Source organism: Melanerpes formicivorus, unplaced genomic scaffold (assembly GCF_026170545.1).
Source record: "Melanerpes formicivorus ecotype bairdi unplaced genomic scaffold, bMelFor1.0.p_v2 SCAF_1, whole genome shotgun sequence".
NCBI classification, from domain to species: Eukaryota; Metazoa; Chordata; class Aves; order Piciformes; family Picidae; genus Melanerpes; species Melanerpes formicivorus.
The window spans coordinates 58,888,398-58,959,629 of NW_027142353.1; the positions used below are offsets into that span (position 1 = coordinate 58,888,398).

At 45.5% G+C, this 71,232-nt stretch overlaps 2 protein-coding genes across 2 annotated transcripts; one reads left to right on the plus strand and one right to left on the minus strand.

Annotated features, from left to right (window-relative positions):
• Positions 1-19,804: 19,804 nt before the first annotated feature.
• On the minus strand, positions 19,805-21,465 carry LOC137443088 (vitelline membrane outer layer protein 1-like). Its single transcript, XM_068142491.1, has 3 exons — positions 21,295-21,465; positions 20,624-20,727; positions 19,805-20,116 (listed from the first exon to the last, which is right to left on the minus strand). The coding sequence occupies exons 1-3, from the start codon at positions 21,463-21,465 to the stop codon at positions 19,822-19,824; spliced, it is 570 nt and encodes a 189-aa protein (XP_067998592.1). The 3' UTR covers positions 19,805-19,821.
• Positions 21,466-44,514: 23,049 nt separating this feature from the next.
• LOC137445861 (vitelline membrane outer layer protein 1-like) lies at positions 44,515-47,749 on the plus strand. Its single transcript, XM_068148015.1, has 3 exons — positions 44,515-44,670; positions 45,325-45,419; positions 47,443-47,749. Exons 1-3 carry the CDS (start codon positions 44,515-44,517, stop codon positions 47,747-47,749), a joined length of 558 nt encoding a protein of 185 aa, XP_068004116.1.
• Positions 47,750-71,232: the final 23,483 nt, after the last annotated feature.

Genomic DNA, 71,232 nt, shown 5'->3' on the forward strand with positions numbered 1-71,232 from the left:
GGGGAATTTGTGCACATTCTTTGCTTGACAGTTCAGTTTGTTTGTCACAGGAGCATAACATTAGGAATGGAGTATTTTGGTCACATATTCTAGGGTACTTATAAACAAGCTGTGGTCTTAGATGTCACTTACACAGATTTGTAAATCCAAACAAAAAGTGATTAGCAGAGACCCAGAAGGGCTATAAATAATTGCACTTTCACAGGAAACAAGCCAGAGAAAACAAAAGTGGGGTTCTGTTTGTTTTCCAGTAGCAGGAATTTATGCTTCTTGGGAATAGACTATAACTCATGATACAGAGAGGCAAGAAGTCAGGCAACAGCTAGCCATGAATGTGGGAGCAAAAAGCATCTGTAGAGGCTTCCAGGGTAGTTTACAGTTGCAGATCAGCTCATCTCTTCTTGTCACCTCGCTCTGGTGTTGCACAGGCAAGCGAATTAACAATCGGTTTTACACCATAGGAGACCAAATTTGGGACGATTACTTTGGTGACAAAAATTGTCAGCAACCTTAAATATCCAGAAATGAATTTCTTTTAAGTGGAAAGCTCTTGCTTAAGGTGCCCTGCGTGAGAGGCCATAGCGTTAGCAAGTGTTTTGTCAGTAACAATGGCTTTCCCTGAAACTGCCGCTGCTAAAGGGAGTCTTCATTTCTCGGTTGCTCATAGACAGAGCTCTTTTGCTTTTGTAATCAGATGATTCCTCATTTTTGTCATTAGCAGTCCTGTGGTGTTTTGCACATATGGCTGCATTACTGAGGGCAATACAATTATGATGGTTCATTTTCTTAAATTAGCCTCCACACGTCACTTGAGCAGCGCAGGCTTCTTTGTACAACTTCTGGTTTATGCGGTTCATACTCACGGGAGATTTCTGCCTATGTACTTTTCAGTGCCCTGTTGTGTGGGGTGTTTTGTTTTGTTTTTGTTTTGTTTTGTTTTGTTTTGTTTTGTTTTGTTTTGCTTTGTTTTGTTTTCCCTGTGACGTGTTGCCTGCAGTATGTCTGCTAATTTGAGGGTGCCAGCAAGAATGCTTCTCCTGTGTGGTAGGGACCTCGACAGGCTGGACAGATGGGCAGAGCCCAAGGGCATGAGATTTAACACATCTAAGTGCCAGGTTCTACACATGGGCCACAACAACCCCATGCAGTGCTACAGGCTGGGGTCAGAGTGGCTGGAGAGCAGCCAGGCAGAAAGGGACCTGGAGGTACTGGTTGATAGTAGGTTGAACATGAGCCAGCAGTGTGCCCAGGTGGACAAGAAGGCCAATGGCATCCTGGCCTGCATCAGGAATAGGGTGGCCAGCAGGAGAAGGGAGGTCATTGTGCCCCTGTACTCAGGACTGGTTAGGCCACACCTTGAGTCCTATATCCAGTTCTGAGCCCCTCAGTTTAGGAAAGATGTTGAGTTGCTGGAACGTGTCCAGAGAAGGGCAACAAAGCTGGTGAGGGGTTTGGAACAGAAGCCCTATGAGGAGAGGCTGAGGGAGCTGGGGCTGCTTAACCTGGAGAAGAGGAGGCTCAGGGGAGACCTTATTGCTCTCTACAATTACCTGAAGGGAGGTTGTAGCCAGGTGGAGCTTGGTCTCACAGAAAGATTAGAATTTGTGGAGGTTTTCACATCCATGCAGTCCCTCTGGCTTAGATGTGGTCTGTGCAGGGCAATATTTAACAGGAGGGACGATAATTAATTTCTAAATTATAGAAAGGAAATTTACTAGTGATCTATGTAAGGCCATAATGGGAACATACAGAGATAAAATCAGATGGGCTAAGGTGGGATCTAGTGACCTGCAGACAATGCAAGAATCTTCTACACTTACTCTGAGAGGAAGGCAGTGAAACCATGGCATTGCTGCTGAGTTAGGAAGAACAGAACATTACAGAAGGCACAAAAGATAGATGGAGTCATTTTGTCTTGTAACTTTGTAAAAGAGGTTGAGCTTTATCAGATACCAAGACACAATTAGGTTTTCAAAGGAGAGAATAGTTGTCAAGAATAAGGAAAGAAGAGGTAGGACGAAATGTTTGATAACTTTCATGCATGCTAATCTCCAAAAATCGGCAAGAAACTATCTTGATGGTTTGGATGTGAAAGTACTTCTACTGGAGACTGATAAACATCCATAGACCCTTCCAAGTGTAGTATGTTACAGTACATGTTAAATTGCCTGGACTTATGGCCTGTAGCTTTGTTCCTTTGTCAAGGACCTTCAAAAAGAAAAGAAGAAAGAATCCAAGCAAACTTGGGAAAATAAAATAGGTGGTATTTTTTTTCTTCCATTCTCTCCATGGGAATCTTCACACTTCCTTAAAAAGTTACCTTTCCCTCTGAGCAATGCTTGCAGTATTTCTACTTTGAGTTTCCTCTCACTATGCAGTCCAAATAAAATTTATCTGTGAAGAAGTTCCTTCAGATGGAGCTTCAGTGCCAATAAAGAAAGTGCAATTTTCACTATCCTCTTGGTAATGTGTGCAGCAGAAAGGTTGTTTTGAAGTGCACCACCCCTGCTTTCTGCATGGGGAGTTATGCACCCTGTTGTGGCCAGGAAGCCTTTTTCAGTCCCAAATTCCCTAAGGTAGATAAAACACATTGCTGCAAGAAGCAAAACAAGAACAAGAGGACACAGTCTCAAGCTGCACCAGGGGAAGTTTAGGCTGAAGGTGAGGAGAAAGTTCTTCCCAGAGAGAGTTGTTAGCCATTGGAATGTGCTGCCCAGGGAGGTGGTGGAGTCACCATCCCTGGATGTGTTCAGGACAGGATTGGACATGACACTTGAAGCCATGGTTTAGCAGTCATGAGGTGTTGGGAGTCAGGTTGGACTTGATGATCTTTGAGGTCTTTTCCAATGTTATTGATTCTATGATTCTATTCTAAAATGCCTCTTGGGAATTAAAAGAAAACCCACCACCTGAGCTGCAGTTCTGCATCTGCATCTTCAAAGATCTTTCTTCCTTCTGACTCAACAAGCCCTCTGACAGCAGAAATTGTTTCAGCAGTGGAACAATTTATGTATGCTCTCCAAGGCAGTCATCAGTGAGAGGTAGTGAAGGCCTGAATACCTCAGTAATTTTTCTATTTGTTCCCAACTAAATCATAGAACTGCTTGAAACTTCGTATATGCACTGCCCCTATGTGGAAAGAGACTTCATATGTCCTGATAGACAGTTGTGGATTGTAGGCACATCTCAACCCTTCTGTCTCAAGTCCTGTTTTTACATTGTGTAATTTACCTTTCCTCCTGAGAAGCATCTGACGACAACATTACCCATGCTGGCACACAACCATCAGCCTTAGTTTCTTCTATAACCTTCAGAAATGAGCTCTGTAGTTTCACTAAGAAATACAGCAAGAAGTGTAGGGTTTTACTAGTCAATGGTGAGATGCAAGAAGCAGATCTCTCACCTTAAATTTAGGGGGCTGATTTAGCACTAGTATAGGAAGGTGCCTAAACTCCTGCTACAGTCAGTGCAACAAGTGGAGCTGAGAGAGTGACTCAGTCCGCTGAGTGTGGGTGGTGGTTTTGGGATGAGTCAGTGGACTCCACGTCCTGACTGGCTCTCCATGGGTCGCAATGGGAACTTGGACATCTGCCTCACATGTAGACACCTTCATTGTTGCACCTCTGATCCAGGAAGGCTGCATTGTGGCTTATATTCCTATGCAGAAAATTATTGACAGTATTTTTTTCTCCTATATCCTGTACAGCAGAACATTTCTACTGTGAGATTTGCAGCAGCCACCACAATACTGTTGAATGTTCATGTGCTAAGAGATTAGCCAAATTGTGTCTTATAAGCATGGGAAAGTTTAATGTGTTTCATATTTTGAATGTTTAATGTGTATTGAATGTTTAATGTGTATTGAATGTTTAATGTTTGTTAATATAGCTTAATGCTCTAATGAGAGACTGGAACTGCTGGGAGAGCTGAAGGCTCCTCTTTCCAAAGGCACAGGATCTTAACTGAGGGTAAGTTTCCACATAAACTAGTGCTTAGATTTCAGGAGTCAAAGGCACTGAGCAACATCCCAGAGGACCTGCAGGAGAAAAATGTTTCAAAAAGCAGACCAAAGTGAACCTAGGGACCTGCACTCTTCTAATCTGTACCTTGAAACTGGAAAGAAACAGGGGAAAAAAAAGATTAGGAAGATTTCTTGAGACTTGATTTCTTTGAATGGCCTACAGAGAAAGCAGCAGATATGTGCAGAATTTTAATGATTCTACATCCTCTGTGTGATACTTCCATCAGAAATCTGTTGGGATAACAGATGGATGTTGGGATAACAGGTGGTCGAGGCCCCGTTCCTGGAGGTGTTTAAGAGCAGGCTGGATGAGGCTCTGGCCAGCCTGATCTAGTGTGGGGTGTCCCTGCCCATGGCAGGGGGGTTGGAACTAGATGATCCTTGTGGTCCCTTCCAACCCTGAATGAAACTATGAAACTATGAAACTATAACGAAGCCCTGAAAATGTTGGCTCATTCCACTGTTCAATCCATCTCCTTGGTCTCATATAGCACTGGGGTCCAGAAAATTCCAACAATGCTATCAAATGTCACTTGGTTATTAGCTTTAGGATACGTGATTTGTAAAGCCTTAGCACAACCCTGAAAATGTGGAGAACAGCAAGGAGGTAATTTTGGCAGAAAGGGAATGCTTTTGAAGTTGTGTTCAAATGCCCAGTTGAGATGAAGGACCTTAGAAAACCATTTTGCTTGAGATGGAATGAGACACTGTGTGTAGCCACACGTGATGCTACTGGAGTGTAGCTCTGCTAGCTTTGACAAGATGATTGCATACTATGGGTGGTAGAGTGAAGGATGCAGACTGCAGTAGCAGTCACTTCCCTCTTCTTCTTTCCTCCCTACCCTTCATGAGAAGACCATGGGAAAAGCAGCATACCTTTTGTGGCTTTTTTTACCCACTGATCAGGCCACACTTGTGTTCTCCTGAGCTCCAGTTCTCACATGCTTCTTGCACAAAGGCTGCTAGGTTACATCAGTAGCCTCTTTCTCTGACTGATTAGCCCCTCCTGTCTTTAATTCCTGCCAGTTTTTACTAATTGTTTTATTTAGTTAATTCAGGAACAATGTGGCCAGCAGGAGCAGGGAAGTCATTGTGCCCCTGTACTCAGCACTGGTTAGGCCGCACCTTGAGTACTGTGTCCAGTTCTGGGCCTCTCAGTTTAGGAAAGATGTTGACTTGATGGAACGTGTCCAGAGAGGTGAGGAGTTTGGAGCACAAGCCCTGTGAGGAGCAGCTGAGGAAGCTGGGATTGTTTAGCCTGGAGAAGAAGAGGCTCAAGGGAGACCTTATTGCTCTCTACAACTACCTGAAGGGAGGTTGTAGCCAGGTGGGGGTTGGTCTCTTCTCCCAGGCAACCAGCACCAGAACAAGAGGACACAGTCTCAAGCTGCACCAAGGGAGGTTTTGGATGGATGTTAGGAAGAAGTTCTTCACAGAAAGAGTGATTGCCCATTGGAATGGGCTGCTCAGGGAGGTGGTGGAGTCACTATGACTGGAAGTGTTTAGAAAGAGACTGGATGGGGTGCTTGGTGCCATGGTTTAGTTGATTAGATGGTGTTGGATGATAGGTTGGACTTGATGATCTCAAAGTTTTTTTCCAACCTGGTTAATTCCAACTTTTGCTGCTTTCCCTGGTACAAGCCTCTGAAGAGGTGAACCCTCTTGCTTGACACTGTAGTGGGTAATGCAGCATTTTCAGTCAAGTTGTCAGATACTGGCAGGAATCCCAGGCTCTGTACTCATGCTGAGCACAACCCAGAAGAATAGTTGCTGGTGTAGAGCTCTGGACTTATGCTAACAGGGGGCCTATTGTTTCAGATAGGATATCTATCTCTGGAGGATCTAGTGTTCCCTGTGGCTCATATTTCTGGATGCACTGCAAGAACACAAATCAAAACAAGCTTTTCCAGAAGACATTTTCAGTATACCAATTGTAGCAGTTTAATACTACATAAAAATATGTGACAAAATAGATTTTGTTTTAAAAAATAGCACACAGCTGTAGAGGGCAGAAGTTTCATTACAGAGTTATGATTTTCTGCTTCTGCAAAAAAAGTCTCCCTTCCTTTTAACCATTGTTCAAAGGACTAAGAAGAGCCCCTGGCTCCTGACTGAATGTTGTGTCCTGTTCTGGGCCCCTCAGTTTAAGAAGGACATTGAGACACTTGAACGTGTCCAGAGAAGGGCAACAAGGCTGGGGAGAGGCCTTGAGCACAAGCCCTATGAGGAGAGGCTGAGGGAGCTGGGGTTGTTTAGCCTGGAGAAGAGGAGGCTCAGGGGAGACCTTACTGATCTCTACAACTAGACCTACATACGCAATAAGGGGAAGTAGGTTTCATTCACATGTGTTAGGTGGTCTTAGAGGCTGTGCTGACATCTGAGGGATCTGTGAACATGGATATCATGAACCTAGAGAGGAAAGGCATGAGTGTTCTTCCTAGTGAGCTTCAGTCTTGACCCCCTCCTGGAGAGGAGGGATGGGACTGAACAATTGGTGCCTGTATATGGGAAATGCTGGTGTTTGTGGGGACAATGGCAAGGGCCATGCTGCGTGGGGCAGTCTGTGTGGCAGTCTGTGTCAAGTGTCCTCTGTGTGCGTGTGTCTGGGTACATCCTGAGCCCTGCTACTGGCCAGTCCTGCAAACATCAGAGGTATTGGATGACGACTTTGTAGCTGTCTGGCTTTCCTGAACAGTCTAAGAATATGGTATCAAAGGCATGGGTGTAATTGAATGCCACTTAACTGTGGCCATATAGCATCCTGGGATTTGGCTGAGGGCAAAATGCACCTTGGGGTTTCTAGTGATGGAATCCTCCATCATCCACAGCTCCAGGACTTACTGACTCATAGCTGAGGAGAAGATGGGTGAAAAATTCTAGGGCAACTATTGCACATGCTAAGCAAGAGAAGCAATAATACTGCAAGGTTTAAGGCAGAACTAGGTGATGCATGTTGTGCTACAGCCAGCACCACGTAAAGCAAAAGACCACTTCCAGGCATGTATTCCATCATCACATGCTTTGCACAGTGCTGCTGGACACAGCCTCTTGAAAATAAGGCTGGTTTATTCTGTGTCATTTGGAAGCCAGAAGGAATTGCAATTATCCACTTGAGTGATGTTCAGCCTTTAGAACTGAAAACTTGCTAATAAAATAACCTTGGTTTTTTCTGACTGCCTCTAGTTACAGCCTAATGTCTGCTCCCACCTGTGGTGCAGCCATGATGAATAGTTTTGGTGGTGATATTTATTCTGTGATGGGAGGGTCTGCTTACTGCTGATCTCAAAAGAGAGGCATGGCACAGAAGGGGAAGTTGCTCTAGGAGCGCTGGGAAAGTTGGAATGAAGGAGTACCTCTGATGGCCCTGAAAATACGCTGAGTGAGTTTGCTGAGGTTTCTCAGAGAAAGTACAAAAATGGAGTATAAAAATAAGAAGGAAGAGGAAAAATGGGGAAAGCAATATAGAGAAGAGGCCAAGAGTGAAGGTTTTTCCTCTGAGTTTTGCCCCTGATCACTGTAAAGATTAGGAGAGACAAAAGAATTTTGAACAGGTCTGAGCCATCTCTTCTAATTTGTAGGTGAAATACTCTGCTCCAGAGTCCCCTCTCCTTTTCAGGGCATGGTTTGGGGAATCTGTCTGCATAAATGAGGTGGCTTTAGCCCTTGCAGAGACAATTGTGATTGCTTTAATTCTACTTGCTGCCTTAACACAAGCAGAAGGAAATGTGTTTGGGGTAGTAGCTTGGTTTCAAATGTGGCATGTATTACCACTCAGCAAGTAAACTGTTATCCTAATTATTCTGCACCTACAGATCACAGTGTATCTGAAATGCTTTTTCTCCACTAATTAGTGAATTTAACAGTGTGGTTAGGGAGAACAGAGGCTGCCTCTCCCTGGCACAGGATATGCTCTGCCTTTTTAAGGGGATTTTCTGAAAGAATCACAGAATCAAGAAGGTTGGAAAAGACCTCAAAGTTCATTCAAGTCCAACCTGTCACCCAAGACCTCATGACTACTAAACCATGGCACCAAGCGCCATGTCCAATCCCTTCTTAAACACCTCCAGGGACAGTGACTCCACCACCTCCCTGGGCAGCACATTCCAATGGCCAATCACTCTTTCTGTGATGAACTCTCTCCTCACCTTGAGCCTAAACTTCCCCTGGCACAGCTTGAGACTGTGTCCTCTTGTTCTGGTGCTGGTTGCCTGGGAGAAGAGACCAACTCCCATCTGTCTACAACCTCCCTTCAGGTAGCTGTACACAGCAATAAGGTCTCCCCTGAGCCTCCTCTTCTCCAGGCTAAGCAACCCCAGCTCCCTTATTGCTCTACCTGAAGGGAGAGCAACCTTGTTGATTCTATGATTCTGTGAAATATGTTTTTTATATTAAGAAGCATCAGCACATTTTGATCTTTAACATAATTTATTCCTCCTGTGTAAATGAATCAGGTTCTTGTAGATGTTGTGGCCCACTCTAAATTTACTGCTCTGTATGAAAATAATGCTGGAGGCATATGACTCCATAATGCTGTAATGCTCTGCTGATAGTTTATGGTCTTTGGCTTATTCCCATTATAAATCTTGTATTATTTAGGTGTTTCCAACTCACTTGTTGAAAATTGCATCAAGCTAACATTCAGCATTCAGAATGGTGCTTAGAAAATTATCCAGGAGTTAAAAAATATGCAGATGCCTTAGTCAAAGGGAAATTCTCCTAAGACATAGCACTTCTTAGACCTACTAGAGTTAGCACAAAAAACCTTGGGGAGGGAGGAAAAGCAGAAACCCCATAGCTGTTTGATTGTTTTAGGCTCTGGGTAGCCTCCTATACTAAACACTCTGTACAGCTAATGAGATTTTGCCTGGCCTCAAACAGCTTACAATCCAAAGAGAGAGAGGCACAAGCTGATGAAAGAGGTGGGGGGAGAACTGAGTTTTGTGGGTACCAGGTCAAACCCTCCCTGCTCAGCTGCAGAATCCTTGGTAACTTGGGCCAATTCCAAGTGCTTATATCTTTTTGCCATCATTCTATCAGCACACAAAGAGGGCACCAATGGGTTTTAGTCCCCATTACAAGAAAGGTTTGCTGTAACTGGTCCTAACAGGTCTAAGCAGGACAAGCACAGTTTGAGGCAAGTTAACAGTGAACAGGTGTGTTGTTTTTTTCTTTGAAACTGAGTTTAGCCATAAGGCCTGTCCTCAGTGAGCTGACTTGGTGTGTTTTGTGCTTACTGGACAGTGAAATCATTGTGCATCTGGATCTTTTAGAGTGTTTGTAAAACCAACTTAAGTGATTCAAAGTCCATGTACACAAAAATGCTTCAGCCTGGCAGTACAATGTAAGGGGGTAGAGGTGTTAAGCACATTGACATGAGGACCCTTGTGTTTTGCTAGGAAGTTGCACTAGATAAGGAAAAGGAAATGTTTCCAGGGATATCATATTCAAATGCATATCAGCAGTGAAGTGCTGGAGGAAGATTGATAGCCCAAGGTCAATTGTATGAGGTTTAAAAAAGCTAAGTGCCAGGTCCTGCACTTGGATCACACCAACCCCATGCAATGCTAGTCTTCAGGCAGAGTGGCTGGAAAGCTGCCTGGTAGAAAAGGATCTGAGGTGAGGATGTTGGCTGACAGCCATCTGAGCATGAGCCAGTAGCATCCTGGCCTGTATCAGGAATAGTGTGGCCAGCAGGAATAGGAAAGTGATTGTGCTCCTGTACTTGGCACTGGTGAGGTGCCACCTTGAACGCTGCATTCAGTTTTGTGCCTCTTACTACAAGAAAGACTTTGAGTTGCTGGAGTGTGTCCAGAGAAGGATGAAAAAAAAACTGGTGAAGCATCTAGAGAACAAGTTTTATGAGGAATGGTTGAAGGAACTGGAGTTGTTTAGTCTGGAGAAGAGGAGGCTGAGGGGGAGACCTCATTGCTCTCTACAACTTCCTGAAAGGAGGTTATAGCGAGCTGGGGGGTTGGTCTCTTCTCTCTAGTATCAGGTTGATAGGACAAGAGAAACTAGCCTGAAATTATGCCAAGGGAGGTTTAGATTGGATATTAGGAAAAATTTCTTCACCAAAGAGTGGTCAGGGACTGCAACAGTTAGCCCAGAAGAGTGGTAGAGTCACTGTCCCTGGAGGTGTTCAACTTGTAGACATGACACATTGAGATGTTGGTTTAATGGCCATGGTGGTCTTAGGTTGATGGCTGGACTCCATGATCTCAGAGGTCTTCTCCAACTGAAACAATTCCATGATTCTAAGAGCATAGGAGGGGCATGCCAGCACTGAGCAGCTGTGTTAGGGCCTGGCTGGCCCTAGCAGAGCAGCACAGGATACCTTGCCTGTCTTGCTGAGGAAAATGAGTTGCATCAGTAAGACTGGTAATTTGTCCTGTTTCTCATTCCTGTCAAGACACTATGTTATTCTTTCTTCACTTAGTTTCAACTCACAAGATATTAATGAACATGCCATGCCAGCAGGGCAGCTTCATCACTGGGACTTCAGGCAAGCCAGTCTGGACACCAGCTCCTAGCAGACTGCCTTGTGTGGCACTTCAATGGGCTGTTCAATTAACACAGCAAATACAAATGATAAATTACATGGAGATACTGAATGTGAATTTTGCACACTAACATCTGAAGAGTTTGGTGTTGTTCTTGTTTCAGCTATTGAGAGATGATATCTGAAAGTGCTACAAGGAGCAGAAAGAAAGAGGTATAATAAAGGCATCAATTTAGATTTAAAACAGCTTCTGTACCCAAGTGGAAGATACACAATGACACTAAGCAATTTTTGGGCCTATTACCTTATTATGGGTGACAGAGGTGCATTTAGACAAATCTGTATGAGCAGACAAGCAATATTTAGAGAAGAAGGGGAATTGGGTTCTTAGTAGTGTATTTTTGACAGGCCTTTGTGGATGAACTGGGGGGAAAAAATAGCTGCATAATGAGACTTTGGAATATGTTCTACAACTGCAATCAAGACACGGATTTTAGCAAGACAATGAAATTGTAGCACTTTCTGGATGTCTTGCTCTTGTAAAGCCAGATATTACTTCCACAGATTTGAGGCTTGGAAGCACTGTGAGAGCAGCAAAAGGTGCTGTCTGCTTTCTTGGTGCAATTTGAGTCTCAAAAATACATACTTCAAAATCATCCCAGAGGGAAGGAGAATGGGAAGGTGATATTTTTTCCTCCTATTAAGAATCTCCCCAACAGTATCTTATTGCAGCCTTAGTACTGGGCAGCTGGGGGTTGCTTAGCCTGGAGAAGAGGAGGCTCGGGGGAGACCTTATTGATCTCTACAACTGCCTCAAGGGAGGTTGTAGCCAGGTGGAGGTTGGTCTCTTCTCCCAGGCAACCAGCACCAGAAAAAGAGGACACAGTCTCAAGCTGCACCAGGGGGAGGTTTAGGCTGGAGGTGAGGAAAAAATTCTACACAGAGAGAGTGATTGCCCATTGGCATGTGCTGCCCAGGGAGGTGGTGGAGTCACATTCACCAGAGGTGTTTGGGAGGAGACTTGATGGAGTGCTTGGTTTCATGGTTTAGTTGATTAGGTGGTGTTGGTTAGGTGGGTCTATTCTTCTCCTTCTCTTCTCTTCTCTTCTCTTCTCTTCTCTTCTCTTCTCTTCTCTTCTCTTCTCTTCTCTTCTCTTCTCTTCTCTTCTCTTCTCTTCTCTTCTCTCTCTTCTCTTCTCTTCTCTTCTCTTCTCTTCTCTTCTCTTCTCTTCTCTTTCTCTTCTCTTCTCTTCTCTTCTCTTCTCTTCTCTTCTCTTCTCTTCTCTTCTCTTCTCTTCTCTTCTCTTCTCTTCTCTTCTCTTCTCTTCTCTTCTCTTTCTCTTCTCTTCTCTTCTCTTCTCTTCTCTTTCTCTTCCTCCTCTCTCTTCTCTTCTCTTCTCTTCTCTTCTCTTCTCTTCTCTTCTCTTCTCTTCTCTTCTCTTCTTCTCTTCTCTTCTCTTCTCTTCTCTTCTCTTCTCTTCTCTTCTCTTCACTTCACTTCACTTCACTTCACTTCACTTCACTTCTTTCCTTATCCCTTGAAATGGGAAGAGGAAAGCACATCCTCCCCCCCAACAGAACCAGGTGCACAGACATCATGCCAAAGAAGGAAATCTCCAATACAGTGAGTATTAGAAAGGTTGTATCTGAAATCACAGCTAAGGCTCAGCTCTATCTTTGCTTAAAAATCAGAGGGAAAATGTGAAAGGTTAAGGGACAGAAAGAAGAAAACAAACCAAAAAGAACAGCACTGGTTTGCATGAGTAGAAATGATAGACTTAATTTTTAACTAACAGGCTTTTCTGATGAATTACTTCACTTTGTCTTGAAGTGACACTTGGCAAGGGGCAAAGTGTCTGTTGTAATCTCATTTAACAAACTGTTCAACCCACTTAAATACGCTTAATATCTGCTTTGTCCACTGGAAACTTGTGCTTTAGCAATTCATTAATTTCCCTTTTAATTACATGTATGAAGACAGCACTCTGCTGTGACCCTAGAGAGACACAAGAAATTTTGTTACAGTATCACAGTATCACCATATCACAGTATCACTTAGGTTGGAAAGGACCTCGAGGATCATCGAGTCCAACCTGTCACCACAGACCTCATGACTAGACCATGGCACCAAGTGCCACGTCCAATCTCCTCTTGAACATCTCCAGGGATGGTGACTCCACCACCTCCCTGAGCAACCCGTTCCAATGCCGAACGACTCGCTCGGTGAAGAACTTCCTCCTCACCTCGAGTCTAAACCTCCCCTGGCACAGCTTGAGACTGTGTCCTCTTGTTCTGGTGCTGGTTGCCTGGGAGAAGAGACCAACCCCTTCCTGGCTACAACCTCCCTTCAGGTAGGTGTAGAGGGCAATGAGGTCACCCCTGAGCCTCCTCTTCTCCAGGCTAAACAGCCCCAGCCTCTCCTCATAGGGCTTGTGCTCAAGGCCTCTCCCCAGCCTTGTTGCCCTTCTCTGGACACGCTCAAGTGTTTCGATGTCCTTCTTAAACTGAGGGGCCCAGAACTGGACACAGGACTCAAGGTGCAGCCTAACCAAAGCAGAGTTCTCTTGCTCAAAGTCCGTGTTCATTTCTGCAAATGGACACAGAAAGGCCAGAGGGATGTAGCTCTTTGTACCTTCCCTTGGATTTACTGAAGTAATCATTTGCTTTTTCAGAATCAGCCATTACTTCAGCATATATTGTATTACAGGTCAAAGACACACTTGTGGAAGCAACCCAAAATCTGTTGTTAAAATAAAATCATAACAAATGGCAGATAACACCAGATACAATAGTTCTGCTTCAAGGAAAATGTAAGTTAGTACTTCATTAAAAATCCTGTCAGAGGAAATAAGCTGCCTTGGAAGAGCTCCAAACTTCAGGAACTTCAGTGTGGACCCTAGTCCAAACTTTGCAATGCTGGAAATATGTTGCTTTCTTTTTAATCTGAAGGGAATGTGGTAGGCTGAGAGGATGAGAATGCTGGTAAGCTCAAGAGAACTTCTAGGCTGCAATGCCTCCTTGGTGTAGTTTGTTTTCAGTTTAGAGTGGAATCTAATACTTACTGCTTTTAGGGAGGAAACAACTTCCAGGGCAGTTTTGAGGCTGCCTGATGTCAGGGAGGTAGTTTGTTTGAAATGCCTGGTGCCTAGAGGTGGATTTATGCTGTCATGAGTATTTTGCAGAGCTTTGAAGACAGCTATTTTCCACCTTCAATATTAATTATTTCAACTTATAGGATTCGTAGGCAGATTTATATCCGCTGATTTCAGTGTCTGCAAAATGGCTTGCACTACATCTATCATGTAGCAGCAATGTCCAAAGGTTGCTGATGCACTGGGGGAACCAAAGCTTGGGAGGAAAATAAGGAAGATCAAAATGTTCTCTCTCTTCCTTTAGTACTCTTGGGAGAATCACTTGGAAAGTTTCCAAGGCATTTTCCATCCTGCTCTATTTTACTACCCATATTTAGTCTCTCACTCAAGGAAGGGTGTCCCAGGTGTTGTGACAGCTGGGAGACAATCCTGTGACTTCTAAAAAGTGCACTGTCACATAGATTAGCACATGAAAAGCATGCCTGCAAATGTGTGTGCTCAAATTGCAACAAAGATTAGAGCATGGACTGTCCTTCAGCTCTTTTGTTGTGCAGTGTCAAGTGCTACCCGGGGTCCTGGTCCATTACTGCAATTTTTATGTATCAGGTTTGTCGCTAGAATATGAGACAGAGCTCCTCAGATCATACATGGGCTATCAGATGCAAGTAATAAAACATAAATACTGCTATAAGCAGCTGTCGCAGCAACACTCCTGTTCTCCACACAGCCCTGCATTGGGTGAGTGAGGAGAGAGGTTTGAGAAAAAGCATCCAGCTTAGACAGAGCAGCTAGAAATGACTGCACAAAATCTGGAGTGAAGCAGAGTGAGAACAGTGTGAAGGAAGCTGTGCCCTGACAAGAGAGGGCTGAGGACAGAAGTAAATCTACCTCTCTGCAGTCCTGCTCTGAACAAATCCCAACACAGGGCTGCCTCTGCTCTTTACCGAGTACTGGATATCTGTGATGAGCATGGTACTGGGCTGGAAATGTGGTGGGTTGGAAATTCCCCCCCACATCAAATTGCCAGCCCAGCCCAGTTGGAAGCAAATGGTGCTGTATTTACAAACAATATTACAATCTGCAATGAAATGTAATGAATATGTACAAAATACACAGTATTTACAATATTTACAGGTATTTACAATTGATAAACAGCAAAGAAACCTCCTGGCTGGAACCCAGGGGAGCTGCAAGAGCTTCTCCCCACCCTGCTCCTCTCCCTACCCTCCTGTACACAAAAGGGATGAGAAAGAAAGAGAGAGAAAGAGAGTCACAACAAAGCAGTGCAGTCAAGGTCAGTTAATCCAGGAGAAGCATCAACCTGAGCCAAAGAAGCGAAAAGAGAGAGAGATTGTTTTCAGCACTACTTTAAGTCCATTATCTCTCTAATGGATAGAACTTGTCATTATTTGTTGTTTAGAATTATCATTATTTTCCTTTTTACACCCAATGGTGATTTATTTACATGCTACCACTTTCTGTTCAAGATCTGGGGAAAATTTTTGAAGTACAGCCTAAAACTACCACACAACACTAGTGGGAGGTGATGGCTAAGGCTGCAGGCTGAATGCCCTCTTACCTATGGTGGCAGAGCTGGCTCACAGCTGTTTGTACACTCCAGGAAATGCTTCAGTTGGGTGCATGTCCAAGCTCTGCAGAGACCCTCATGGCTTGTACTTCGCTTACTGACATATAAATGACATCATTGAATTACCTTAGCAAAGACTTCAGCCTGGGGATGTTAGGAAGAAATTCTTCAGAGAAAGAGTGATTGGCTGTTGGAATGTGCTGCCCAGGGAGGTGTTGGAGTCACCATCACTGGAAGTGTTGAAGAAGAGACTGGATGAGGCACCTGGAAGAAGAGACTGGAAGAAGAGACTGTATGAGGCACCTGGTGCCATGGTTTAGTTGATTAGATAGTGTTGGGTGATAGGTTGGACTCGATGATCTTGAAGGTCTTTTCCAACCTGGTCTGGTCTATTCTATTCTATTCTATCCTATCCCATCCCATCCCATCCCATCCCATCCCATCCCATCCCATCCCATCCCATCCCATCCCATCCCATCCCATCCCATCCCATCCCATCCCATCCCATCCCATTCTATTCTATTCTATTCTATTCTATTCTATTCTATTCTATTCTATTCTATTCTATTCTTCATTTTCCAACCTGGTTAATTCTGTAGTCTTTATTCTGCTTCAGGAAACACCTGTTAGTACAGGAAAAAACCTCTTTCATGTTTAATGCTGTGTAAAGTGATGTGTACAGCAACTCTCTTAACTGATTGAGTAATATGAAAGTGATATAATAATACAAAGATATTAGAGAAAAACCCAACAAACTCCTGAGACATTCAGGACAAGAATCCTACCTTTTTAGGATAGAATAGAATAGAATAGAATAGAATAGAATAGAATAGAATAGAATTAACCAGGTTGGAAGAGACCTTCAAGATCATCGCGTCCAACCTATCATCCGCAAATTTACTGATGATGGACTCAATGCCCTCATCCAGATCATCAATAAAGATATTAAAGAGGATGGGGCCCAGCACTGATCCCTGGGGGACTCCACTACTGACTGGCCACCACCTGGGTGTGGCACCATTCACCACCACTCTCTGGGCTCGGCCATCCAGCCAGTTCCTAACCCATTGCAGTGTGCTCCCATCCAAGCCATGGGCTGACAGCTTGGCCAGGAGTTTTGTATCAGTATATTTCACAGTCCCCTAGGAGAACCTTTTTTCCAGCAGAAAAGTTGGCTTATGAATTTTCCTGCTATGTCTAATTGCAAACAGGTTCCCATACCAAAAAAAAAAAAGGTCAAAAGAAAAAAAAAAAGCTGCCTTCAAGAGTGCCTTCATCTGTTAAATTTGAATACCCACCCATGAGGATGTCTGACCTTGCCGCCAGCTCATGTACTCCTTGATTCTCTTTTGGTTTTAGATTCGATCTGCTGCTTTCCTGAAATATCAGATGGCTTTGTTTCACGGTTTCATAGTTTCATAGTTTCATTCAGGGTTGGAAGGGACCACAAGGATCATCTAGTTCCAACCCCCCTGCCATGGGCAGGGACACCCCACACTAGAGCAGGCTGGCCAGAGCCTCATCCAGCCTGGTCTTAAACACCTCCAGGGATGGGGCCTCGACCACCTCCCTGGACAACACATTCCAGGGTTTCACCACTCTCATGGTGAAGAACCTCCTCCTCACATCTAGCCTGAATCTCCCCACTTCCAGCTTCATTCTATTCCCCCTAGTCCTGTCACTACCTGAGATCCTGAGAAGTCCCTCCCCAGCCATCCTGTAGGCCCCCTTCAGATACTGGAAGGCCACAATGAGGTCACCTGGGAGCCTTCTCTTCTGCAGACTGAACAGCCCCAACTCCTTCAGTCTGTCCTCATAGGAGAGGTGCTCCAGCCCTCTGATCATCCCTGTGGCCCTTCTCTGGACACCTTCCAGCACCTCCATATCCCTCTTGTAATAGGGGCTCCAGAACTGGACACAGTACTCCAGGTGGGGTCTCACCAGGGCTGAGTAGAGGGGGAGGATCACCTCCCTCGACCTGCTAGCCACACTTCTCCTGATGCAGCCCAGGATCTGATTGTCTTTGCGGGCTGCAAGTGCACACTGAGAGCTCATGTTGAGCTTTTTGTCCACCAGCATCCCCAAGTCTCTCTCCTCAGGGCTACTTTCCAGCCAGTATTTGTGCCTGGGATTGCCTCGACCCAGATGCAGGACCCTGCACTTGCTCTTATTGAACTTCATGAGGTTGGCTTGTGCCCACCTCTCCAGCCTGTCAAGGTCCCTCTGGATGGCCTCCCTTCCCTCCAGCGTGTCTGCAGAACCACAGTTTGTGGCTGTGACAGGTTAGGCTGTGCCTTTAAGAAAAGGACAGCTGCAGAATTCTCTAGCTGAATGTTTAGGTGTAAAAAGGAAAACAAAGATTAATTCTAAATTAATTTCATGGGTCAGATATGGGATGTACCATAGCAAATATCACTAATACTCTTTCTCACTCACTTCAGCTTCAGTCTTTTCTGACTTTCGTTCTTGACCAGACTGCATGCATGTCGACCCTGAACTCCAAACTGATAAGAACAACTAACTTTCTTAACAACTGCTTTGAGCTAACAAATATCCCTTAATATCCTTTTCTTTCTCTCTTGCACCTAATTAACTACTAGGGGAAAGGGGAGGAGGGGGAGAGAGGTTTGGGGGAACCCGAGGGGGAATTCTCCTTGGGAGGATCTGTGTTGTGTTATTTCTTGTAAATTCTTGTATAATATTGTAAATGCTGTCTAGTTTGTATATATTCATTGCAATTTCATTATTGCTTGTAAAATACAGCTTCCATTTGCTCCTCCAGCTGAGTTTATCATAGTATCATAGTATCAGTCAGGGTTGGAAGGGACCACAAGGATGATCTAGTTCCAACCCCCATGCCATGGGCAGGGACACCCCACACTAGATCAGGCTGGCCAGAGCCTCAGCCAGCCTGGTCTTAAACACCTCCAGGGACAGGGCCTCGACCACCTTCCTGGACAACCCATTCCAGGGTTTCACCACTCTCATGGTGAAGAACCTCCTCCTCACATCTAGCCTGAATCTCCCCACCTCCAGCTTCATTCCATTCCCCCTAGTCCTGTCACTACCTGAGATCCTGAGAAGTCCCTCCCCAGCCATCCTGTAGGCCCCCTTCAGATACTGGAAGGCCACAATGAGGTCACCTGGGAGCCTTCTCTTCTGCAGACTGTACAGCCCCAACTCCTTCAGTCTGTCCTCATAGGAGAGGTGCTCCAGCCCTCTGATCATCCCTGTGGCCCTTCTCTGGACACGTTCCAGCACCTCCACATCCCTCTTGTAATAGGGGCTCCAGAACTGGAGGCAGTACTCCAGGTGGGGTCTCATCAGAGCTGAGTAGAGGGGGAGGATCACCTCCCTCGACCTGCTGGCCACACTTCTCCTGATGCAGCCCAGGATCTGATTGGCTTTGCAGGCTGCAAGTGCACACTGAGAGCTCATGTTGAGCTTTTTGTCCACCAGCACCCCCAAGTCTCTCTCCTCAGGGCTTTATGTGGGTGCAAGTGGATTAAGCCATCTCACCCCTGCAGTGGGCCTTACCAGTACAGATATGGAGTAAGGTCAGTATGTGGTCACCAAGCAAATGGGCAAGAAAAATTGGAATTTCAAAACTGTGTTTTCAAAGAGTCAGTGTAAAAGGTTAAAAATGCTTTGAGACATACCTGTTGTGAGTCATCTCCTGGCTACATGCCAAGTGGTTCATTTGGATGCTTAAGGGTAAAGGATGGCACAGTTAATGCTTCAGAAACCTCTGGAATGTCTGGTCTCCCAGCAGGGGTTAAACAAAGGTATCACTGAGTTAGCTGTGTTTGTGTGTTGAGGTTTCAATGTGTGACAGAAACTCATATCTCACTGGTGTTATTGAGGACCACTTGCAATCTTCCTAAGCAAGAGTTGCTTATCAGGGATAATACCATGGCAATCAAATCCCAAATATATGAGTGTGGGGAATGTCTATGAACTTTAGAGAGTTAAGGAAATTATCCTTCCCTCCTATGTCTTTCTCACATTTCTACCTCCTCTTTGTACTCTTGGTGCTAAGGGAAAAAAATGTTGTTGAAATGTTTGCAATTTACTCTGGAACTCTCCTCACCATTGCTGTTTGTCCCTTTCTTCCTTGAGTCCTTCCTGTGCATGTGCATCACAAGACTCTCCAACCGACTTGCTCCTGCTAAATACCCTGAGAGATGCGAGCTTGTGGCTACTTCCTGTCCCATACTTCTTATAATGGTCAGAGTTCTCACATATGAGGTACTGCTAGCTGCTGGAGAGGCCTGTGTTCCATGTGTGAAGGTATCTTTCACTAGGGAACATCAGTCTTGAACTGCCAGAGAGAACCAGCAGCTGCCACCCATGCTGGTTGTGTGTGTTTGTCTCTGTACAGATGCAGACACAGCTGGACAGCACTGTGCTTGGTGTGTTGGTCCCAGCCTGGACCCAGGAGCAAGAATCTGCAGCAACCTTGCAGCAGCTGGGTGAGGAAACCCCCCTGGGTGCTGCTCTGGCTATGTTTGACAAGATAAGACGGAGAACAAAAACACACACTGCTCCTTGTGTAAGGATACCTTCAAGATTTAATGTTGGACCACTTTGTAGATGCTAGCTTGGGGTGGGGGGGTTGGGGTTATTTACAGCAGAAGACTCTCATGTCATTGAGACTTGTGTCATCCCATATTCCTTGAGGGTCTTCCACCTTTGTCTGGAGCCCACAGAGGGCCCCAGAGGTGCAGTTGCTGCTCCATGGGCCAAAGTGACCTCCCAGATTTCCCAACCCCTCCAGGTTTGTCCCATCTGAGCAGGCAAACCTCACATTGTTAGCCATCGTGTCATCAAGCAGGTACCGCCTCTCTTCCACACGCAGTGAGAAGGAAACCAGCTTGCCTCTGGAGCAGAACTGAGGTTTGGTCCAGCTTCCCCAACTGCCAGAGAAGAAAAACAACTTGCTAAGGCATGTTCAGCCTCTGCTGTTCCGCAGTCAACACCAAAACTCACCTGGGATCCTGGTAGTCCTGAGGTAAGGGACCTAAACAGTGATGGTGGTTTCTACAAGCACATTTCTCGTTCTGCTTCCCCATCACCCTGTAGGTGCCTGGCTGCCATCAGTCCTGGGCTGCCCTGTTGCTGGGAATTTCAGCTGCTTGCTTTGTCCATGTTAATGTAATTTTCAAAGCAAGCATTTGAGGAAAAGGTGAAAGAACAGGTGTAAGACCTGCATTTTGGAACTTCATCTTTTGAAGTACTAATCCCTTCCCTGGGACCAGACCTCTACGCTGAGACCTTCACACTTTTTGGTCAGGGAGACCTCACCTACATCCTCAGGCAAAGTGAGGAGCTGCCCTCAGAGGGGTTTGGGAGCCTATGGGGAAGCCATTGTGCTAGTTTTGCTTCCTGCTCTCCTGAACAGCGAGAAAGCGAAGACTACTCACGGTCCCACAGAGGACTCAATGACTGTACCATCACTGCAGATCAGGCGGACGCCGTTCAGAGCTGTGTCGTCATAAAACAGCCAAAATCCCTGGTAGGCCTCCACCTTGGAAGAGGGGAAGAAAATTGGAAATGTCAGCACCCTCCCTCATTCAGAGGAAGAGGTGAGGTGAGCCCCTGTGATGAGAGACTCCGGGGACGAAGCCAGGCATAGGTAGTACTGCTGAGGTGAGCTGTGAGGCAGCTCCACAGCATTTCTCAGGGAGCCCTCTGCTTTTCCTCCAGACTGCAGAGCAGAGGCTCTGAACACTGGAATACTTAATGGCTGCTGCCCTGGGTCTTGTCCACCCTCTTGCCATGTGCTGTGACATGCACAGCTGAAGTGCTGGTAGATGGGATTTCTTCCAGCCCTTTAGGTTCATGCTCTGCTGTACTGACCCCAGGTGTTTTCCAGCTCCATGGACCTTTCCAAGAAGGCAATGTTCATTGGGAGCTGGGAAAGCTACTCCATTCTACAGATTTCTTGCTGATGAGATTGCATGAACAGTGGAGATACAATGTTAAGTGCTGTGATGGGACCAGGTGTTACCAACAGCCCTTCTGAGGCCAGAACAAAATAAGATCCTTTCACAGCAGTGTTTTATCCAATGCCCAAGGAGAAGTGAAAACTTACCTTCAGTGCAAATCCTTCAACGTAGCCGCTGGGGCAGAATTGTGGGTGGCCCCAAGAGCCCCAGGGTCCTCCACTGGGCACCATGAGAGTGGACTCATACTTGCGTGCATCTGTGCTGCAAAAGCAACAGGAGCCCAGCAGGCAGAGGATGGCTGGGATGAGCAGCTGCATTGTGGAGGACCTGCTCAGTGCCTCACTGCACAGTGGTGACAGCAAGGGGGAATTTATGAGCCAAGAGAGTGTCAACAAACCCCACAGGGAGTGTTAGTTGTTGCTATGTACTGCTGCTGTTGACTGCCCATCCTTCATTGGTGGGGGCACCCTTGCCAGGAAGAGAGGGTGTCACTGGTGTACACCAGCTGGGGGCTTACAGAGCTGTGAAAACGTGCACATAGCTGAAGGGAAGTGGTGCAGAACTGGGAGCACTCTGAGCTGAGCTACCAAGAGAGTGCTGTGGTTTGGAGAAGGGTCCTGGTCTGGAGAATGGATAGCTCATGGATATTTTGCCACTCCTGGCAATACAGAACTTTCTAAGATTGAGGTGTCAACTGGATTTCTTCATAAGAGTAGAAGCAACCACAGCAAGAGTAACAGGCCACTGCCCATATCCACTAAAGAGCTGTGAATAAGTGACGTGAGCGACCATCTTCATTAATCATCCTGACTGCATGGTGTTCAGGATATGTGGAAAGTTATGGCTTTAGGGTGAGGTAGTGGCACAGACAGAGCTGCCAAACAGAAAGGGACCTGAGGGTGCTGATGGACAGCCAGCTGAACGTGAGCCAGCATTGTGCCCAGGAGGCCAAGAAGGCCAGTGGCATCCTGGCATGCATCAAGAATAGTGTGGCCAGCAGGAGCAGGGAAGTCATTGTGCCCCTGTACTCAGCACTGGTTAGGCCACACCTTGAGTCCTGTGTCCAGTTCTGGGCCCCTCAGTTTAAGAAGGACATTGAGACTCTTGAACGTGTCCAGAGAAGGGCAATGAGGCTGGGGAGAGGCCTTGAGCACAAGCCCTATGAGGAGAGGCTGAGGAAGCCAGGATTGTTTAGCCTGGAGAAGAGGAGGCTCAGGGAAGACCTTATTGCTCTCTACAACTACCTGAAGGGAGGCTGTAGCCAGGAGGGGGTTGGTCTCTTCTCCCAGGCAACCAGGACCAGAACAAGAGGACACAGTCTGAAGCTGTGCCAGGGGAAGTTTAGGCTTGAGGTGAGGAGAAAGTTCTTCACAGAAAGAGTCATTAACCATTGGAATGTGCTGCCCATGGAGGTGGTGGAGTCACCATCCCTAGAGGTATTCAAGAGGGGATTGGATGTGACACTTGGTGCCATGGTTTAGTCATGGGGTCTGTGGTGACAGGTTGGACTTGATGATCTTTGAGGTCTCTTCCGAACTTGGTGATTCTGTGATTCTGTGACAACTAGAACTGTAAAGGAGCATAAGGAGAAGCAGTGAAGAGGAGATGGTAGAGGAGGAGACCCCAAATGAACTGGCTGATGGCAAAAAGGTAGAGCTATTTTACAGTTCATAAATATATCCACAGACCTGAGTCTTGCTCCATTTGAAAGGGTTTGGTTTGTCTTCCACTTTCACACTTGTGTTGCCTTTCTGTCAATCAGTCCCAAACATCAGAAGGACAAACATAAGAAGGACATCAAAACACTTGAACATGTCCAGAGTAGGGCAACAAGGCTGGTGAGAGGCCTTGAACACAAGCCCTATGAGGAGAGGCTGAGGGAGCTGGGATTGTTTAGCCTGGAGAAGAGGAGGCTCAGGGGTGACCTCATTGCCCTCTACAACTACCTGAAGGGAGGTTGTAGCCGGGAAGGGGTTGGTCTCTTCTCCCAGGCAACCAGCACCGGAACAAGAGGACACAGTCTCAAGCTGCACCAGGGGAGGTTTAGACTCGAGGTGAGGAGAAAGTTCTTCCCAGAAAGAGTGATTGGTCATTGGAATGTGCTGCCCAGGGAGGTGGTGGAGTCACTGTCCCTGGAGGTGTTCAAGAGGAGATTGGACGTGGCACTTGGTGCCATGGTCTAGTCATGGGGTCTGTGTTGATAGGTTGGACTCGATGATCCTCGAGGTCTCTTCCAACCTTAGTTATACTGTGATACTGTGGTCCTGACACTGCAGGTAGGAGCAGGGGATGCAGGCCTGGGGAAAGGCCCTGTTCATCATCTTTGCTGATTTTTTTTGTTGCTCCCTTTTGACTGCTTGGGGAGGAGGTGGTGGAGGCAGCAGTACTAGGTCAGTGGTTCTGGTCAGTGGTCAGGAGGAAGCAGTAGAAACAATTCATATTAGTAATTAACTCTGCCTGTGGGAGGAATTGGACACTGTGTGCCTTTCTATAACTTAGAGAGGGGAGGCAGAAAACAAACAAGGAACTGATCTCAGCTTTTTGTTTCCCTTCTTAGTCTCTCATTAATTTTTAATACTTGCAGGATGGTGAACCTCTTTCTTGAGTAATTTTTTACCCTAGAGAAACCTTCCTAACTCTAGAAGTAAAGCATGGACTGGTATGAAAATACTGAGATCCATATGAGCAGTTGAATTTGTGCTGCTGTGGAGCATGAACTGTTCCAGGGTAGATTCTTTCCATGAGTTGTAGTCAATCAGAAATGGACTCCACCATGAGACCCCCAGAGGATCACAGGTCTGACCTGCTTCAGAGAAGGGTCTTCTCTATGGGCTGCAGCTCCTTCCAGGAGCCTGATCCAATGCAGGCTCTCCTTGGGCTGCAGATTACTTCAGGGCACAACCACTGGCTCTGCTGTGAGATCCTTCACAAGCTGTACTGTGGCAGTTGTTTAGGTGGGTTGGATTGGTTGATGGGTTGGACACGATGATCTTGAAGGTCTCTTTCAACCTTGTCTATTCTATTCTATTCTATTCTATTCTATTCTATTCTATTCTATTCTATTCTATTCTATTCTATTCTATTCTATCCCATCCCATCCCATCCCATCCCATCCCATCCCATCCCATCCCATCCTATCCTATCCCATCCTATCCCATCCTATCCTATCCTATCCTATCCTATCCTATCCTATCCTATCCTATCCTATCCTATCCTATCCTATCCTATCCTTTCTTTTTTCCAAGCCACACAGCCTTATCCTTCTGAGCTCTTCTTTTTCACTTCCTTCTGATATTTTCTGTGTTTCTGGGAACTTGGGATACTTGAAGAGCTGATCTTCTCTAAGTACTGTCTGCAAGGTCTTCAGGTTCTTGTTTAATAATACCCCTCTGAGTTTCAGGTAATTTTTTAAGCTAACATACACCAAAGGTCTGTTTGCTAATTGCAAACCAAGGGAAAAGTTAAAAACCAAAACCCAAACAACAAAACCAAAATGCAACAGCCAACAAATGAAAATACCTCAAGCACAAAGGAATTATCTTTGTGAGACTGGATGTTGAAAGTATGGGGCAGATGGAAGAGCATGGAAAAGGAGAACTCTTTTTTTACTGTCAGTGGAAATCCCTTGGTACAGATACAGGAGGAAAAATGCATGAACCTTTTGTCACCCCAGGAGCTTCCATGGGCACAGCAGGGACAGAACTTTGCTGCTGAGGTCCTCTGGCCCAAAGCACAGCAAAAAAAGAGCAGGTGGGCAGAGGGCAGCTGCAGCAAGGTTAGAATCATAGAGTCAAGGTTTTTACTTAGTCTTTCATGACCATCAATTTTCCTAAATGGATAAACATAGAATCATAGAACTGTTAGGGTTGGAAGGGACCTCAAGGATCATCTAGTTTCAACCCCCCTGCCATGGGCTCACAGCCACATCCAGCCTGGCATTAAAAACCTCCAGGGATGTGGCTTCTACCACCTCCCTGGTCAACCTGTTCCAGTGTCTCACCACCTTCATGGTGAAGAACTTCTTCCTAACATCCAATCTGAATCTACCCATTTGTAGTTTTTTTTCTGTTCCCCCTAGTCCTATCATTACCTGACATTCTAAAAATTCCCTCCCCAGCCTTCCTGTAGGCCCCCTTCAGATACTGGAAGGCCACAATAAGGTCTCCTCAGAGCCTTCTCTTCTCCAGACTGAACAGCCCCAACTCCCTCAGTCTGTCCTCATAGGAGAGGTGCTCCAGCCCTCTGATCATCCTCGTGGCCCTTTTCTGGACGTGCTCCAGCATGTCCAGATCCTTCCTGTACTAGGGTCTCTAGAAGTGGAGGTTGTGTGAGGACCATTTGTCTTGAGTCTACTGAAAGAGCAGTTTCTGAGTAGCTCTAAGCTTTGTAAATTAGGGATTTTATTTTTCAGCAATGTAGGGTGATCCAGTCTCTATAACCACTGCTGCTATCTGCTCCTGTGTCTTCTGAGACTAGATGTCAGGGTGAGGAGAGACACTGCTCAGTACAAAAGCCCGAAAGGAAAAATGGCTGTGTTTGCTGAGAATCAGCTGGAACAGTTGGACAGCTCCTTGAAGTTCATTCATATAAGAAGTGGACATTAGACTGAGTGTAAACCAGAGGTGAACCAGAGAGATTTTCCACTGAGCCCTGATGTCAGCAGTATCCCTTTTAGTGGGCTCCCCCAGGATCACAGAATCACAGAATCACCAAGGTTGGAAGAGACCTCAAAGATCATCAAGTCCAACCTGTCACCACAGACCTCAGGACTAAACCATGGCACCAAGTGCCACGTCCAATCCCCTTTTGAACACCTCCAGGGATGGTGACTCCACCACCTCCCTGGGCATCCCATTCCAATGGCTAACAACTCTCTCTGTGAAGAACTTTCTCCTCACCTCGAGCCAAAACTTCCCCTGGCACAGCTTGAGACCTTGATAGTCTGTGGCCCAGCAACTGCATACACCAACTTCCATCTTTCAGCTCCTCTCTGGGACATGCTAGTACATGGGAGGTGATATTGATTCAACAGCTATGTGACCAAACACACAACTTCTGACTTGCTACTGGCTAGGACATCTAAGATGAAGCAGATGTTATGCATTATATGGGTTTTTTGTTTGTTTTCAGGAGGAAAATAGATAAATACCTGAATTTAAGTTTGTTTCCTCATATCTCTTGCTTTGTCTTGTTTCTTACAGGCCCTTTATATTCTATTACCAAATCATCTTGCCCTGGACACATCAGAAAGGCTTCAGAAAGGTTTCCTGAAGAATGAACAAGATGTCAGCAGCAGGGAAATGCCAGGCCAGGTCATTATTAATGATTGCTGTAAAATTAATAATAAGCAGGTTAACTTTGCAGACCACAGGCAGCTGGAATAAACTGCAAGTACTTTGGAGTACTTGAGCTTGACAAATAGTCTTGCAAATTAGAGAAATAGTTTGAGATAAATAGGATGCAGTTCTGCAGGGACAAGTGCAAGGTCCCACCAACTGCATGAGAAAAAATGCCTGCTTTAACAGCACTCTGCAGAGAAGGGTCTGGGGGTCATAATGGATCGAAGCATGAGTCAGCAGCGTTAGGTCGAAGTCTCAAGCTGCACCAGGGGAGGTTTAGGCTGGATGTTAGGAATAAATTCTTCATAGAGAGAGTGATTGCCCATTGGAATGGGCTGCCTGGGGAGGTGGTGGAGTCACCATCACTGGAGGTGTTTAGGAGGAGACTTGATGGGGTGCTTGGTGCCATGGTTTAGTTCATCAGATGGTGTTGGATAATGGGTTGGACATGATCATCTCAAAGGTCTCTTCCAACCTGGTTTGTTTTGTTCTGTTCTGTTCTGTTCTATTCTATTCTATTCTATTCTATTCTATTCTATTCTATTCTATTCTATTCTATTCTATTCTATTCTATTCTCCTTGCCACGATATATGAAACTAATTGCAACCTGCAAGACAAATGGAGGGGTTTTTCTTCTCAGCATGTGTGAGCCCCCCAGCAAGCATGCTTTGCTAGGCTGAGGGCACTGAACCTAGTGAAGGATGTGGCCCAGTTGGACAGAGTCTAATGGAAAGCAACAGAAATAGCCAATGGTCTGGCAAACATGACCTGTGAGGAACAAGTATCAGAGCCAGGACTGTATAATTGAGAAATGGGAGGACTAAAGAAAGGGAGTCGTGAGAAGAGCAGTTCAGTTGGGGGTTTGCAGTTAGTGCTGCTATGGGAAGATGTTGGGGCTGCAGGGGGTGGGGGTAGTGTGTGCAATGCAGAGAACACAGAGGGGAAAAAATCTACCTGTTTTGTCTCTCTTTCTTCATTGGGCTGCCTCTGTGCCACACAGAGCCAGGCTGAGTGGCAGGGACCAAGAAGGGGATGCAAGGAAAGTCAACATAGGGTGGAGCATTTGGTGTCTGTGTGGGAACTCCTGTTCAAGGAGGGGATGAAAGGACGAAAGTTCTTCACTGAGAGAGTTGTTTGTCATTGGAATGTGATGCCCAAGGAGGTGGTCACCATCCCTAGAAGTGTTCAAGAGGAGATTGGCCATGGTTTAGTAGTCATGAGGTCTATGGTGACAGGTTGGACTTGATGATCCTTGAGGTCTCTTCCAACCTTAGTTATACTGTGATACTGTGACTATGTTGTGGAGGCAGGCATTGCTTCAAAAACTGAGAAACCATGCCACAGTAGCAGTCATCATGAACAGCTCACAGTCACTGCTTGGGGGCAGGATAAGAGCCTGCACTGTCACAAAGTATTGCTGCAAAGAGAAAGGGTCTGGTCTCATGTAGCTGCACCTGGGGCCAATGGGGACACAGGAATGGCTCTGCTCATGGACACTGTCTGCTGTCAGTTCTCACCACAAGGGCTCTGCAGTGAGAGGCTCTTTGCTGAAGCATCAGTCATGAACAAATGGGAGGAAGAGTGGAGATGCCACTTCTTTCCCTCAGCCATGATAATCATGTCATAGTTGTCTGTAAGCTCTTTGAGGACAACTTTCCTTGGGGCTTCACCTGCCTGCTTACCTTGCCCCCTGCACGGCTGTGCTCCCAACAGCAAAGCCTCTGCTGGTGCCATGAAGAGGGGAGTGTGAAATGGCAAGTGACAGCTGCTCGCGGGAGGTTCACACCAACAAAAGGCTGAAGGCTGCTGCCAAAGGCATTGCTGCAATGTTTATTTTCTTTGCATTTGCAGGGTAAAATCGGGAAAGAATTGAGCATATGAGGAAAAAACAGTCAGACAGCTGGGGTCTAACTGTACAAACTGTGGCTGGAGAATGTAGGCAACCGGGGTCATATATACAGTTCAGCATATGCCACATTGATTAAATTAAGTGTATGAAAATATTGATTAGGTCAGATATTATTACATGCATTATGTTTCAGTGTGATTGTAACCCTGGACTGAATTTCCCATCTTCTTTGCAACTGGACAGCAAAATGGAAGTACTAAATCATCTTGAACCTTTATTAATACAAACTAGACTAGAGCTGCAGATAAGAAACTTGGACATCAAATTCCTGCTGCCTGGGGAGCCTAGCAAAGGGTAAACATTCCCAAAGCAGCAGTGCAGAAAATCAACAAGCAAATAAATCTTGCCTAGCACTAACATGTAAGCAGTACCATAGAGACAATTTTCTAGGGACACTCGGCCGTTCCCCTTTACCTACAGCATTGTTCACAGAGCTGCGTGAGCCCAAGTGCACCTGCCCGAGCTCTGGCACAGGTCTGGCCTGGGTTGTGACTAGGAAACACCCTCTCACTGGCATCAGCTCTTTTCTAAGGCAGAGATGGGAGGTGAAAGACCATTTTAGGGTCAAACAGGGGAAAGGGAATAGAAACGGTTGATTTGGACCGAGTTTCTAAGCCATTGCCAGACCTGCAGTAATTACTTGGGTGAAGGAGCAGGACTCACCCCTGGATAGTGTTCACTTTTGTGCAACACTTCTGTGGAACTGGAAACCCTCCCCACTTTGGGTCCTTGGTGGTGCAGCAGTAGTGAAAACCTGATGTGGGATCAGGGGAAGCAAATCTCCAATGTATCAATAGCAGCCAGTTAGGGCAGCATCTGGCTGATTCATCACTGCTGCTCTCTGGAAAAGTCAATTATTTTCTGTTTAGGATTGTGTGAGATAAGTGTCATGTAATAGCCAGCCTTCTGGGAAATCCTTCTGCTGCCACTAACTGTAAGGACTTGGCCGTTTTGTGAGGCTGCTCTAAACCCAGACACCTAACAGGGGCAAGCTTTTCCAGACCTTGTAGGGAAGAACATGCATCTGCTAGTGCTTTGAACACTGAAGGACAGTTCACAATTTATACCTACCTGGACAGGAACTGGTTGCAGGACATGTCAGGCAAAAATAAAACAAGCCATTATCAGGAGCCACAATGAGCAAAATGGCTGTGGGAGCACCATGGCTGTTGCAGAGGAAAGAGTGGGATGGCTGGATGCTGACTGTTGCTGACGGAAGGCATGGCCGTTGTCACTGTCTTCATCTTTCCCATCTCCTCTGTCAGCAACTGGATAACTGTGCTGCCCTGTTCCTGTACTTCCTGTCACCTCTTTGCCAGCAGCAGGGAGTGGGGAAGTGATGACTACCATGGGGAGAAGTGTGTCTCCAGTCAGCACTTTCAAGTTTCTGTCTGCACTGGCACCAGCAAGAATCACAAACCTTCATCCATTTCTCTCTCTCAGCACTGCCTCTTCCTGATAGTCTTCTTTTCCCATGGTGAAGATCAATGCATTCTATACCTCCTCTTCAAGGTCTCAGAGCCAAACTCTGCTGTGCTGCCAAGGAGATGAGCCATCTCTAATTTGTGTTATCAATGCTTTTTCATTTCTTGAAAGAAGATAAAATCTGAGTACTATGATTATTATTACTATTAAACTCCTGGTTTATTATCACAGCCTGGCTAGGAATGATACTCCCAGAACTGCATGGGGTTGTTGTGGCCAATGTGTAGAACCCAGTACTTAGATGTGTTAAATCTCATGCCCTTGTACTCTGCCCATCTGCCCAGCCTGTCAAGGTCCCTCTGCAGAGCTCTCCTACCCTCTAACAGATCAACTCCTGCCCCTAGTTTGGTGTCATCTGCAAACTTAGTGATGATGGATTCAACCCCCTCATCCAGATCATCAGTAAAGATGCTGAACAGGATGGGGCCCAACACTGATCCCTGGGGGACACCACTAGTGACTGGCTACCATTCACCACCACCCTCTGGGCTCAGGCCTCCAGCCAGAGTGCTGCTGTCCAAGCCACGGGGTGACAGCTTGGCCAGGAGTTTGATGTGGGGGACAGTGTCAAAGGCCTTGCTGAAGTCCAGGTAAACTACATCCACAGCCTTCCCCACATCCACCAGGCAGTCATCTGATCATAGAATGAGATCAGGTTGGTCAGGCAGGATGTGTCCCTCCTAAATCCATGCTGGCTGGGCCTGATCCCTTGGCCATCCTGTAAGTGCTGTGTGATTGTCCTGGTAAGCCAGCCCATTACTTTAATGATGTGAACTCTCCTCTTTTCTTCCTGCTGTTTCCCTGAAGAACTTGACATCCATTCCTCCTCTGGAGTGGTGGCTGTTGCCCATCTTCAAACAGGAGGTGCACTACTCACATAGAAGTGCTTGTGACTGTGTTTGAGCAGCTGCATGGCAGGAGAGAATAAAACAACTTGCAGCTCATAGTGATGACTCAATGACTTTGCTATCTATGCAGTAAAGGCAGGTGCTCTTCAGAGCTGTGTGATCACCTCTGCTTTTGGCAGACTCCACCAGGGAGAAAGCAAAGATCTAGTGGCAGGAAAAAAAGACTGGAAACCAAGAAAATGTCACCTCAGTTTCACTCAGGGGTTCAAGAAAATTCTGTGCATTGTCTGACTTACCTGAATCTCATAAAAAAATTACTTACACCTAAGTCTGACACACCACACGGTTTCAATACTGATACACAAAGCCAGCTATTTCCTGAGCGTTTCCTCTCATCCAGGCTGTAAACCTCAGCTCTTGGACTTTGTCTGAAAAATATGAGTGGGCTGCTTTGCCCTCTCCTCCCCTCTCATCAGTCTGTTGCCCTCAGGATCCAGCAGCACATTAATTTCTTGTAGCAACACAGAGATCATAACAGCTTCAAGCAGCATGGGAGGGTAGAGCCAAGGCTTGATTTGCATTAATTTATGCACTAAGGCTTCTCTTTGTCTGAGGAGCTTTTAGCTAATAGATCCCTCATTGGCAGGAGCCAAGGTCTAATTACATGATAAAATTGTGCAGATGTGGCCATAGAAGAGACTCATGCTGTTAATGGAATATTTTTGCACCGTGGCTTGTCCCAGTTTGGACAGAAAAACACAAACTTGTCTTGTCTTTTCTTTTAGCTTTCTTTTTTCTTGTATAACTGCATCTCATGTAGGTGTGCAATTAAAATGAGTACCTCAGCCTCTCTGCTGAAGCTATTACTGCCTAGATGTTTAGAACTGTATTTCAAGAAACTCTGAGGTTTTGGCCTCCTATATCTGACTGTGGGTGAGGAAGGGACCAAAGGGAAAATTCCCTAAAGGAAGTTCACCAAAGCAAGAGATACTCAAGTGAAGTGTGGGGATACTGCTCAGAGAGTTCAAAGACCAATTGTAACCCTGCTTTGAGGAGTAGATAAAGATGAGTGGAACAGACCATGTGAAAAGCTGACAGCTAGGGCATTGGCCACAACAACCCCATGCAGTGCTACAGGCTGGGGACAGAGTGGCTGGAGAGCAGCCAGGCAGAGAGGGACCTGGGGGTGCTGGCTAATAGTAAGATAAATAGGATCCAGCAGTGTGCCCAGGAGGCCAAGAAGGTCAGTGGCATCCTGGCCTGTATCAGGAAGAGTGTGGCCAGCAGGAGTAGGGAGGTCAATGTGCCCCTGTACTCAGCACTGGTTAGGCCACACCTTGAGTCCTGTGTCCAGTTCTTGGCCCCTCAGTTTAAGAAGAACATTGAGACTCTTGAACGTGTCCAGAGAAGGGCAACAAGGCTGGGGAGAGGCTTTGAGCACAAGCCCTATGAGGAGAGGCTGAGGGAGCTGGGGTTGCTTAGCCTGGAGAAGAGGAGGCTCAGGGGAGACCTTATTGCTCTCTACAATTACCTGAAGGGAGGTTGTATGCAGGCAGAGATTGGTCTCTTCTCCCAGGCAACCAGCAACACAACAAGAGGACACAGTCTCAAGCTGCACCAAGGGAGGTTTAGGCTGGATGTTAGGAAGAAGTTTTTCACAGAAAGAGTGATTAGCCATTGGAATGGGCTGCCAGGGAGGTGGTGGAGTCACCATCACTGGAGGTGTTTAGGAAGAGACTGGATGGGGTGCTTGGTGTCATGGTTTAGTTGATCAGATAGCGTTGGGTGATAGGCTGGAGTCGATCTCAAAGGTCTCTTCCAACCTGGTCTGGTCTATTCTATTCTATTCTATTCTATTCTATTCTATTTCCCCAGGAAGGCTTGGAACATGCTCTGGCAGGGGCGTTGGACTAGGCAGTCTCCAAAGGTCCCTTCCAACCCCTATCATCCTGTGATTCTGTGATTTGTATGGGAAGTCAATAGGATTCATGTCATGTGCATAGGCTTGTCCCTTGTTTGTGGAAGATTTTCTGGGGAAAACTCCACAAATTTCCAAGAAATGGAGGAAATACATACTCCAGTTACATAAAATTACAGTGAAACTGGATATGCAGGGGGAAATCTAGATATGAGGTGTCTTTTAGCATGCAGTCTGGGAAAATGTGAACTGCTGCTGTCACTGCAGATGGTGGTATCTGTGGAAAATCACGTTCTGGGATCAAAGAAGGTTTTCAGGAGGAGTTAATGGCATGTGGGTAGCTGGCATAGGGCACTACTGCAAGTGGAGAAAAATTTTACCTTCAATGCAAGTCCAGTGATGCATCTAGTAAAACAAAGTGGAGTTGCCCATTTGCCTCAAGAACCTCATTAGGAACAGTGAAGACAAAAGCATGTTTCTGTGCACCTGCTCCCTGGAAACACCAGGAGAAAAACAGACCAAGCCCTTGGGTGAGGGCTGTGGTATCTGAGTTTGAGCTCTGACCTGGCGATAGCATATCTCTGACTCATGGCCTGAGCAGGTGTCTTCAGTGACCTGTCCTGGCTGTCACTGACAGAAAGCTGTTGAAGGGTGGGCAAGTTTGTATATCAGAGCTTTCCACCGGCAGCCTCCCTCTGCTGCACTTTGCTGCAGCCCCGATGGGGAGACCTAGGAGTGGGCCACTTGTGGTTCTGAAGAGTGGGGTGAAAGCCAGGAATGACTTCAAATGAATGGAGAATTAAGTACTTGGTGAATGAAGCCTTCTGCCAAGGAATGCCTCTGCAGTGGCAAACCCTGGAGCGGTGCACAGAGGTCCTGACAGCAAGGCAAGCACAGTTTGACAGCAAGCAGTACGCAGCTGCACTTCCCTCCCTTTTAGGACACAAGCAGTCCTTGTGACAGCACTTCTTCATTCGTTTTTCTTCCTTTTTTATCTGTTAAAATTGTACCTGCCTTTTACCAGCACAGAAGTGCCTCTTCTAGCTTCATTAGGGAACATGCAGTGCCTAAAGTTTCTAGTCATGCCTGATACTTAAGAATTGTTCCAGACCAATCTTTAGCTAGCTTCAAACTTTACTTTCTAATGTTGCTTCAAACTTTACTTTCTAATATTGCTTCAAACTTTACTTTCTAATAATATTGCTTCTACTGACCACTATTAACAAGTGTAGATCATGGCAGGTATTTTTTCCTTCTGCTCTGTAGGCATTGGTTATGTAGATCAGTGTTTTATCTCTCTTAAAGTCCTCCACCAAGAAAGATGCTGGGGAACTTCCATCCCTGAGGACCTTGGGACCCTGGTCCTAAACCATACCTCACCCTAACTCTGCTGTGGGACAGAAAAATGGTGCTGCACAAAGGTACATAAAGGGTAAGGGGCTTTACTTGTTCATTTATAGAGTGTATTCACTTTCTTAATGTTCTCATGTGTATTCATGTGTGCACTTGCAGCCCAGAAGGCAAATCAGATCCTGGGCTGCAGCAAGAGAAGTGTGGCCAGCAGGACAGGGGAGGTGATTCTCCCTCTCTACTCAGCTCTGGTGAGACCCCACCTGGAGTACTCTGTCCAGTTCTGGAGACCCTATTACAAGAGGGATCTGGAAGCTGTGGAATGTGTCCAGAGAAGGGCCACAAGGATGATCAGAGGACTGGAGCACCTCTCCTATGAGGACAGACTGAAGGAGTTGGGGCTGTTCAGTATGCAGAAGAGAAGGCTCCCAGGTGGCCTTCCAGTATCTGAAGGGTCCTACAAGAAGGCTGGGGAGGGAATTCTCACGATATCAGGTAGTGATAGGACTAGGGGGAATGGAATGAAGCTGGAGGTGGGGAGATTCAGGCTGGATGTGAGGAGGAAGTTCTTCACCATGAGAGTGGTGAAGCCCTGGAATGGGTTGTCCAGGGAGGTGGTCGAGGCCCCGTCCCTGGAGGTGTTTAAGACCAGGCTGGCTGAGGCTCTGTCCAGCCTGATCTAGTGTGGGGTGTCCCTGCCCATGGCAGGGCGGTTGGAACCTGATGATCCTTGTGGTCCCTTCCAACCCTGACTGATTCTATGACTCTCCTTGTTGCATGTATAACCTGAGTGTGCACACTAAAGCCTGTTACAGGCCTCACTGAATGCCTCACTTTTTCCTTTTTTTAACCCTCCTTCCTTCTCACAACATTCTCTTCTGGGGTTCCACCTGAAATAAATGTGAGATTTTAGGAGGAACTTCAAGATACTTGGACTCAGCATGATGCTAACATTTTCTTCTAGGAAGAAATATATGTGTTGTTGCAAACACGCTTGCTAGCAGTGTCTGTTGAGATTTCCTGCTGTTTGCTTCTCTAAGACTGATTTCAATTGCTTGCAGCTTTTCCAGTCTATAACCATTTGTGCTGAAATTGTCCATTTGTGCTTGCAGTGCATAACTCATTGCAATAGTTTGCTGGGAAGTTTCCTGGGATGATAATAAGGCTGTGGTTTGAAGGAGGTGGACAGGAGAACTCCCATTCTAGAAATGGCAGCTTCTCCTACAACAGATTCTGATGATGCTGCAGCATGCATTGCTCCAGGATTTTAGTTCCTTAATAAAATTGCTTAGAAAATTAAACACTCTAAGAAGTAAATTGGAAACTCCAGAGCTAGTGTAGCATGAGTAACCAATTATTCATTTGATTTAGTAGTTTTATGTAACTAATTCAACTTGAGGACAAGACTGACTCAGCAAGGTGATGAAAGAAAATCGTGGTTTTTATGAAGGGAGGGAGAGTGTCAAGACTGTAACACAAAGACCAGTTCTAAAAATACCTGATGCATGATAGTTTTATTCAAGTACAAAAAAAGAAGGGGCCACAGCATAGTGAATAACTGAAAGTCAGAGATTTTTTACCAAGACACTCACCTTTTTTACTTGAAATGAAAAACCAAGCAAGAACCCAAGAGAGTAGCTAAAGGGCCAGGTGTGTTTGCTCAGGCAGGGTGGTGACACAGTGGCAGGCAGGGACAGTCAGACCTGCCCTTTGACTATAGCCTGCACAAAGCTGAAGAAGTGAAGAGAATTGCTGAGAAAGGGCTTTGATCTGCAGGTGATGCCATAAAAAGAAAAAGGAAGGTGTCTGCTTTCTTCTCTTCCTCTTTTGCTCCTGAGAACCTTCTGCTTACATCTATGTGGCTGCTCCTGTACAATGGCAGAAACCACTACAGGCACTCTCCCTGGTATCCCCTTTGTACCTGCACTGAACCTGAGTGCCTCCCTTGTCTAGCTTTAGTATGTTTTCCATGATGGACACTGGAAGAAGAAATGGAAACAGCAGCATCAAGGTTTCAAGGACATGCCAAGAGCAGCACGACTGACAAGTGCTTGTAGGCAGACACTTTCAGGTTAGAGCAGTGAGAATAGAATAGAATAGAATAGAATAGAATAGAATAGAATAGAATAGAATAGAATAGAATAGAGCTTCAAGATCATTGACTCCAACCTATCACCCAACACTATCTAATCAACTAAACCATGGTACCAAGCACCCCATCCTGTCTCTTCCTAAACACCTCCAGTGATGGTGACTCTACCACCTCCCTGGGCATCCAATTCCAATGGCCAATCACTCTTTCTTTAAAGAACTTCTTCCTAACATCCAGTCTAAACCTCCCCTGGTGCAGCTTGAGACTGTGTCCTCTTGTTCTGGTGCTGCTTGCCTGGGAGAAGAGACAAGCCCCCTCCTATCTACAACCTCCCTTCAGGTAGACATAGGGAGCAAGAAGGTCTCCCCTGAGCCTCCTCTTCTCCAGGCTAAGCAACCCCAGCTCCCTCAGCCTCTCCTCATAGGATAAATAAGCAAATCCTGGCACAGTCATGATGAGTCTTTCATGAGAAGAAACTCTTGGGGCTGTTTGAAAACCTGCATGTGGCATCAAATGGGAAGAGTTAAGTGAGGTTTTGTAGGGCTGCTGTAGGAGACACGCTGTGGGCAAGACCCTGTTCCCCGTTAATGAATCACTGACAGCTAGTGTGGCAGGCTTTGGTGGGGACTAAACAGATTTATACTTGCTGGAGCAGAAGCTGGCATGAGAATTTATTGCCTTTTCCAAGATGCAGTATTCCTTCACATCAAACATCTCTTCCACAGCAATTCTCCCCTCCCAACAGCTGACTGCAACTGAGCCCCCCAGGTTAGGTGACATGGGAGTCACAGTAAGCCATCAGAAGAGAAGTTTGCTTGCTCTTACCAGCAATCACCCTGGTCCCATTGTCCAGCTGGCACCACCATCTCCAGGTGGGTTTATAGGAATGTGCATGGCTGCAGCAGGAGATGGGAGAGGGTTCTGTGTCTGCCAAAACTCTACAGGAAGGTGGATGCTACCATTTTCTGGGCTGACAGTGGCTCCCCTGCCTGCTATCTCTGGCTGTGCTGTCTCCACTTGTTTCTGTCTGTGTTAACGGTAAGAACTTAGGTGCAAGGAGAGCAACCTCCACCTCCTCTGTTTGCCTCTCCAGTACTCTTCCTACCTCCTCAGTGCTTTTCTGGTCCTTACAGCTCTCAGCATCACCCATGACAGAAGTAACAAATGAGATGTGGCATGTACGAATGCTACACTTTTAATGATGCAGGTGTCATTTTCCCTCTTTTCCTTTCCTTTCCAAGTCTTTGGGCCAGGGACAAAGAAGGAAATGTTACAAGGAGGACTATGTCTTGGCACTGGGGTCATGTGCAGGGAGCCAGGGCCTGGGTATGGTCAGTCTAGGATGCTTAAGCAGCAAGACAGAACCTGGGGACTGAAGCCTGAGTCCCTTCTGAGTGTGAATGCTGGCTAGGACACCTTTCATGCCTCCCTTGGTGGTCCAAGGTAGACCACCTCTGTCATTCATAGATGATTTCCCAGCAATTTGTTTTCTGAGTTGTTTGCAATAAGAGACTAGGGTCTCAACTGCAGAACAGTTTTCTACAAACAGTTGTAGTTGCCTTGGATTTATTATATCCCATGTAATACCTGAAACCTTGAAATGAATCAAGAAAATCTGGCAGAGTGAATGAATCCTTTTTGCTTTAGCTTATGCTCCTTGGTGCTTGGAGAAATATCACTCCCTCATTTCATGAGAGAAACTGATGTTGTGGAACCCTTGGATACCTCAACACTGCAGAGACTCCTGGAGCAAATAACTGGGCCTTTCTAGGTCAGAGTTTTAATAGAATGTAAATAATAAATAGAACATGCCCCAAGCAGCTACCATTGTTTGCAGGTGGTGACCAGTTCCTGACCTTGATGTTTATGACAGAGGTGAGGCAAGAGATGGAGATTTGGATCAATGTGTTTGCAGGAGGTGAAGCCAAGTAGATAGCAGGTTCCCAACACAGAAGAAATACCTATTAATAACTCAGAAGGAGGAGCCTTCATGTTCTCTCTCTGAACTACACTCTTGTGTAGGATATCTTGGGTTAACCTGTGCCTTACCAGCATTTCCTCCTTCCTCACAGAGACTACAGAGTAACTCATCAGCAAACTTGCTGATCATGAATTATTTATCTCCTGGTTAGTCCAGAGCCTCCCCCCACATGGTGTAGCTCTGGATTCCCAAGCAAAGCTATTGGGTCCAGATCATTGCTGCTTACACCATCTTGTGAAAAAGGAGGTCTGATGCAGTGCAAGAATGACAGCTGTCTCTCAGGTCCACTGGTCAGCAGAGAAGAGCCACAAAGATGATCAGAGGGCTGGAGCACCTCTCCTATGAGGACAGACTGAAGGAGTTGGGGCTGTTCAGTCTGCAGAAGAGAAGGCTCCAAGGTGACCTAATTGTGGCCTTCCAGTATCTGAAGGGGGCCTACAGGAAGGCTGGGGAGGGACTTCTCAGATTATCAGGTAGTGACAGGACTAGGGGGAATGGAATGAAGCTGGAGGTGGGGAGATTCAGGCTGGATGTGAGGAGGAAGTTCTTCACCATGAGAGTGGTGAAACCCTGGAATGGGTTGTCCAGGGAGGTGGTTGGGGCGCCATCCCTGGAGGTGTTTAAGAGCAGGCTGGACAAGGCTCTGGCCAGGCTGATCTAGTGTGGGGTGTCCCTGCCCATGGCAGGGGGGTTGCAACTAGATGATCCTTGTGGTCCCTTCCAACCCTGACAGATACTATGAGATACTATGAAGGTTTTGAGACCTTGGTTTAAAGGCAGCTAATTGAAGGTCTGAGCTTTTAAGATGCTGCAAACTCAAGTAGGGCAAAACCTTTCAGCACTTCATGAATTTTAGTGAATATAAATGAAGTCCAGAAGACAAATGCTGTGCTCAAAGGCTTTGCTGGATCAATATACTTTGCAGCACCAGTTCCAGAGGTGGATGATTAACTGTAGATGACAGACTCTTCCACAGTAAATTCTCTGGAGCATCATGACTGGCTGCAAGGACCTCTTGAGACAGTAAAGACTTTTGCTTGTGTTTGCCCATCAGTACAAACATCCAGAGTGCTGTGGCCAACAGTAATTTCCAATGGTTCCAATTTTTAATGACCATCAAGTATTTCTGCCCTGCTCCAGAATGGACAGGATTGCAATTCCACATGGCCAAAACCCAGCCACAGAACATGCCACCTTTTCCCACAGGGCAGTTAAAAGGAAAAGAAAGAATCTGAGGAGCATGGTCAGCATCCACCAGTAGGAAACTGGGGAAGGTGATGTCTGTGACAAGAGCAGATGTGAGGTCCCTGCTCTCTGCAGGGGACACTATAGGACTGAAGTACCCTTGCTGACATTGCTGTTAGGACGAGACAGCTTTCCACAGCCAAGTGATGGTGACTGTCTTGCCTCCCCAGTACTGTATCCCATTGCAGAATATACCATAGCTTCTGGTAGCTTGTCAACATCAAGGGAATCCCTTGGTTTTCTGGGGAAGAAAGCTCAGGTATGCACTGCTGGCCTGCATCAGAAATAGTGTGGCCAGCAGGAGCAGGGAAGTCATTGTGCCTCTGTACTCAGCGCTGGTTAGGCCACACCTTGAGTAGTGTGTCCAGTTCTGGATCTTGAATGTGTCCAGAGAAGGGCAATGAGGCTGGTGAGAAGCCTTTAGCGCAAGCCCTATGAGGAGAGGCTGAGGGAGCTGGGGTTGCTTAGCCTGGAGAAGAGGAGGCTCAGGGGAGACCTTATTGCTCTCTACAACTACCTGAAGGGAGGTTGTAGACAGGTGGGGGTTGGTCTCTTCTCCCAGGCAACCAGCACCAGAACAAGAGGACACAGTCTCAAACTGTGCCAGGGGAAGTTTAGGCTTGAGGTGAGGAGAAAGTTCTTCACAGTGAATTGTTAGCTGTTGGAATGGGCTGCCCAGGGAGGTGGTGGAATCACCATTCCTGGGATGTTCATAAAGGGGTTGGACGTAGCACTTGGTGCCATGATTTAGTAGTCATGAGGTCTTGGGTTGGACTTGATGATCCTTGAGGTCTTTTCCAAACTTATTGATTCTATGATTCTACAATTCTACTGTGTACCCAGTATATATAGCCAGGGGAATAGGACCCTGACACATAGCAGAGGGATGGATCACTTTGGATGTATCACTTTGGATGTATCAGGTATACCACAACACACATGTTGAAGGAACTGAACAGCCTTGAGGCTGTGGTTAAGGCTAATTCTGAGAACTTCTCCCAGTGCATCTTCAGAATAAGTTGCTAGAGTTTTCCTGTGAAGTGATCATTAGTTGGAGGTATAGTCATAGATCTGCAGTGGGTGTAAATTGACATCTGGTCTCTAGCTGTCAGTAAATCTGCACTGCAGGAGTGTCCATCTCATTTTTTCTTCATTAGCAATTTGAATCAATAGTAAAAAGTGTCACAAACCTGATCTAATTGTAGAAACTTAGATTGATTTGTGTTCCACAGGAGACTTTTCTGGGTCAGGTTCTGTGCCGGGTTCTGCACACTGGCCACAACAACCCCATGCAGTGGGGGTCAGATTGGCTGGAGAGCGGCCAGGCAGAGAGGGACTTGGGGGTACTGGCTGATGGTAGGCTGAACATGAGCCTGCAGTGTGCCCAGGTGGCCAAGAGGGCCTGCATCAGAAACAGTGTGGCCAGCAGGAGCAGGGAGGTCATTGTGCCCCTGTCCTCAGCACTGGTTAGGCCACACCTTGAGTCTGGTGTCCAGTTTTGGGCCCCTCAGTTTAAGAAAGATGTTGAGTTGCTGGAGAAGGGCAACAAAGCTGGGGAGGGGTTTGGAGCACAAGCCCTATGAGGAGAGACTGAGGGAGCTGGGGTTGCTTAGCCTGGAGAGGAAGAGACTCAGGATAGGTACATCTCAGAATTTGAGAAAGACAATACACATCAACAGTGCCAAATTAAGTTTGTGTTCCTCAGTGTGTGGCATTTTCAAGTGTAAAAATCAGAAATGAATCATTTTTTCTGAGTTGGCAATGTATAATTTTTTTCCCAGTCAGATGAAGCCAATTGTGTATGGTATACAGTATATATATAACCTTCTATACATTTATTTTACATACATCATATACAGATTCACAGATTGCATTGGATTGGAAGGGAACCTCAAAGGTCACCTTTTCCAGCTCCCCTGCAGTGATCAGGGACACCTCCAACTAGATCAGGTTACCTAGGGCCACATTGGGTCTGATCTTGAATGTCTCATGGGATGGGGCCTCAATCACATCCCTGGACAATCTGTTCCAGTATTTTACAACTCTCATTGTAAACAACTTCCTCCTCATGTCCAACCTAAACCTACCCTGCTCCAGTTTCAAACCATTGCCCCTCATCCTGTTGCTACAAGCCCTTCTAAAAAGTCCTCCCCCAGCCTTCCTGTAGGTCCTCTTCAGATACTGAAATGTAGTTATAAAGTCTCTCTGGAACCTTCTCTTCTCCAGACTGAGCAGCCCCAGTTCTTTCAGGCTGTCTTCATAGTAGAGCTATTCCACCCTGCTGATCTCAGTCTTAAGCTGCACCAGGGGAAGTTTAGGCTTGAGGTGAGGAGAAAGTTCTTCACAGAGAGAGTCATTAGCCATTGGAATGGGCTGCCCAGGGAGGTGGTGGAGTCACCATCCCTGGAGGTGTTCAAGAGGGGATTGGACGTGGCACTCAGTGCTATGGTCTAGTCATGAGGTCTGTGGTGACAGGTTGGACTCGATGATCTTTGAGATCTCTTCCAACCTTAGTGATACTGTGATACTGTGATCTTCATGGCCCTTCTCTTTACCCACTCCAACAGGTCCATGTCCCTCATGTTTCAGAGCTGGACACAGTATTCCAGGTGAGGTCTCACCAAAGCAGGATAAAGTGATAAAATCACCTCTCTGGAACTGCTGGCCACACATCTTTTTATGCAGCCCAGGATGCGTTTGGTCTTCTGGGCTGCAGGTGCACTTTGCTGGCTCACATCCAGGTTCTCATCCAGCACTACCACAAGTCCTTTTCTGCAGGGCTCCTCTCAATTTCATCGGCCCCCACTCTGTGTTGAAATCAAGGATTGTCCCCACCTAAGTGCAGGACCCTTTGCCTTATTGATATATAGATTGTAAGTATTTATTCACATGATCCTATCAGATTTATAAAACCAATGGAACAGTCAATATTATATTCATCTATTTTTAAAGTTCTACAATATTGATAAAAGCTGAAAAAAACACAGAGGCACAATTTTTGTGCTCCTCTGCTTGCAAAACTCATTGTACTCAGCTGGATGAATAATGAAAGGGAGAAATACTCTGTATCCTTTCCATGCCATTGTAGTCATGTTTCATTAATCAAATCCTTCAGTTTCCCAATTTTCCTTGAAACTATTCTGACATTATTTCAAGGGTGTTAAAACGCAGGAGAGGGAGCGAGAGAGCAGGGGACGTATAAGGCATCCAGATCTCACCATTGTAGAGCTTTTGTTGTTTTGATAATTCAGGTAAACAGATCTTAGAAAACTTTTCAAGGTATCCAAAAATTAGCCCCATTAGATGGTAGCAAAAACCAATGGCAGCTCTGCTTCGCGCACGTTAAGCACTGTCGAAAGTGCTCTCTGAAATCAAATCCAAGGCATCTCACATTTGCACCCCAGGTTACCAGGTTATACTTTGCTATACTCCCCAAGCACCAGAGTGATAGTGCTTGTCCTGGGCTTGTGTTTTCTTAGAGGCCTCTGAAGAGTGCATAGGAGTCATTTCCTGTGGACAAATCCCTGAAGTTGACCTCACTGCTCTCCTGCCTCACTCTGCTGCCCTGTCACACTGTGGGCTCTCTCTGCCCCGAGATCCTCCCTTCAGAGCTGTGAAGAGACAGAACTGTGATGGGAATCTCAGAGCAGTCTGAGGTGAGGTGGGTCCCGCTGGGCTGTGTATGTGCATCACTGCTGCCAGAGATGAAATAGCTGAGGGCAATAGTTTGGACCAGGAAGGGAGAATTAAATAAGGTACCCTGCTGCTTCTTTTGTAGTGTTAACACCAGGCCTCAGCCATTACTTTCCAATGCATTCTGCTCCTTTCCATTCATGTGCAGCCAAGGGCAGGTCTGAGTGCCCCCAGCTGCCACCATGTGACCCTACCTAAGCAAATACACCTGGCTCCCAGCTGTGATGCACGGTCCTTTTGAGGAAAGCGTGTTTCCTCTGGGCTTTGACACCCCCTTGGAGAAGTGAGATGAAAAGTTCAGGTTTATAAAAGAAAACAAGATGTGCTTCTATCATGTGATGTGATCTTTGGTGTCTTCCAGCAAGAGTCTTGCCCAGCTTCCAATCTTCTCTATTTGCAGATATTGCCACCTGTACAGAGCGCTGACAAGTGGAAGAGGAATACAGAGCCAAGGCTGGGAAAGGCAAAATGACTTATTAATGGGAAAGGAACAGAAGGAACAGAGCAGAGATTGGAAGAGAAACCTAGAACAGGGAAAATCTTTGTCTTCTGATGATTCAAGGTTTGGTATCCTATCCTGATATAAAATCCTAAGGCTCAAGATGCTTTCCAAAAGTGCATTCCTCTCTTTGACTCTTGAACAGAGGAACAGCTTCTGCCAGACCCTGCAAGCCTGACTAAGTGGCTTAGGAAGCATTGGTTATCTGCATGTCTAGAGTCTTTCAGTTCCAGGGTTTCAATTTCACCTCTCCCTGCACTGTGGTATGCTCACAGACTGTCATGCAAGTTCACTATCACCTTTCTGGAAAAACTGACTTCCACCTTCCCTCCCAATGGCTTTTATCTCAGCAATCACTGAGAACCACTGTGGGCATCCCAGTATGTTTGACTTTAATTAAACTCGTCACAAAGCAAAGCACAATGGTTTTTATTGAGATAAAAATGGCAGTGAAAAAAACAAAGAGAGACATAGAAACCATAAATAGCATATGCATATGTCAAGCTTACCAGGAATCCTCTTCAGCAGAGGGAGTTGGGAGAGCCAAGGCCTGAGTTTCCTTATAATTTGTTTGAGCCAACTTCCTTGTGCATCTTTGTACAATTTGACCTGTCTTGACAGGCATCCAGCAATAATTCAAATGGTTATGACAGTTTCTCTCAAAAGGCAAACATGCCCACAGCCAATTGTCTGCATAGCAAGAAGAAGGAATTAATACTGGGCCTGTGCCATGAGCACACCAAGGAGTACCCAGTCAGTGTAGCTCTTTTGTGATGGATACACCTGCAGCCACAGCATCTGCTCTGTATTGGCTGTTGAACTCCTAAGCGTGCTCCTCACAGGCACTGTGTGCAGGTCAGTAAGTGCTGTGTCACTGCCTGGGTGCAAACTATTGTTCCTGTGGTGTTTGTCAACGGACTGGAGGGGGAAAGAAATCTGTTTTGGCAGGATATAAATTCCCCTGACCATATACCAGCTCTCCTTAAGCAGGGACAGAGTGCAAGAGATGAAGCTTCTCATCCTGATCATCTTCCTGAGCACTTTGTGCACAGGGGCCCGTGAATACACCTCTGTCCTCACTGTGCCCAATGGAGGCCACTGGGGCAGCTGGGGGAGCCAGCAATTTTGCCACTATGGCTATGCCAAAGGATTTTCACTGAAGGTAAGGTTCTCCCTGTTTCCCACCATCTGATGTCCCTGCACCCTGGTCTATAGCTCTCCAGCTCTCTCCAGGAGTGTCCTTTCTAGAGCGTAAGGTCTTTCTGCAGAGGTTTCCCTCTTCCTGAGCACAGTACTCTGTATATAAAACTATGAGTCTTCTGGAAAATGTAGGTTAGAAAATGTTGCCACTGTAGTCATAGCAGGAAAGCAAAACACGATTTTAGGATAAGAGGGCTCCCATTTGATAGAGCCAAACTGGAGCTGCTGGCTGAATTGTTGGTTCTCAATCTGGGTAAATTGTGTGCTGGAAGATACATGCTCTACATGTGTCTGATGTTGCTGGGAGAGGCCATGCCAGTGCCAAAACTTGCTGCTGGAGGCATGGGGAAAGGGACAACCATCCTGGAAGTCAGAGTCTCTGCCTTACATGTTGGGGCCGAAACAGGAAACATGAAGGAGTACATGTTACAGGGCTTATGTAGGTACACTGAAGCTTCTCAGTGACAGGCACCTTATTCCCATGTGCTTGCCAAGATATATTATCTTCCTCATTACAGAAAGAAGGTAAGCCTGTTTACAAGTGGCACTTAAGAGACCTTTCCTGTGTCTTCTTCCCCTTGCCTTTATTTCTGTGCCTATGTGACTTCTACTGCAGGTGGAGCCCTCCCAGTTTGGAGGAGATGACACATCTTTGAATGGCATACGCCTGCATTGCGAAGATGACTTAGTGGTGGAGTCCTTGGTGGGGAAGTAGGTAACACTGTGGTTTCTCCCCTGTGTGTCATGCACCAGCTCACAAAATACCCATAGGCATCATCACTTGCAGGATTATCTTCTCTGCATGTGATGGGTTATGCCCATCCTGAAAGCAGGGGGTAGGGGAGGGCGTGTGAGAGCTTTGCCCTCCCCAGAAGGGGCTTTCCCCTCCAGGAAACTGAGTTAGTCTGTTCCACTACCCCTCCCTGTCCAGCAAGTCTATAAAAAGGAAGACACTGCAGTCATTTGCTCTTTTGCTTCTGCCTTGCCTGGACGAGAGGAGTGAGTCACTGCTGGCTTCCTGCTTCTCTGCCATATGGTCAGGCCTGGTCTTTTCTCCCTGCTGCATCTTCAAAGGACTGTTGGTTTTGTATATATATATTCTCCCTATCTATCCCTTGTGAACCCTTCCTGTTATTGTTATATATATATATATTTTAAAGAAAAAATTTCCTCTCTACTTCCAAATCGACTTCAAATTATTTCTCAGTAGATTTACCTCCTCCTTTTTTTTCCTTATCCCCCTTTCTTTCCTTTTCTTTAGAGGAGGGGAAGGGGGAAGAGAGGGAGGGATTCTCAGTCTTACCCCCCCATCTGAGCTCTTAAATTCCAGTTAAGGCTCAAACCACCACAGTATTTTTGGTGCCCAACGTGGGACTTGAACTCACAACCCTGAGATCGAGTCTGACTTACTCTGTCTCTCAGTATTGTAGTATAAAGTAAATGAAGCAGGTGCGTGGGGCTTTTGTTTGTAATCAAACATGCTTACTTCACATTACCTCTTTCTGTTTGCTCTTGAAATTCTTGCAGAGCAGTGTGAACACCTATATACAGTTCTGAGTATAAAGTCCTGCTTTGGAAAGTGGTGCTGGGCAGTGACTGGCTGGAGGGTAGCCCTGAGGAGAGAGACTTGGGGGTGCTGGTGGACAAAAAGCTCAACATGAGCTCTCAGTGTGCACTTGCAGCCCGCAAGGCCAATCAGATCCTGGGCTGCATCAGGAGAAGTGTGGCTAGCAGGTCGAGGGAGGTGATCCTCCCCCTCTACTCAGCCCTGGTGAGACCCCACCTGGAGTACTGTGTCCAGTTCTGGAGCCCCTATTACAAGAGGGATGTGGAGGTGCTGGAACGTGTCCAGAGAAGGGCCACGAGGATGATCAGAGGGCTGGAGCACCTCTCCTATGAGGACAGACTGAAGGAGTTGGGGCTGTACAGTCTGCAGAAGAGAAGGCTCCGAGGAGACCTAATTGTCGCCTTCCAGTATCTGAAGGGGGCCTACAGGAAGGCTGGGGAAGGACTTCTCAGGATATCAGGTAGTGATAGGACTAGGGGGAATGGAATGAAGCTGGAGGTGGGGAGATTCAGGCTGGATATGAGGAGGAGGTTCTTCACCATGAGAGTGGTGAAACCCTGGAATGGGTTGTCCAGGGAGGTGGTCGAGGCCCCGTCCCTGGGGGTGTTTAAGAGCAGGCTGGATGAGGCTCTGTCCAGCCTGATCTAGTGTGGGGTGTCCCTGCCCATGGCAGGGGGGTTGGAACTAGATGATCCTTGTGGTCCCTTCCAACCCTGAATGAAACTATGAAACTATGAAACTATGAAATCTGCAACACATGGGGCACATTTGAGAAAAGGGGTTTTATAGCCATCTATTTGGAAACTGGTTGAAGCCCTGGCGCTGATGCAGTGAACAGCAGTGCACCTTCTTTCTGCCCAGTGTGTACTTGTCAGGCAGGTCAGGGATGATGCATCATAAAACACGTGTTCGGGATGTCCTCAGAGTTTTCACCAGAACTATAACGACACAATCTCAGAGCACCTGGTGAGATACCAATAAAGAGAAAAGTACATCCTTAGAAGTGAAAAAAGGGAGAAACTAAGGTCCCCTAGACTACAGCAGGATGTTGTGCTGGTCACTTCTGTGAGCAAGGAAGCATCAAGCTTCAAGGCAGCATGCCAAGCAGAAAGAGCACTTCCCAGCAATTTGCAGAGCCCAGACATTCCTCTGTCTATTTTCTGTCAGGTGGGGTACCTGGACCACCTTCCAAGTTTGCCCTGCAGGCTATTTGATCTCCTTCTCATTGAGAACAGAGAAGTCCCAAGGAGGAGGTGATGACACAGCAGCCAACAACATCCAGTTCACATGCTCAGATGAAAGTGTGCTAGTAGGTGATGGACTATCCTGGGGTAGATTTGGCCCATGGAGCAAAAGCTGCAACATATGTGGCCTTCAGACCAAGGTAGAGCCCCCACAGGGGCTTCAGGATGACACAGCACTCAATAATGTGAAGTTCTTCTGCTGTAAAAGAGCACTTGCTCCATCTTCATGACTGCCTACACACCTCATGTGCAATGAAACACCGGTAAAGCTTGGCTCTAGCTTTGTACTGGATGTGCCTGTGATGTTTTGATTGCCTGCATCTTGCCATGCCAGCCAATGCCTTTCGTGATGATGTCTTTTACAGCTACCACTATGTTAGCACAGTTTCTCATAGTTACCAAAGAGTATTACGTTCACAAGAATCATCACATCATGTAATTTCTGGTGTATTACTGTGAGAATGTGCATTCCCTGACAATTTCTCAGAGCTGAGAAACAGATCTATCTTTTTGGGTTTTTTTTTTTTCCCCCTCTAACTGGCAAGTTCCAAGTTTACTCTGCCCATTTTTCCTTTGTATGAAGTAGTATTTGACCTGCTGACATGATAGACAGGGAAGAATGGGTATTAATTTGAATTTACTTGATGTTTCTGGCCAAACAGAAAATGACTAATGAGAGCTAAATGGGGTCAAATGGAAATTTGAGTGGGATCATGAGATCATGCCAAAGGTTTGCTCTCATTGCCCATTCCTGATTTTAACTGCCTCAAGGCTTGTCTATATTTCTTACAAGCAATCTGTCAGCTCATACCTGAACTCTTGCCTTAGAAATCATGATGAGAAATTGTTCTTTCACTAAGTATTCATCTAAGTGTGAATGTGGTGCCACCTGGGTGAACTGTAGCTCCCCACATTTCCCTTGCTGCATTTTAGTGTGCTCCATTGGCTCACTTAGCTGTTAATGCAGAACTCACTTCCATGGCACTGTTTTCTGTTGTTTGTTGCCTCTGGGTTTCATGCTCTGAATAGAATGGGGAGAATCCAAACCAAAAATAAACTTTATGCCATTAATCCATGTTTTATGCTCTAATTTTCTGCATAAGCTTGAAGTTATTCCCTTGTCCTGATGTGTTAGATGTAAGGAATGTACTCTTGTTTTGGAGAAAAATCATGCCTGGAGATCATTATTGCGCCTTAATGTTTGAACCACTGGGACTCTCTGGCAGGAGTTTGAGACTTACTACCTTGGAGGACCTTTTAGGAAGTGCAGCTGTTGCTATTCACTCAAAGCAATGCATTATAGTATCATAGAATCAATAAGGTTGGAAAAGACCTCAAAGATCATCAAGTCCAACCTGTCACCCAACACCTCATGACCACTAAACCATGGCTTCAAGTGCCACGTCCATAGAATCACAGAATCAATAAGGTTGGAAAAGACCTCAAAGATCAATATCATGCATCTTTGTGTTCTTGAAACAAGGTAGTGGTATGGTGCTGTCATTCTCTAGGTGGCTGATTGGGCTATGAGGGTGTTGCAGTCCAGAACCACATCCACCTGCGGTCCAGGACCACAGCCACATGGAGGAGCACAGAGCTGGTGGATGGAGGGTCCTCCTCCCAGTCTGCACCCTCTACTTAGCAGATACACAGCAGCCATCAGCATTCTGCCTTTTCATCTGTGGGAAACTCTCTTCCTGGTGCTCACCTCAAAAAATACTCAGATAATATTTGTGTTTTCATTTAAAAGAAACAGAGTATAGCAGGCAAAAGAATAGAGCAAACATGATGTGCACTTTCATCAAAAAGGTTGTGATGAAACACTCAGGTGTTTGGTTTTGAGTAGATCTGTCTGCCTGCACACTGTCTCTGGTGTCAGTGCTCAGTATCTAATGCCTGCTTGAATTAAAAGTTTCTCTGAATTAGGGAAGCAATGAGTATGAATTTTATTGGCAAAGCCAACAGCAATTGTCGGGTGTTGGATGTTTGATAATGTCCTCCACGCTGTCCCTTTGGAGCACCCAGTGATTTCTCATGATGCTTGTGTCACTTTGCCTCCCGTTCCCCATTTTTGACAACACAAGGATTTTCAAAGTGGTGGGTGATGAGTGGAGAAGCCAGCCATACAGAACTCAGGATTGATTTGCAGAAACAAGGTAAGTATAGAATAGAATAGAATAAACCAGATTGGAAGAGACCTTCAAGATCATTGCATCCAACCCATCATCCAACACCACCTAATCAACTAAACCATGGCACCAAGCGCCCCATCAAGTCTCCTCCTAAACACCTCCAATGATGGTGACTCCACCACCTCCCTGGGCAGCCCATTCCAATGAGCAATCACTCATAGTATCATAGTATCATTCAGGGTTAGAAGGAACCACAAGGATCATGTAGTTCCAACCCCCCTGCCATGGGCAGGGACACCCCACACTAGATCAGGCTGGCCAGAGAATTTCTTCCTAACATCCAGCCTAAACTTCCCCTGGTGCAGCTTGAGACTGTGTCCTCTTGTTCTGGTGCTGGTTGCCTGGGAGATGAGGCCAACCCCCACCCAGCTACAACCTCCTTCAGATAGTTGTAGAGAGCAATAAGGTCACCCCTGAGCCTCCTCCTCTCCAGGTTAAGCAACCCAAGCTCTCAGCCTCTCCTCATAGGGTTTCTGTTCCAAACTCCTCGCCAACTTTGTTGCCCTTCTCTGGACACATTCCAGCAAGTCAACATCCTTCTGAATCTGAGAGGCCCAGAACTGGACACAGGACTCAAGGTGTGGCCTAACCAATGCAGTGTACAGCAGATTTCATCTACTGCAACAAGGTGGAAATATTTCTTTTGCCTCTGACTGTATTGTACAGGGTATTGCTTCCTCTCTTCTGTTTCCTGAGACTCACCTGGGGTAAATGGAAGCATCTCCAATAATACCATTCAAAGTTAATTCAAGAGAGGCATTTACCAAACCCTCAGTGGTGCAACAAGAAATCTTAGAAAGATTAATGGATTTGAATGATTTTATTTAAAGGGAAAAAAAAAAGAATAAAACTTTCCATCCAGACCTTCTGCTGCAACTTTGTATAGCTCTGATTGATTTCTTAGCCTTTCAAGCTGTGTGTTTGGTTTCTTTTTACAATTGGTTATTTTTTAAGGGAGTTTTTAACTGTTTTCTGTCTTCCTCTTACTGCAAACATTTTAAATGTGCAACTGCATTTTAAGGAGATGCTCATTTTGCAAAGCCAGCCCAGTTAGCACTTGGATTTTGAGGGATTATTAGCATCAAGGAAGTATTTTGTAACCTCCATCTCCATTTGGAAGTTCTGAAAACATCCTTATTTGTCATGTATTCAGCTCTCTGCATACATTTGAATCCCTCAGCTGTAGTATTTTGCAGCAAAATACCCTCCACAAAGTGACAACCTTCTTTTTCCCCCCCCTAATATGCTGAACTAAGCTAAATTAAAAGTAAATTCTGCTCTTGGCACAGTTAACTGGACTTAACAATGCCCACATAGAAACTTAACTTAAAAAATCACTGTGTACTCAAACCCCAATAATACACATACCTTAGTTTGCATCCAGTTGCTTGACTTCCATTTTCTTACGAGGCAAGGATCATTTCATCTTGCAAACTGACCTCCCAGTATGAATCACAGAATTAACCAGGTTGGAAAAGACCTTTAAGATCATCAAGTCCAACCTATCACCCAACACCATCTAATCAACTAAACCATGGCACTAAGTGCCTCATCCAGTCTTATTTTAAACACTTCCAGGGGTGGTGACTCCACCACCTCCCTGGGCAGCCCATTCCAATGGGCAATCACTCCTTCTGTGAAGAATTTCTTCCTAATATCCAGCCTAAACTGCAAAACTGTTTTAGAATCATAGAATTGTCAGGGTTGGAGGGGACCTCAAGGATCATCCATTTTCAACCACCCTACCATGGACAGGGACACCTCACACTCGATCAGATCACCCAGAGCCACATCCAGCCTGGTCTTAAAAACCTCCAGGGATGGGGATTGTACCACCTCCCTGGGCAAACCTTTCCAGTGTCTCACCACCCTCATAGTGAAGAATTTCTTTCTAACATCCAATCTGAATCTACCCATCTCTATTTTATTTCCATTCCCCCTAGTCCTATCATTACCTGACACCCTGAAGTCCCTCACCTGCCCCATTTCCCCCCTTTTATTCCTTAAATCCCATAGCACCTGGGCTCTGTTGGAGTCTCCTCCCAAACCAGGTGTGGCCACTTGGCCCTCCCCACCCACTCCCCTATTTAATCCCCACCAGGAAAGGCAGAAGCCCCAAGTAGGCCCATCTGGGCTGAGGATCCTCCTCTCATCTCTGGTGAGTGCCCCTGGTGCACACTGGGTGATGGTGGTGGTGACAACAAAGGCCGGGGGGCCTGGTGGCCCCCCGGTCAGCTAGGGCAATAATCCATGACTCCTCCAGTATCACCCACGGTTGCTGGCTGGGTTTCCTTACTGGGGCTGAGCTCCTCTATGTGGTATCTTGCCTGGTGAGAGTCCTGCCCCTGGCTCTGAGATGGGTGCAAAAATGGTGGTGGTGGTGTAGCAGCTGTTTAGCCATATGATGTTATGCAATTACAGAATACAGAATTATGCAGGTTGGAAAAGACCTCTGAGATCTTCCCAACATCCAGCCTAAACCAACTTCTTCCCAACATCTAGCCTAAACCTCACTGGTGCAGCTTGAGACTGTGTCCTCTTGTTCTGGTGCTGCTTGCCTGGGAGAAGAGACCTCCCCTCACCTGGCTACAACCTCCCTTCAGGTAGTTGTAGAGAGCAAGAAGGTCTCCCTTGAGCCTCCTCTTCTCCAGGCTAAGTAACCCCAGCTCCCTCAGCCTCTCCTCATAGGGCTTGTGTTCCAAACCCTTCCCCAACTTTGTTGCCCTTTTCTGGACGCGTTCAAGAGTCTCAATGCCCTTCTTAAATTGGGGGGCCCAGAACTGCACACATGACTCAAGGTGTGGCCTAACTAGTGCTGAGTACAGGGGCAGAATGACTTCCCTGCTCCTGATATTTTGGGACATAAAAATAAGAATAGCTTCACCCTTCTGCACAAAACAGGCTTCACTCAATGAAAGCAAACAGAAATTGCCATGACATTATCTGCATCATCTTCCAAAGTGCAGTGAATCCCTTTGCTCAGGCAGAGGCAGCTCCATGCACTTCATAGAAGTCTTAGAGGGCCAACTAGTGGTCACCTTTCACCAGGGCCAGTAGGACAAGCAAAAAAAACCACCAAGCACTTGATATTACAACCTTTCCTGATTAGCTTCCCCAGCAAATGTGGCAACATAACATTTCAAGTGCTGTTTTTCTCAGCCTATGAGTAAATTGTGTGTCATTAAAAGATACACTGAATTAATCCAATCTGTGTGTGGGGAGAGGTCTGGCAGTTTCTCTGCTCTCCAGGTAGAGCTGGTTTTAAAGAGAGTGGAATGGCCATTATTGCTGAGCTCAAGTGCCTAAAAGAATGAATTCCTTTTGAGAGATTTGTTCAAGAAGCACAGGCTGTTTTCTTAGGTGTACATGCAGACAACAGACAAATTTGACCTTTGTATCACACATTTCTTCTTCAGAGGTTAGGCTGAGTTAAATGCTGAGGTTGCAATGGAGGAAGAATTATTAATTTCAACAAAACTGACCTTTTTATACTTGCCTGTTGTGCCAGGTGTAACACAGCTTCATATCACCGTGTGAACAGACACTCCAAACACCAGCAGTTCCAAGAAATGCTTGAAAAACAGAATATTAGTTTCTCTTCAAGTACTTTTTCATGTATTTATCAGCAACTTCAAAGTCAAATGAAGATTTTTTTGTCATCTGAATATTGCAGAAATATCTCCATCAAGGCCTCCTCTGATGGTCTGCTTGCAAAACCTGGGATGGGACTGTAATCTAGAAGCTCAAGCTGAGCAGATCCCAGCCATCTACGGCACTCGGGGTAGAGGAATCAAACTCTTTCAACTGAAACAAGGTATAAGAGCATCATCAAAGTGAACTGCAACAGATGTGGCTGAAATTATGTGTAGCTGAAAAGTGTGAGAAGCTATATCTGCATGACTTCACTTTGTGCCCCTGTCACATCTAGGAGTTGGAAACATACTGCCAAAGAACTGCCAGCCATTCCTGTGGGATGACAATGGGACCAGTGGCAAGATGAAGACTAAGCAAAAATTATCCCTGCCTCTACTGATAATGTTACCATACTGGGGTTTTTATTTCCCCACCCATCCATGCATGTGTGACCCATCTTCCATAGAAGCCAGCAGAAGCAGTATCATTCAGGGTTGGAAGGGACCACAAGGATCATGTAGTTCCAACCCCCATGCCATGGGCAGGGACACCCCACACTAGATCAGGCTGGCCAGAGCCTCATCCAGCCTGGTCTTCAACACCTCCAGGGACGGGGCCTCGACCACCTCCCTGGACAACCCATTCCAGGGCCTCACCACTCTCATGATGAAGAACCTCCTCCTCACATCCAGCCTGACCAGTAGGTCTGGAGCTTTCCAGAAGTGATTTTCAAAAGCCAGTTCTATGGAATAAGACTGAATCAGAGCCAGAACAAGCTTGCTGTTAGTGGTGCTTCAGTGAACCAAGCTTTGAGATTGCTTCTAGAAAGTTGATCTTCGAAATCTTAGCTTTTATGGCTGTCTTGCTCCTGCTGCACACTCAATATTTCAATATCTCAATATTTCATTGTTCAAGTTATAAGTTGCAGAGAAAACATCAGAAGATGTTTTAGCTACATATGACTTTTAATACTATACACAACAGAGATGTGCAACATGCAGCTCATGCTCAGTATGTAATAGTTACCCTTGCTGGCCTTTAAAGTCAGCCTTAGCAGGATTGCCAATTAGGAAACAACTGAAAACATCTGTTTTAGAATCTTTCTGGGCATGATTATTTGCAAATGTTTTAACAGAATGTGAGCAGCAGAAAAATATTGACCTATGGGTCATGAAAAGAAAAATCGATGGGCTTTGGAGAGGTCATTCATGAAAGATTAAATTCCAGCTTCCATTCTGTCCTGCAACACTGACCCTGTGGGCATGCCCTTGTCCTGGGGCCCTGTCCATTTGCAGTCCTGTGTATCTGTGGTATTGTGCATTGAAGGGATTTATGATTCTTTTGCAGCTGTGGATACAGAAATGAAGGGTTAAATCTTGGAGAGATGAGCTCCAAGCACTGCTGGACTGATAAGAGGAGAGAGTGTTGGCCTTGATGGCTTGTCAACTATGGGAACACAGCACAGCAGTGTAGTTGGAGGAGGGCAGATACCTGATTACGAATGGTTATTATGACCTGAGAGTGTAAGACTTGAGATACATATATATATATCAGATTGATAGAACAGAGTCCCTGGTTCCAGTCATAAACTGCTTCTGTGTTGTATTAGCTTTTATAAAGAAGGATTTTGCATAGTAAAGTGGACACCTGGCCTGCATCAGGCTGAGTCCTGTCTCAATCGCAGCAGTGCACTAGTCCTACCTTTTTGTCTGGTAAGTTGTTGCACGGTTTGTACTTGTCTGTTTTGTCTCTGCAGAAATGCATCCTACCCACGGCAGCCCAGACTGCAGCAAACAACTTTAGAAACTGTTATCCTGTCAGGAGGAGGGGGTAGAAGGTATCTCCCTGGGTCAATGAAATCTGGGGAGAATGAACCAGCTGTCTGACAGTTTAGAAACACAGTCAAGAGCATGGTTTTGATACTAGGTGTATAGAAGCCATATTTCTCTTGGGTAGATAATGTGCAACCTTTCACAGAATCTTTCTCTTTGGGGGCATATTTTCTGCACTTTCCATACCCTAACAGAGCAAGACTTAGTAGATCTCATTCACCTGATAGGACCTTACAGCACAAACTAACTCTGTATAACTTGCTGACCTTTGGTTTCTGAAACCATCCAGCTAGCTTGTATGACATTTGGCTGCACTGACAACTGAGCCTCTCCAGCACAGAATAACAACTATTTATTTTTGATCCTCCAAATCCAGTGATGGAGCAATGGTAATTTGGTGTGCTTCTCCATAATAGAAACCATCCTAATGTACATCAATGGCCTCTTAGTGACCGTAGCAGGGAAAACAAGTGAAGGTGCTGCAAGAACATTTGCATGAGCTTATTAACTCAGGCTGTGGAAAGGAATGTTTTCAGAGGGAACATGACAATGTGGGAAGAGGATTGTTTTCAGATAGCTTTAGAAGACTACAAAGAAGATTTGCCTTTGCTTGAATTAGAGAAAGCTATGTTTTGTCTTTGAGAATAATGTAAATACCTTGTAACTGAAGGAGAGAATCTTGGCAAAATCTGGTTGGATGTGTTAAAGTACTGCTATTATTTTGTCCTATTGTATGCCTTAATTACATGAATGCCAGTAGAAAATAACCAATTGAGGTGTGACACATGTGCCTTCTGATAGATTATATGACTTTATTGTATAACATAATAAATGTCTTTGCCTGCTTACATCTTGTCCTGAAAGCATTGCTTGAGGTAATTACAACATCTATACTACAACATGACAGTATGAGAAGTTAGGTTACTGCATGAGCATTTTCAGGATCTGACCCCAAACAGGTCAAAGACATCCTGATTGTATTTCTGCTGACCTCTTCCTTGGGGGAGAGGGAGGGAGTGGGTGCAGGGAGCACTCTGCAGTTTTATGGATGACTTGGAAGTGCATTGACAAAATGTACGTGACTGGCTTTGTTAAAATCCAGACAGGGCTGCTGGTACCCTAAAGAACAATGCCTCTCCATGCTGTCAAAAATTGCACTAACATATTGCACTTCTTGTAGCAGTAGACAAAAAATTAATCATAGAATCAGTCAGGGTTGGAAGGGACCACAAGGATCATCTAGTTCCAACCCCCCTGCCATGGTCAGGGACACCTCACACTAGACGAGGCTGGCCAGAGCCTCAGCCAGCCTGGGCTTAAACACCTCCAGGGATGGGGCCTCAACCACCTCCCTGGACAACCCATTCCAGGGCTTCACTACTTGCATGGTGAAGAACTTCCTCCTCACATCCAGCCTGAATTTCCCCACCTCCAGCTTCATTCCATTCCCCCTAGTCCTATCACTACCTGATGCCCTGGGAAGTCCTTCCCCAGCCTTCTTGTAGGCCCCCTTCAGATACTGGAAGGCCACAATAAGGTCACCTCGCAACCTTCTCTTCTCCTGACTGAACAGCCCCAACTCCTTCAGTCTGTCCTCATAGGAGAGGTACTCCAGCCCTCTGATCATCCTCATCCCCCGATCTGGTGTTGTCTAGAATGCTTTTCAATCCTCGCTCCAGAATTAGTGTTTTTGTTGTGTCAGTGAACTTCTTATGGTGAGATAACCAGAAGTAATTTAGAAAGCATCTTTGCTTCTCAGCTTTTGCCAGTGCCGTGGTTATCAAGTAAGAGTGAGTCTATTATGTCTAGTTTATCGCTATAGCATCCACAAAACGGCTGGGAGTGATGTCAATGGAAAAAACACGAAATGCATTCTAACACTGATTTGAACATCTTCTTTCTGAGGAGAAAAGACAAAAATAAATCCTGACTTCTGCCAGCTACGTTGTTTGTGCTTCACTGCAGCAACAACTTCTGTGTGTTTATCAGGAAGGGCAGTGTCAAGGGGATAAAATTCTTCATGATTTCAAAGGAGATTTTTAATCTCAGGAAAAGTAGGAACAAAGTGAAGAAAATACCACTTCTATATCTAGCTGCTAGCAAGCAAATAGCTGGCAACGCTTCAGTGTTTTATAGAAAAGAAACAACCCAACCATAACTGTGTTTCTTCTCTGGGTCACACTGCAGTCAGGGAAGTTGCAGGTATAAAATAGGAACTAAGTGATAAAGACATAAACTTAGAAAAATCATTACTGTATGATCTAGCTGATGAAAAATTTCCTTTCAAGTCCAGCCAAATGACTGCAGCTTTCCATGTGAGATTATGACACCCATGCAACAGTGCTAAGCAGTTAGCCAGCAGTACCTGCTGAGCCTCATTCCTATTAGAGGTGTAAGAAATCTGCTGGTGTCCTCCTAGACTTTAAAACCCAGTTGGAAGTTTATCAATGAGTTATCTCAGAGGTGGCTCACGCTGAGTTAGATACAGTGTCACACTCTTTCTTGTTTAAACAGGAGTTTATGTAAGCGCTAAGGTTTCCACAGAAACATAACTAAATCTTTCCTTCAGCATAATCCCAAAGGCTTTCACAGACCTAGAAAATATGCAGTGAATAGTCAAATAATTTTTTTTATGCTGACAAAAAGAATGCCACAGTTGTCACCCAGGCAAGTTTCTCACATGGGACAGAGTAGGTTTAAATCCCTCCTTGCGGAATTGCCTTGCAGCATTCAGCTATTTTCTGGAATCCCATTTCCTCTCAAGCTTAGTTTTATAAATCTCTAATGAAAACTTACTGTTGTGGGTTGAGGCTTAACTGGTGGGCATGTGGGAGTCACATAACCCTGGGGGGTGGGTCACTGGACCCCAGGTGGGAGGTGCTGGATCAGGCTTATCCCCTTCCCCTTTCCTGTCTCTATTTGAGGGGTGGTGGGCAGTTGCTTCCTGCCTTCTCTGGAGCTGCCTTTCCTGTGAGAGCTGCTCACCATCTGGTCAGGCCTGCTGCCAATGGATCAGCCTAACTCCATGTGCTGGGACCAGTCTCCAGAGAATCCATCATTATCTGGGGGAATCCATGGTCATTTTCAACTGGATTGTGTGTATCACAGTATCACTAAGGTTGGAAGAGACCTCGAGGATCATCGAGTCCAACCTGTCACCACAGACCTCATGACTAGACCATGGCACCAAGTGCCACGTCCAATCCCCTCTTGAACACCTCCAGGGATGGTGACTCCACCACCTCCCTGGGCAGCACATTCCAATGACTAATACATATATATATATACACAAACACACACACACACACACACATATATATACACTCCCTTATTTTCTCTCTATACTTTTTCTTCCTTAATACCTGTTACTTCTTGTTAAAATTACCTTTTAAACTTCTAATTCCATCTAAGTGATTTGTCTACCCCTTTTCTAGAGCCTTTGAGAGATGACACATAAAACTGCATGAGCTGTTGACGGGTAAAATAGTACTAATGTTTATTCCCAAAGCAGGCTGGTGAGTGCAAAACCCAGGGGAACAGAAACAGTACTTATGCTGATGTGTTTCCTAGGTCTGTGTTGCTTCTTGCACATTTTTTGATGTTGGTGTTCATCATGCTGAGCTTTACATGTTCCCCTGAACTGTTGGGCCTCCCATCAGGGAGCTGGGGTTGCTTAGCCTGGAGAGGAGGAGACTCAGGGATGACCTTATTGCTCTCTACAACTACCTGAAGGGAGGTTGTAAACAGGCAGAGGTTGGTCTCTTGTCCCAGGCAGCCAGCACCAGAACAAGAGGACACAGTCTCAGGCTGGACCAGGGGAAGTTCAGGCTGGAGGTCAGGAGGAAGTTTTACACAGAGAGAGTGATTGCCCATTGGAATGGACTGCCCGGGGAGGTGGTGGAGTCGCCGTCACTGGAGGTGTTCAGGAGGAGACTTGACAGGGTGCTTGGTGCCATGGTTTAGTTGATTAGGTGGTGTTGGGTGATAGGTTGGACGCGATGATCTTGAAGGTCTCTTCCAACCTGTTTTGGTCTATTCTATTCTATTCTATTCTATTCTATTCTATTCTATTCTATTCTATTCTATTCTATTCTATTCTATTCTATTCTATTCTATTCTATTCTATTCTATTCTATTCTATTCTATTCTATCATGTAACAGGGATTGCAAGGCAGAAAGATTTCCCCTGAGTCAGTCTACAGTGTCTTCTTGTGTTGTTTCACCCCATTTCTCTTAGAGGTTCAGGAATCCATTTGCTTTTCTAGGTTATGGATAAAAGTATTTCTTGATACTGTTCTATGACAGAGATGGGGCTGATCTGTATTAATTCTTTAGTATTTTGAGGGCATTTTAATGTTCTCAAGTAAAATGGAGGCAGGGAATAAGCTTGGTCCTGGGCCCAGACCATTAGATCCTCTTTTGGTGGGTTTCCTTCTAGACTAGCCCAGGTGATCCTGCTTTTGACAGTAGGGTTGAACTCGATCTCTTGAGGTTCCTTCCAACCTCTGACATTCTGTGGCTCTGTTTTCCCAGCCATTTTTTCTTTTTTTAAGTGTTATAGATTTGGATGCTATATTCATATATTTGTACTGTTTGTGGTCTCCATGTTTTCTCCTTTCAGTTGTTAGATGTGTGGTTTTCCTGCCAGCTGAAGAGCCAGAAGAAACAAACCAAAAAATGTTCAAGATCTTTATTATCTTTGTCATTCCCCTGGCTCATTTTTAATCTCTGTAATACCAAGCTGCTGGGAAAAGTCCTTATGTTTTCACCCTCTTCAACACCCTAGTTAGTTTTTATGTCTACTACTGGTGTCTATTCAGGTAGGTATCTGGATCAACTCTATTTTCATGGACCATGATTTTGACCCACTGATCATTTCTTGCTATAAGTTGTCATCCCCATTGCTCTCCAATTTTATTCAGGGGAGGGAAACATACATTGTCCTTCAGTTAAATACTTTTATTCCTGATATCTCAAGGAGGTCATTTGGTTGCACGACAGCGTGGTCCTTCTGTCACACTAACTTTAGGTTCCTCTCTTTGTGCTGTAATTACAGTTGATGCCTCCTGGCTCAGTTTCCTGTTTAGTCACCAGATCTGCACACCAATCTGCTGGAGGAAGCAATCTGTTATTCTCTGTATTCTCACAAGCCCTATGAGGAGAGGCTGAGGGAACTGGGGTTGCTTAGCCTGGAGAAGAGGAGGCTCAGGGCAGACCTTATGGTGGTTGTAGCCAAGAGAGTGTTGGTCTCTTCTCCCAGGCAGCCAGCACCAGAACAAGAGGACACAGTCTCAAGCTGCACCAGGGGAGGTTTAGGCTGGATGTTAAGAAGAAGTTCTTCACAGAAAGAGAGACTGGCTTTTGGAATGGGCTGCCCAGGGAGGTGGTGGAGTTACCATCGCTGGAGGTGTTTAAGAGTAGACTGGACAAGGCACCTGGTGCCATGCTTTAGTTGATTAGATGGTGTTGGGTAATAGGTTGGGCTTGATGATCTCAAAGGTCTTTTCCAACTATTTTATTTTTTTTCTATTCTATTTAAGGTATTTTCAGCTTTGAGCAGGAACACTTACTTTTTGGTTGGTGCTCAGGCCTGCTAGGAGTCAGTGGTGAGAAGAAATTATCACCTTTTTAATTGAAATCAGGCTTTTTTTTATTCATTGAAGTGAGAAAAGCATTTAACTGAGACTGGATTACGCTGTGGCAGTTACTTTTTCTGAATGTCCATAAAGCAGAGTAGCTACAGGACTGTTCCCATTGCTTTTAACTCCCTACAGCAGTGCCATGGGAACACTATTTTTTTTGCCATGTGGGTGTTTTGGATACAGTAAGTGCAATTAGCTGTGTGTTAGATACAATAAATGCCACATGAGGTAGCTGCTGTTTCACAGAGGTTGCAATGCCGTAGACACCAAGGGGTCCATTAAGAGCTGGGTGTCCCAGGGAAGGAGGATCAGGGGGTTCTAAGGATGGGAGCTTTGGACTGCAGTGAGAAACAGAGTGGGAGTGTGGCACTTAGCTAAATAAAGCCTGCTGTCCTCATTCAACAAGGGCAACAAAGCTGGTGAGGTGTTTGGAGCACAGGCCCTATGAGGAGAGGCTGAGGGAGCTGGGGTTACTTAGCCTGAAGAAGAGGACGCTCAGGGGAGACCTTATTGCTCTCTACAACTACCTGAAGGGAGGTTGTAGACAGAACAAGAGGACACAGTCTCAAACTGTGCCACAGGAGGTTTAGGCTGGATGTTAGGAAGAAATTCTTCACAGAAAGAGTGATTGCCCATTGGAATGTGCTGCCCAGGGAGGCGGTGGAGTCATCATCACTGGAAGTGTTTAGAAAGAAGCTGGATGAGGCATTTGTTGCCATGGTTTAGTTGATTAGATAGTGTTGGGTGATAGGTTGGACTTGATGATCTCAAAGGTCTTTTCCAAACTGATTAACTCTGTACTCTATATTCAAAGAAAAGATGACTTGTCTATTTGTAGTGAGGTTTCACAATGGACTTCAAGTGCCACAAAAATATGAGAGGCCTCATAACCCTTTATCATACTCATTGAAATCTACCTGCCGTCAAAAATATTTTCCTGCAAGGTTGCTCTTGTGTTTATTTGTACTTATGGGGAGAAAAAATAAATCACATTTCACTTTTCTTTGTTTAGCTTTCCTTTCCTACTTAATTGTCTGGAAGCTCTGAATTGCTCTTTAGCTTCTGAGACTATGTACATTGTTTTCTGTGTGTATTGCTACTGTGCAGGTATATGCAAGTCTGTTATTTCTCTTGTTATTGCCAATATGAATGTAACTCCTTCAATGTGTATACAATTTACTATTCTGTATCTAAAGCCTTAAGATCTATGTGGACTTGATATCCCTTGGCTCTGACCTTTAAAAATAGTTACAATATTTAAATAATATTTTAGGAAACTCTGATGGTGTGAGAGACTAATAAGTTTGTCTCTCTTGGTGTACTCAACAAAGATAAAATCACTTGCTGTTTGCCCAGACAAAATGTATTGGGCAGAGCCACTAAGGACTCTTGGAAGGTGCAAAGATAACATTGCTCACTGGGCCACAGCTGGCCTACAACAATGACCTAGCCATTCATGCCTTCAGGGCAAGACAATCTCTACCCATCAAGTACCCTGGGCAGGGTGACACAATGGTTTTTACCACCTGTTTCCTGATGTGTAAGGAATGTGAGGGGGCTTGTCTGAATGGAGATGGGGGAGGTGGAGATTCCCCCCCCCCCCAATCCAAAATCTTGCCCAAGCACACAGCAATACACAGAAAGATTTCCGGGGAAACGACCTAAGGATTATTTCCTGCCCCTGGAATTCCTGAGGCACAATATTTGAATACATACCTAAGGACTAAAAACTGTATAAAAGACTGGAGCAACTGCTGGTTTGTAGAGAGAGAAACAGAGGAGAAAAACGGGGAGAAAAACGAAGATGAAGGAAAACACAGGAGACGGGCCAGGCCGCTGAGAAGGGAAAGCCGGGACAATGCTGCTCCAGAGAAAAGAGACTGCCCAGAGGGCCACAGCTTTTCTCCAGCCAAAGCCTCAGCACCCTTTCTCTACAGACCCAGGCTGCCCAGGGGAGCCTCAGTGCTGTTCCTGTACCAACCCAACATCTCCCCAGAGGACCACAGCTCTTCTCCAGCAAAAGCCTCAGCACTCTTTCTCTACAGACCCAACATCTCCTGCAGCACCTTTCCTCCACAGACTTTAACTGTCCTGGGGGGGATGAGGGGTGTGGTAAAATAATTCCTTTCCTCTTCTCTCTCTCTTCTCTCTCTCCCTTTCTATTTTCTCCCTCTCCCCTTCTTATGTCCACTTTATTTATGTAAGAAATTGTCTAGCTGTTGATACTTTGGCCTCGTTTGTGCCTCTAATTTCACAACACAGGAATGTTCTGAAAGAACTTGAGTCTTTTTCCCTCTCCGGACCGTGACAGATGGACACAAACTAAGCTCAGTTCAGTGAATGCAAAAAATCGTGTGATATGTATCAATAGCCAATATCCACCAATACTAATCTAGAGGAGCTGGAAGTATGATCCTGGGAATTCAGGATCGTTTCCCTGTCTGAATGGATTGGCTTATTGCAGCTGAAACTGAAATTAAGCATTTCCATCTGGAATGATGGAGAATGTCCTTCTGAGCAGCCAGCCCAGGAGTTCTTAGAAAACACAGGGACCAGACTGAGAGAAGAATGGCTTATCAAGGACTTCTATTGATCACAGAATCACCAAGGTTGGAAGGGACCTCAAAGATCATCAAGTCCAACATGTCACCATAAACCTCATGACTAAACCATGGCACCAAGTGCCACATCCAATCCCCTTTTGAACACCGCCAGGAATGGTGACTCCACCACCTCCCTGGGCAGCACATTCCAATGACTAACAACTTTCCCTGGGACCAACTTTCTCCTCACCTCGAGCCTAAACTTTCCCTGGTGCACCTTGAGACTGTGTCCTCTTGTTCTGGTGCTGCTTGCCTGGGCGAAGAGACCAACATCCACCTGTCTACAACCTCCCTTCAGGTAGTTGTAGAGAGCAATAACGTCTCCCCTGAGCCTCCTCTTCTCCAGGCTAAACAACCCCAGCTCCCTCAGCCTCTCCTTGTAGGGCTTGTGCTCGAGGCCTTTATTCAGGAACACAAGAAGAATGAGCTGAAATTCTACAAAATGCAGACAAAACTATTATGATTCATCTAATTACCACTGTATAAAGTTAATTTTTTCCCCTGCAGTTTTAAATATATAATGGTGCTGCAACTCAGTTAAGCAATTGATCATAAGCTTAATGCAGGTGCATGAATAGTGCTGTCACTTTCAGCAATTAAAATTAAACACAAGCAGGTGCTTTATTAGAGTAGGGCTAAATTGTCTTGCTAGAATTATTTATTATGAATGACATATCTGAACTACAGTGCCCTCAGGTTGGAATATACCTGAGTGAGCACAGACACCTGCCATCTATAGAGCATCCGCTCAGGAGTGGCAATGTTGTCTTCTGCTCGTGTTACAGGAATAGCCTTTGGGATTTGGCAACGACATAACCCTTTTCTTTCCCTGTTTCAAGAGGAAAATGCAGCTCTTCCAACTTGGTGTTAGGTGATATAATCCAGTCAGAGAGAGAGAAATCTCCCAAGGAGCTCATTTGGGGCTGTTGGCTGTGGATGACCAACAGTGCTGATGGGAACTGATGGCTTGGTCACAGTCCTCCAGACACTGGGTACTTACTGTGCGTGTGTCCCTGCTGCAAGAACAGATGGTACAGTCCACAGCAAGGAGCCAGGGGACTATCAGAGCTGGACACAGATCTCCCTGACTCTGCATACAGCTCTGCTACACATGGAAGCATGGTGCAGTTGTCACCTTCCATTACATCCTTGTGAGTGAACTCAATGCTGTCCCAGCTGTGCTGAAGCCAGACTGGCTGGTGGAGACCTGAGGAGTGGCAGCTGCTCTGGGGACCTTCTGCTTTCATGGGGAAAAATCTCTTCCCAGTTTTCTGGCTGTCCAGCATGCTTTCCTTGAGGCATGGGAGAGGGGTGGAGATATTCCTTATGTGGTCCTGGCACAAAGGGAGAAAAAAGGTTAGTCCTTGATAAAACTGCCCTCTTTCAACCAGGGGGTGAAACCCAGTTCATCAGGAGGACTGAGCTGAAGCTTTAAGTGGCTGCAGAAATCATCAGGGGAATTAGCTGGGCTTGAGGGGGAACACAGACACAGTTTTGAAGTTAAACCAGATGGAGAAGGAGCTATGAGATGAACTATTTTTTCGTATCTCTGTGCTTGTCTCCAAGTGCAAGAGTTACTTCTTTTTCTAATTAATTAATTTTAAGATACCTCAATGTTAGAAAGTCCTAAGTAGGCTAGAAGATGGTACTGGTTTTCTCTGGCAAGGCCAAGGTCCCCTGGGTGCTGGTTGAGATCTTCACAGGGACAATCTACTCATCTTTTGTTGAGGTCATGCTCCAGCCAAGATGCTGAGCCTCCAGATGGGAGGTCTGATGGAGCTGCTGATCCCACCACACAGCGTCATGTAGGATGAACAGGAAACTGTCACTTGAGTGAGACTGCAAGCCCTCTATTGCAAATAACAATCCTGGAGCAGGTGCAGGATGGTAGAAATATCTGCATCTTTGCAACAGGAGGAAGGTTCCTTCAACACCTGCAGAGGTGTAGGGCTTCAACAGGTAAGCCCAGGGGGAGACATTTGGGCTGGTTGTGCCTGATCTATGCTGTAGAGCCAGGAAGCTGTGAGTTGCCATGGTTGGAGACTTCCTTCAGTGGGTGACAAAGGCACCTTTGGCCTGCCAGGCTAGCTGTCTCAAGTGGTTTGCTGCTTGACCAGGGATGTGATATGGGATGTAATAAAGAGATTGACAAGATTTATCCAGCCATCAGACTACTACCCCTCCCTTCTTGTCCACATGGACACTAGTTAGTCCTCTGAGAAGACCTTCAGTATATCAAGAGTAGCTACAGGGCTTTGGTGGTAAGGGCCAAGATGGTGAGAGCATAGGAGAGGTTCTCTCTAGTCCTACCAGTGGATGGGAGAGGCTCAAGTCATAGTAGTTGCATCCTGTAGGTCAAGTTTTGTTTCTGCAGACAGCATCCAAGCCAGGGCTTAAGTTGTGACAACATTCTTTGTGAAATGAGGATATCAGAGAGAAAGACAGGATCCATGTGATAAAGTGAGACAAGAACTGTACCAGCAGGTTTGCTAACCTAGTAAGTAGGGCTTTATTTTGGGGTACCAGGTGGTGGTGACCAAAGCCCAAAGAGAGGTGGAAGAATCCATGTGTTTATCTTCACTGATTCACCTAAGGCTACGTGTTAAACTTTTACACAAGAAGCTTTTTGGGCTAACACAAGGTGCAAAGCTGCAAGGGAAACACAAGCAGGTATAACTCTTCCCAGAGCCACTGGCTAGCAGCAGTACAATCTGCTGTGTTCCCAGTTAGCTCCTCTCCCCTGACTCATCCAGGGTCACTTGTGTTGAATTCTCTGCTAGTTATACAGGGAAACAAAGGGGTAGGAATAATAGGTAGACTTACCTTGAAATACATAAAATACTTTCTCCTTCAGTCTTATTTCATAAAGCATGCAATAGCCTGCAGAAAGCTTGGAGATTTTTTACCTTTGCAGTACCTGAGTGATTACACATGTTTCTTACAGCCATTGTGCTCTACAGGGTGACTAACAGCTGGGCTGTTGCCTGTGTTGGCACACAGCAATCACCTTGATGACTCAGGGCCTCTGAGGGGCAGAGTAAAGACGGTACAGGGTGAGTGAGCACATGGAGGGCACATGTCAAACTCCAGTGATGGGTAAATGATTCTTTTTCTGTGAATGCTCATAAGAATTGGGAACACACCAAGAAGTGCTTCTTTTGTGGATCGCCTGGAGGTGAATCTCAGGGTCTACAGGATAAAAAATGCTATAGGAGTGCTCTGCCAAATTTTACACAGTACTTGATGCCCTCATGGTGATTGACAGAAAGAGCTTGAGGACACTGCATAATAGATATCCAGAGAAAGCATCCAAGTTTTAAACATCCCTAAACCAAGCTCTAACTCAAGGCTAGTCCTTATCTCAGAGGCAGCAGACACACAGTGTCCAACAAAAAGTTGATTATAAAAGCAATATTCACTTCAAGCCACAACAACATGGTAAATAGTCATTTAGACTGCTGGTATGTAGCTCTGAACATCTCTTTCCCAAGATATTGGACTTTTAGGGACCTTTGTCCTTTCGTGTAAGTGGACATTGGACTTCTTTGTGGTTGTTGCTACAAAGAAGGAAAATATATATTCTTGGCTCTTTGGAAGTACTTGATATGTTATGTGTGCCCCAGTGTCTAGGAGTTTTAAGGAAGCTGGGAAGTGCTGCAGGCAGTGAGAGGTCTGTCTTGATCTCAGTAGTAGGGAGAGTGATCTTCCTTTTCAAAGTGCTTTGAGAATGTTTCTAGTTGCTCCACTCTTTTCACATCTCAAGTTTCTGACCAGTATTCCTCACCAGAGCTTGTGTGTCCCTGCAGTCCTATGATTTGGGAGAGCTGGTAGCATCACCTCATATCACAGAATCACAGAACTGTTTCAGTTGGAAAAGACCTTTAAGATCACTGAGTCCAACCATCAACCTAAGACCATCATGGCCATTAAGGCATATCCCAAAATGTTATGGCCACATGTTTCTTGAACAGCTGGTTCATGGCCAGCCCTTGATATCTTATCATATATCCAGATGAGATGAAGGGTCATCCAGCTTTGGATGTTTGGATCAGCTAAAGAATGAGACCTGACTTGCAGCTGACCTTGATTAATAGCTGTTTCCTAGGAAGTAGCTCTAAAACTCAGGAGAGAGTCAGTGGCATTTACATCTTGCTCTATGTGACTCTAATCTTCAGTAAGGATTTAGCTGCAACTTATGGATGCTTTATTCTTTTTCTCACATACCAGGATGAAGCACAATCTTTCAGTGATGCTAGAGAAGCAATTCACAAAATCATAGAATGGGCTGGGCTGGAAGAGACCTCTGAATGTTATTTAGTCCAAACCCCTCTGCAGTCAGCAGGGGCATCCTCAACTAGACCAGGCTGCCCAGAGCCCTGTCGAGCATCACTTTGAGTATCTCCAGGGATGGGTCCCGACCACCTTCCCAGGCAACTTGTTACAGTGTTCCACCACCCTCATAGTAAAGGTAGCCCCTCTTATTTAATGCTGTCTAGCAGAAAATGGGGGTAAAGTTTCACAAGACTCTGTCTCTGAGACACACTTTTCTTCAGGCATCTCACAAAGCCATCAAAGTCTCTTGCTGTGGACTACTTTTAACTTCTGTTCAGAGGGAATACTGGCAGGCAGTGCAGTTTCCCCAAGGTGGTGCATGTCTCTGGATAAAGCAGAGAGGTTGGATTTCCATATCACTGCTAGTTTGCTGCTACTCCTGCAGCATCATTGACAGTGTCAAAATCAAGGACACAGCCTCCAGAGCTAATGGAAACAGGACACTGATAATATTTGTGTATGAAATATACTCTAAAATTAAAGTACATAATTTTACATTGCATTATTGTCCTTGGTTCATCTCATGAAGCTTAGTCCCTCAAAGGACAATTATAATAGAGACTGCATGTTGTAAATACCTATGCAGAACAAACTCAGGCTCTGCTTGGGAAGAGCATGGGTAACCAGAAAGGCTAAACTATAATCACCTGTTCATTCCTGCTTTACCTGCAGGAGGATTTAGTATTTATGCCCTAATCTCTTCCACTGATTTGCTGGATGCTATAAAACAAATTGCCTCACTTCCCCCTATCATCTATTCATATCTTCCCTGTATTGACTCTAAACAATGTGAGATCAGGGTGGTTTCTCACAGTGGAAACATATATTGTGATGCCTTGAGATACCTGCACTTTACAGAGGTATAGCCTGTTTAGCTTCATATTGGGTAAGTCCAGTGCTACTGGGAGCAAGGCAACAGCATCACAATTGCTTCCCCATTCAGGCTGCCTCCAAAGATGGGCAAATGCTTGGGTTTTTCAGCCTGTGCCAGGCAGGAATATTGACTGCTGGAATAGTTTGACATGTCAACAGCTGGTTGGGCTAGAGCAGTTTCACAGCTAGAGAGCTAAAAGATTCATTTCAACTAACCATAGCCACACATGAGAATAGAATAGAATTTGGAAGGGGCCTGCAGTGATCATCTAGTCCAACAGCAAATGATGCCTAGTTAAAGCTGGATGTCTTGGTTTCTTTCTCCTTCATCAGGACACTGTTGTCTCCATGTGATGGTTTAGTCCCACTATTTTAGACATGGTCTCCTGTTGTCTACAGATGGAGCTCAGACTACTTACCTGGCTTTCAAATGCTTGCAGACAGCTGTGAAGAATGAAATCCTGTGTGGATATTTGTCCCATAGCTTTTTTTCTGGCTTTCATGGTGCTCCAATTCTAGCACAAAGCAGTAGCTTTGGTGTATGTATGCCAGCACAGTGTCCCTGCCAAGGTACTGCTTTCTCTGGGCGAGATAATTTGTCAAATGCTGATCTAATGTGAGGATGTCTAATTGTCACTGGCATTTTGAATAATCACATAAATTAACTACTCTGAGCATGATCTCAATAGGTGTGATGCTGCCATTGTGCACTGGAGGTTGACTCATCACACACATTATGGGACAATGTTTTTCTATGAGCGTTTCACCCTTGTGCACTTATTTGTCCTGTTGGTGAGACTGGGGCAATTTTAATCATTTTGCAAGTGCATTTTGTTTTGATGAAAGAGAATATCATATTGCAGACCAGATACTTGAAGATGTCTGTTTCCATTTGCCTATTTTGCTTCCATGGTTATTCCTCCAAGGACAACTGGAGGCAGGTAATATATTAATATTTATTATGCCAAGAATGAGAGCGATTGTGATGCTGACAGCTCATCTGCAACTGCATTAGATATGGAAAATGCTTCTTTCTTCTTGCTATGGAGATTTCTGAGGCTGTATTTTCTCCTGTGTTTCCTCTGCAGTCAATTAATAAATCACTTGTTTTTTAAAAAAACCCTAACTCTTGACTCTGTTGAGCACAGCACAAAGGAGAGGAAGAAGATATTTTTTGTCCTTTGTCAAGACATCAATGGGGATGTCAAGTAAGGTAGAATAGGATAGAATTAACCAGGTTGGAAAAGACCTTCAAGATCATCGAGTCCAACCTATCATCCAACACAATCTAATCAACTAAACCATGGCAACAAGCACCCCACCTAGTCTCTTCCTAAACACCTCCAGTGATGGTGACTCCAGCACATCCCTGGGCAGCACATTCCAATGGCCAGTCACTCTTTCTGTGAAGAACTTCTTCCTAACATCCAGTCTAAACCTCCCCTGGCACAGCTTGAGACTGTGTCCTCTTGTTCTGGTGCTGGTTGTCTGAGAGAAGAGACCAACCTCCACCTGGCTAGGTTGTATGTTGGAAAGCTGCCATGGGTCATATGAACATACAGAATATGATATCAGGACAGACATTGGAGTACAATATTTTCTGCTTTGAATTGGTCAAGGAATAACTACTTTGTCTCAGACCCTTGACAACATTCAGGTGCCTACCTTTCAACAACAGGAGGGCAATGGAGGGAGAGTGTGGGTGCTCCAGGCACACCCCTGTGTCAATTTGCAGTGCTTCTGTCTATCATGGTGTTGGAAGACAGCACCTAAGGGTTGTTTTTGCCAGAGAGCCATTTCTACATCCATGCAGACATGGGGTGGCAAGAGGGGAGTCTTTCTTGATTGCTAATTGGCTTAAATTTGTTGATTTTTCAGACTTTTCACTGATATTCAAAAATGCCTGTTACTTGTCCACAAAAAAACAGTTATAATGGCAAAACATTGTAATGTTGTCTAGACCTGATCCTTTGTTCTTCAGTCCTCTTCCTTTTCTTCCCCATCCATTAGCATGACTGACATAAAGCTAGTTGATGGCATTGAATTCTCAGGACTGACCTTTAAAACTGAAACTTCAGGGTGATGAATGAGAAATGAGTGAGATGGGCCAGTTCTATCCCTCAGAGATGATTTTGATAGGAAATCTGGGAGTCAGGTAACACATACTCTGTATTTACAACCACGATAGAAATGGTTCTCTCTCTTTCTCTCTAACAAATTTGTGATTTTGCTGAAGCTGAACATTGTGTATGACAAATAAACATTAAATTGATCAGATAATAGCCTACAGTCTGTGTGCATAACCATCCCCTTCCTCCTGCCTCACCAAGATGAATGGATATTTGCAGGGAACACAGCCTGCTTTGGATATGTGTGTGAATGCTGGGGTGGATACTAAGGGTTAAAATAGCTGTTGCAAGACTGGGTTGTGTTTTCTTGATGATGACTGCTGAGATAGGGGTGACACATCAGCTGCAGTCTGCAGCAACACTTTTGCTAGAGCAGACTGGTTGCAAATACTTTCTTCTTTGACCTTACAAGTAGTCCAGAATGATTGTAATTATGAGATACAGTTTATTTCTCATTCAGAAGAAGAATTGGAATAA

Excerpts from the sequence above, each read along its gene's own strand:
- LOC137443088 (XM_068142491.1), bottom strand. The coding sequence starts at position 21,465 with ATGCAGCTGCTCATCCCAGCCATCCTCTGCCTGCTGGGCTCCTGTTGC. Across the intron at positions 20,728-21,294 it reads TTGAAGGATTTGCACTGAAG|GTGGAGGCCTACCAGGGATT; the intron begins GTAAGTTTTCAC and ends CCCTCTTCCAAG. Across the intron at positions 20,117-20,623 it reads ATTGAGTCCTCTGTGGGACC|TTGGGGAAGCTGGACCAAAC; the intron begins GTGAGTAGTCTT and ends CTTCTCTGGCAG.
- LOC137445861 (XM_068148015.1), top strand. The coding sequence starts at position 44,515 with ATGAAGCTTCTCATCCTGATCATCTTCCTGAGCACTTTGTGCACAGGG. Across the intron at positions 44,671-45,324 it reads CCAAAGGATTTTCACTGAAG|GTGGAGCCCTCCCAGTTTGG; the intron begins GTAAGGTTCTCC and ends CTTCTACTGCAG. Across the intron at positions 45,420-47,442 it reads GTGGAGTCCTTGGTGGGGAA|GTGGGGTACCTGGACCACCT; the intron begins GTAGGTAACACT and ends ATTTTCTGTCAG.